Raw genomic sequence first — 72,089 nt, forward strand, 5'->3', positions numbered from 1 at the left:
GTACGAAAGGATTTTGATTAATTCTACCCCCAATGGTATAAAATAGGGGATGTAAGTTTGTAAGAAAATTCTCTCCTAAGTCACAAACCACGCGAATAAAGTCGGGCAAAATTTAGTTCTTACATATTTGCGATAGTATTTTGATCAATAAAACCTCAATTTATATTCTTTTTACAGATACGACTGCTGGACTGAAACAAGAAGATAAGCATATGATTAATAAGAATTACGTTGAGGAAGTGAATCAGTTATTTGAGTCGTATATTGAAAGGTTACAGAAAGTCTATCTGCAGTTTGACTTTCTGTACAACAGAAGTGGACTCAAGAAAAGGCAGGACAAAATAATTGACAATGCCAAAGATATCAGTTATGCGGTAAATGCACTGTTGTATTTGTGTTCATTTATCTTTAGAGCCCTGCCTCACTAGGACGCCATGGCGACGTCGCTAGCTACATATCCAAGCAGTTAATATAATAATGCTCTTAGATTTTCTGTAAATTATGTCTTAAATGATTTCAGATAATCCGTAAACGAAAATCAGAATATCAAATGGCCAATGGTGTTGAAAAAACCACTAGAGGTAATTTAAATATCTTATTAATACTACGACGTTTGTTTTTTTTTATTTCATAGCACCACTATAACTGTCAACCACCAACTAACTATCAAGAAATTAAGTACAAAAATCTTATCAGCGTCTCTAGCGGGCGCCACAGGAACTATTTATTCATTACATTTTAAATGTCAAATTTTCGATGCTCGATAGTACCGACTGTACAGAATTGCGCTAATTAACTAGTTACACAAAAGGTTTTTACAAATCATTATCAGAGTCTTGCAATCTATTATTTTCTTTTTCAGACAAACACGTGCCTATATTAGACCTTCTTCTGGATTATTCCATACAAGATGGTCTCTTCACAGATAATGAAGTCAGAGAACATTTAGAGACTTTCATAGTCGGTAGTTTCGATACAACGGGCACAACTTTAGTTTACGCTTTAAAGTTGCTTGGCAGTCACCCAGAGGCACAAGAACGACTTTTTAAAGAGTAGGTATCTATCACAAGTGACGATGGTAAAGAAATACCAGATATTAATCTAAACAAGTAACATGTGTTTCTCTTTGATCTCAGGATAGAAGAAGTACTTGGAGGAACAGACAGAGATGTTGAGAAAGATGATTTATCAAAGCTTACTTATTTGGAAGCAGTTGCAAAGGAAACTATAAGGCTGTATCCTACTATACCAATTATTGCAAGAACTGTCGACAGTGATCTCAAACTCAGTAGGTTCTTTTTTCATATTATTACTGGCTGACCCGCGACCTCGATTGTGTAATCATTTCCTATAAAGTATCCTTTGTGTAAGATTATTAAGCCTAAAAACTGTGTGCCAAATTTTATTCAAAATCCGTTCAATAAGTTTGGCATAATTGAGTTACAAACATCCAACCAAACATACAAAATTTTGCTTATAAAATATTAGAAGAAATATAATACAAAAGTTATCTAGAACTGCTTTCTGTTAATCTTAGAGAATAAAAGTTATATTAAAAAAAATGTTCTTCCCATAGGTCGATAACTGGGCTTCCTTACTTAAATATTTTGTATCAATTTGTTTTTTCCTTTGCAGAAAATTACACAGTTCCAAGTGGCAGCGAAATCGTTTGCTCTATTTTTGTTCTCAATCGTCTCCCCGCGTGGGGTGAAGATGCAAATGAGTTCAGACCTGAGCGATGGTTAGAAGGCAAGTGTCCTCCCGAAGCAATCGGCAAGTTCGCGGGATTTAGCGTCGGAAAAAGAAGCTGTGTTGGTAAGCAAACATAATGAATATCTTAATATAACTCGTGGCTAAGTAACAACAGCAGATAAATCTTTTAAGTTAATCTACGCTTGCCAAGGTCGGTCAGTGGATGGGTGACCATATTATACATACACAGCTCCTCCGTGTTTCGGAAAGCACGTTAAAATATGGGTCCCGACTAAGATATCGAAGATTTTCGAGAGTCGTTACCAGAAAATATGAGCTTGAAAGTTAGCTGACAACCAGTCTTACCGAGGGGTATCGGGTTATAACCCAGATACCTGGGGTGTGGAAGTCTGGCTGGTATTTAGCTGTATCCTGGTAAGACTGGAAACCGATTTCGACGTATTTTATAGGAAGGACTAGACTGATGATGACGTTTAAAAAAAATACTAGAGGGCTAAGCCGGGGTGTACCTCAAGGCAACAATTTAGGTCCACTACACTCCCTCAAAATATTTTGCTTCATTTGGGATTATTATCTGTTTCATAATGTCATAATGTATGTTATGTTTTCAGGAGAGCTGTATGCTATGATTTCGATGAAGATAACTTTAGCTCACGTTATACGTAGATACCGTATCATCGCCGACAATGAAGAGATCAAACTAAAATTCAACGTCTTCTTGAAACCTGTATCCGGTTATGAGATATCTTTGGAATCGAGAAAGTAATTTAATAAAGAAATCAATGTTTAATTTAATATTATAGTCAAATTTTCATGTATCCTGTCAAAATATGTCATGTATAAGTTCTTTCAAGTAACTTTATGTAGTAAAATGTATATTTCCGATGGATATGAACATAATAAATTGAACATATTCGAAAATGCTTGTTTCTGCTAAATAATTATTTTTTGCAATAATTGTAGTAATCAAATAAATGTGGTCTTAGAAAATTAAGTGCGTCTCAATGTATTTTACCTTCCTGCAACACATGCAGATACAATAGTAATAATATAACTTAGACAATAAATATAATTGGTATAAGCATGTATGTTTAATCACTTTTACTATTTAGTATCGTACGTACGATCATGTATGTTTATTACCCTAGCGCGAACATTTTACAGATGTAATACTTGAACTGAAGTCCGTGCCTCAGTGCGAGAGCACGCTAATGGCATTTTATAGATGGGTGGCCGCATAGTAATATTTGTTCTGAACTCTGTGCTTTAGAGAGCACGTAAATGAGATACGATCACTTTTGGACTGTGCGACTATGTGTCTTTGTGTATCTTGCGAACATTTTACGTAAAAATGTTGTATGTAGGATGTTATTTTCTATATTATCTTTGAAGTCAAGGTTACAATCATAATGACATTAAAATGAAACCACCGCGGCTTATGCACTTTAAATCTAAAAAATATTTCGATCAGAACATCCAGTAAGCAGAAAAATATTGAATAACAAACATATAAAAGAAACTAGCATCCGAATCGACAAACCCCTACTGGCTGGAGTCGTTTATAACAAATTCGTCTGACTACTATTACCATTCAAGCGAGTATGGTTTAAAAGTAATTGAAGGTTTCTCGAATCAACAGCTGTTGTTGAGTTCTTATGTGATGGTTCTTTAACAATAATTAAAATTAATGACACCAGTAATGATAAACACGAGTACTTTACAAAGTTCATAGGTCGAACAAAACACAAATGTTAAAACTAATTTGTCAAAGTCAAAGAATTCTTCACACAGATTTTTAACAATATGTCGTTTGAGGAACTGCTATTTCTATTTTCGGTTTCAAATACTTTGGTATAGTCCGACCTCTTAATAGAGGACCTTGTTTGCAAGTTTTCGCAGCTGGCGAAAGTATAGGTACATTTACGTTGTTGACTAATAATGTTGACGGCGGCCTGTTTGATGCATACAATTTTATTTTGGATCTACTTAGGGTCATTGATTATAATCTAGATAAATCGTGCATGCCAAGACTCTCTACTATGTTGTCGGACTTTAGTTAATATGCCCATCATATACAGAATATGAATGATTGAAAGTTTTTTATGAAGAAGATAATGACAAATATAGTATGGTGTATTACATAACGGTAGGTAATAAAAAGGACGAGGTTATTTTTATGTTATTCAGTGATTTTCTACATGGACGACTACAATAACTACTGATTCAACATATTAAGAGTATTTTTCTACTAAGGGGTGTCTAACTGTCTTTTGTCTAATAATGTTGGTCCAAATATGTATATGGTGTATATTATGTGCACTCGTGTTGTTGTTACGATGGAAAATAAATAAGAAAGTAAAATATCCAGAGCCACCGTCATACCCTGGAGGTCTACCTTTTCTTGGACATGCGTTCAAATTACTTGGAAGTCTGGAGGGTATGTAATTTTAGATACTTAACCCTTTGACCACCACGGTCGCCTATACCTGACCCATTAGAATCTGCTCGCGACGCTATATTTTTGTTGACATGTACCGACGAAAGCGTCGTGAGCACTTTAAAAAATATTGCCTTTCCACCCCATTGTTCATAAAAAGTTTCTTAGAATGAGAGCAGATCTTGAATCTACGATACTGGCCATGTGCGAATAAAAAATCGATTTTTAAATAAAATATGTAAAACTAGGGAATTAAAGGTGTAGGACTTCAATGGATGTAACAAGAGAGGGATAGTTAAAAAACCGAAGTCTTATACTCAACAGTGGATAGAAGTGGGCTGAATAGATACATACATAGGTAGAAAACTAGTGATCAAAATAACAAATAAATATTAAATTGAATGATTTATACATTTTTGTTTTAGATGTCTGGACAACTTTGAAAACAGCTTCTGAGTTTAGCGCACAAAGAGGCGGAGTAGCAAAATTTCAACTAGGTCCACAAGTATTTTATTGTAAGTATACTTATAGCCATAGAAAGACCAGAATGGAGAAGGTTGGAGAAGGCCTTTGCCACCTGGCAGACGGACAGAAGTAGAACAAAGAAACAATATATGAAAATTAAGAAAATACTGTCATGTCTGTACTGTCCAGAGGCTATAAATAAATAAATAAAAAGACTTAAAGCGGTTTTTTGTCATTTAACATACTGTAATTTTGGTTCTAATACTCTTATTTCTGTTGCAGTTATAACCGATCCAGATGATTTTTTGACGGTTGCCAACAATTGCTTATCCAAGTCCTCCTTCTATGTTTTGATCAGACCGTGGGCTGGTAATGGTCTTGTGACGGCAGATGGTGAGCATAAACTAAAAGAAAAAAAATATTTTAATAAATAAACCTAATTGAAATATTCATTCACGTCTTATAGGGAATAAAGAAATATACATTCATACAGAAATCACGCCTTTTTCCCGGGAGAGGCAGAGACAAGAAAACGCCTCACGATCCTTACAAACTTTCTTCGCTTCAGCAAAAAAAAAAAAAAAAAAATGCCACGTTTAATGATTTACCTAAAGACAAGCGAAAATTAAAGCTATCTAATTCCCAACTATACTCTTTCAGTGGAATCGTGGAGGAGAAACCGTAAACTCCTTGCTCCAGCTCTTAGCCAGCGAGCACTTGACCGCTTCATAGCCCTATTCAACAACCAGTCACGGCGTTTAGTTGATCAACTAGCTACTAAATCAGGAAAAGGCAAATTTGATCATTATTGGTACATGCTCAATAATTTGCTCGAGACTGTTAATTGTAAGTAATAAACTCTAGCACGATTCTCTAAAGACGAGAGTTTGACGTTTGAAATGTACTGCAAAAATAGATCCGATGGTTACCGCTAGAGGCGCTGATCAAATATCTATACAATATTTCTCGATATCCAGCCGGTTGTCGATAGACGATAGTGGTAGAGAATAGCGCTACTGATGCATACTTTAAAAATAATTAATAAGAATACATAATAAATATAAGCTCTATTTTCATTTTAGATACGACTGCTGGATTGAAACGGGAAGAGGATCATATGATTAACAAAAATTATGTTGAGGAAGTTATCCAGTTATTTGAATCCTATATAGAGAGATTACAAAAAGTGTATTTACATTTTGAGTTTCTGTACAACAGGAGTGAACTCAAAAAAAGACAAGATAAGATAATAGAAAACGCAAAAGATATAAGTTATGCGGTAAATTACTTGTAATACTGCTCAGTAGTACCAGTGTACAACTAAATTTTTCTTTTTTTTTTATGCCTAAAATATTTTCAGATAATCCGCAAACGAAAGTCAGAATATCAAACGGCTAATAGTGTTGAGAAAACTGTCCGAGGTAGTTTTATTAACTTACATAGTTCTTAAATAGTAATGTAACTGGTTTCTACAAATAATTACCGGGGTCTTATTCTTTTTCAGACAAACACGTGCCTATATTAGATCTTTTGTTGGATTATTCTATACACGACGGGCTCTTCACTGAAAATGAAATCAGAGAACATTTGGAAACATTTATCTCAGCAAGTTTTGATACAACTGGCACAGCTTTAGTTTACGCATTAAAGTTGCTTGGTTGTCACCCAGCGGTACAAGATCGACTTTTTAAGGAGTAAGTATCCATCATGTGTGATGGTGATAGAGATTTGTTTGTACTCACAGTGCAACTGCGGGGCAAAGGGAGGAGTTAGACCTTGAGACCATTTCAGTTGCCAAGTGATGTTGAGGACTTTGCATGCATTCAAGAACTGTTTTAAAAAACTTCCAGATTGATCAAACAAGTGATAATTATTCGTGATACAGAAATGTAACAAAAATATCGCATGTATTTTTAAAAAAATATCATGTATTTTTATTTGCTTCCAGGATAGAAGAAGTATTTGAAGGAACAGACAGAGATGTTGAGAAAGATGATTTATCAAAGTTAACTTATTTGGAAGCAGTTGCGAAGGAAACCATAAGACTGTATCCTGTTGTACCAGTTATTGCAAGAACTGCCGAAACCGATGTTAAACTTAGTACGTTTTACGGTTTAAGATGAAATAATTAAAACCATAATATTTTAACTCATCACTATACGTATGTTTTCCTTTACTGTTATTGTGATATTACTTCTAATACACAACATAACTTAGAAAAGTCATTGGTGTATGGCCTCGGGTTCAAACTATCGACCACTTGCATGGGAGGTGCATGCTTAGACTACTTGGACATTTGATTATTTCTTATATTAAAACTATAACTATAGTTGGGTCATTACAAAAGTGCGAACTATGACATAATTAAAAGAATGACAGGAATAGGACAGTGTGTAAGTACGAGCGGGAGAGCGCGATTATGTGGTATGACGTAGTTCGCACGTTTGAAATGGCCCAAGTGTAGTTACTGTGTTGTCCTAACCTGTATTAAGTTGATATCTATGCCTATATCTAGTAGGAACTCTTTTTCAGAAAATTACACAATACCCCATGGTACTGATATTGTTGGCTGTATTTATGTTCTCAATCGTCTCCCCGCGTGGGGTGAAGATGCGAATGAGTTCAGACCAGAGCGATGGTTAGAAGGCAAGTGTCCCCCCGAAGCAGTTGGCAAGTTCGCGGGATTCAGCGTGGGAAAACGAAACTGTATTGGTGAGTGATAAGTGAATTAGTCAAATTGATCCAAATTATTAGAGATTAGAACGAGGTGTACCTCAAGGCAACACTTTAGGTCCACTATATTCCCTAAAAATACCTCGACATGTTTTATCACCATATTTGTTATGTTTCCAGGAGAACTGTATGCTATGATTACGATGAAAATAACTTTGGCTCACATAATACGTCGATACCGTATCATCGCTGACAACGACGAGATCAAACTAAAATTCAACATCCTCCTGAAGCCTGTCTCCGGTCATGAGATTTCTTTAGAAAAAAGAAAGTAATTTGCCATATAAAACAATGCGCATATTCATACATGCATAAAATCGTGTTCTATATGTTATGTTATTAAATAGTTTTGTCCAATTTGCGTTTAGGCCTAATTTCACCACTTTTGGATAAATAACAGATAAACTATCAAGTGGAATTTTCACACATGTTTTCATAAATTTGCACTATTTTCTACTGTCTGCTGTCTAAATATCATTTAACTGATGTCTAACTGTGACTTTATCTAGCAGATAAGTTAACCGTCACTAGTTTATAAACTGTGGAATCCTTTGACTTTTATTGGAAAGAAACTATCCAACCCCTTCTGTTAAAAATGTACTTTTTTTAATAAAAAATATTAGTACTAACTGTCAACTGTTGTTTTTATCTCCGATTCCAAGTATTTAATTTGGAAGTTAATGGTATCTTAAAGTCGCAGGCGTAATTACTTTATAAAGTCGGTAAAAATAAAGAGTTTTCGTCTGTATGTGCCTGCGAGTTGGCATCTTGTAAGAAGACTTTACATAATGGGAGCGTACAAAATGATAAAGTGTTTTATTTATTTAATTGCGAGAAACGACACCTAGTAAAGAATACTACAAGTACTTGGTACGGCACACAAAATATTAAAATACTAGCGGACTGACCAGACTTCGTTCGGATATAATCCCATAGGAATTATGATCCCTTCGTTTCCATACAATCCTTGTCCCGGCAATAACAAACATACTAAATAAAGAATTCTCCAATTTAGTTTAGGTGTTCAAAAGTTATGTGTGCATAACTGCATACATTTCGAAAGTTCATTTTTATTTAATATAAGTAGATTCTGAGGCCAAAATGTAACATGTATTGATTTATATAAGACTAGCTTATACCCGCGACTTCGTCCGCCACCTGTATTTTCCCATAGGAATGCGTCATTTTCCCGGGGAGAAGAGTAGTTTATGTCCTTTCTCGGGTATCAAAATATCTTCATACCAAATTTCGTGCAAAATGGTTCAGTAGTTTAGGCGTGATTGAGTAACAGACAGACAGACAAAGTTACTTTTGCATTTATAATATTTGTATGGATAATGCACAGACATTTACTTCTGATATATTTAGTTTTGTTTTAGTAGTAGTAGTGTTGTTTGTCGGTTTCAACGCTTCTGCAAAAAAAAAACCGACAAACAACGCTTCAACGCTTCTGCAGAGGCGCCCACAGCCAGTTGCACTCACTGGTCGGTAAACGATCTGCGAGTTAAGCAACCGTTGGCGCGGTCAATCCATAGATGGGTGACCGCATAGTGGTATTTGAGCTGGGCGTCTCCGTGCTTCGGAGGGCACGTAAAAAGTCGGTCCCGGCTGCTATCTACTAAGATAACAGTCGTTAAGCCATGTCAAAGGCCTTCGGGCGGCTTGAACAACTTTGACACTAGGTTGACCACTAACCATACGATAGGAATAAGAGGAACGCTTCTGCATAATTTTATACGTTAAATTATTAGTTCTGGGTGTATTTTTAGGTGCATTTATGTAGGGATGCACACATATTCTTCTTGTATTTGTTTCATTTATGTTTTCTTCTTTATCGTGAGCATCTCGTTATTGCACAGAAATAAATACATTTTATTGTATAGACTAACTAGTTTTTTCCGTAATACTTGCTTGCCTTATCCACCAGCCCTTAATTATACATCAGCAATAAAAACAATGAGACATACAAACATAATTGGCAGGTATACTACAATGTATAGGTAGTAATCAAACTGACTACACGTGCTGGAGACTTGACTAGTATTATTAGAATATATTACCTGCTGCGGTTTTAGTTGCTGTTTGATATTGGTGCAACTTTGAACGAAGAATCGCACAATGCGTTTCGAAATGCATTATTTTCGGCTGTAACTTTATTTAGTACCTGACGATTTTTAGTGAGCAACAATATGTACGGCGTAAACATGCTTAGTGCATTAAGAAGCAATAATATAGTGAGCCTGTTTGATCCCTTTCTTGGTTTTCATCTGAATGTGATCAGTAGCATTTCTCTATTTTAGAGACTATTGACTAGCTAACGAGATTTTTTGTAATAAAATCAGATCAGCGCCTCGAGCGGGCGCAGTAAGAACAGTTTTAGCAGTACATTTTAAATCACAAATACTCCATACTCGAAAGAATCAACTAGAAAATCGAGGTACAGTTCTAAAATAATTGCGTTTCAGTGGAACCCTGGAAAAGAAATCGTAAGCTTCTCGTTCCTGCACTTACCCAACGAGCGGTTAACTGCTTCATAAACATATTCAACAGCCAGTCACGACGTTTGGTTGATCAACTAGCTACTCAATCCGGAAAAGGCAAATTCGATCAATATTGGTACATTCTGAGTAATTTGTTTGAGACTGTCAATTGTAAGTAATCCACTAATTAATATATTCTACAGAATCTTATAATTTAAAAGTCCCTAATGCGCACTTGGCCATTATGGTGGACTTATGTCCTAACCCCTCCCTCATTACGGGAGGAGACCCTTGCCCAGTGGGACATCAATGGGTTGAACTACATGGTTAAAAAAAATATTTTCATGTTTTACTTGTAGATACGACTGCTTAAATCAAAGAGGAAGATCGTCATATGATTAACAAAAATTACGTTCATGAAGTTACACAGTTATTTGAAACGTATGTAGAAAGATTACAGAAAGTGTCTGTGTATATCTACAGTTTGAATTTACGTATCAAAGAAGTGGACTCAAGAAAAAGCAAGACAAAATAATTGACAACGCGAAAGATATAAGTTATGCGGTAAATGCACTGTAAAATAATAGTTTATAGTAGTTGTTTTAATAAGTGTCTATTTACATTATTAATAAAACACGCCTTCTTCATAGCGGTAGACCAGAGAAGCTCCCATGGTACGATTTTTATGTGCTTCCTGAGCTTTGTTCATATCCATATATCTTGTAACACAGAACTTGTTGTTGTTGCTTTCAATTTTCTATTTCTTTTGCCTAATGTATTTCAGATAATCCGCAAAAGAAAATCAGAATATCAATTGGCTAAAGATTTTGAAATAAAAGTCAGAGGTAATCGCGTCTGTTTCATTTATGTCATAGTAAGTACTTAAGGTTTTTGGAAATTATTATCAAGATGTTGTAATTTTCTTTTCAGACAAACTATAGATCTTCTTTTGGATTATTCTGTAAACGATGGACTCTTTACTGAAAATGAAATCAGAGAACATTTGGAAACATTCATCATCGCTAGTTTTGATACAACTGGCACGACATTAGTTTTTGCGTTAAAATTGCTTATTTGTCACCCAGCGGCACAAGATCGACTTTTTAAAGAGTAAGCTCTTATTTTTTGTGGTGATAATGAAGCTTTTAAAGTAAACTTAAGCGGCTTAATATACTCGTATATACATATTTCTGTTTATTTCCAGGCTTAAAGAAGTATTTGAAGGAACAGACAGAGATGTTGAGAAAGATGATTTATCAAAGCTTGTTTATTTGGAAGCAGTTGCAAAAGAAACTATAAGATTGTATCCTGTGATACCAGTTATTGCAAGAACTGCGGAAACCGATGTTAAACTCAGTACGTTTCATTTTAATATTGAATCTTTTGTACTGTTTTCGTACAAATTATAGATCTTAGAGATTTGGACGAATAACAAATTTAAGATTTGATTACTTATTTATTAGCTTCCTTGCGTATTTTGTATCAAGTCATCTTTTTTTCAGAGAATTACACAATACCAAGTGGCAGCGATATAGTCGGCTCTATTTTTGTTCTCAATCGTCTCCCCGCGTGGGGTGAAGATGCGAATGAGTTCAGACCAGAGCGATGGTTAGAAGGCAAGTGTCCTCCCGAAGCTGTCGGCAAGTTTGCAGGATTTAGTGTGGGAAAACGGAACTGTGTTGGTAAGTAAACATTTTATAATAACTTTTTTTTACTCACTACCGTCCCACTGCTGGGCAAGGGTCTCCTCCCTAACGAGGGGAAGGGGTTATATAATTCAGGTCGATCTAAATGACTAGGGCGAGAAGATTGATCCAAATGTGAAGAAAGAAATATAATAATTTAGGTCCAATACTCTTCCTTAAAGTAACTAGCCGTGTTTGAAGATGAAGATCTGGTCCCGTACAAAATGATTTATGCTATGTTTTCAGGAGAACAGTATGCTTTGACCACAATGAAGGTACCTTTGGCCCACATAGTACGTCGATACCGTATCATCGCCGACGATGACGAGATCAGACTAAAATTCAACGTCTTCTTGAAACCTGTATCTGGTTATGAGATTGCTTTAGAGTTGAGAAAATAATTTAGTTTGTAGTGAAATCTGTAATGTGTTTTATAGATATACTCTCATTTGTGATAAAATATAACCGTATTATTGTTGAATATACCTAATATAGAATATTGAAATGATGTCCTCCTAGCCGATATACGACTACGGCGGTCAGTTTCATTGAAACTGGCCATCTGTGCAGGACTTTGTTTATAGTGCCCAAGTGTGTGCACAATACACAGGTACACTCTCTATTCCATCACTCTCATAGTATGGTGGGACGGATAACCGACACGACCTGTGAGAGGTCAGGCGCAGGACCAACGCCTTTACGTGCTCTCCGAGGCACGGAGGTCTTCGACCTCAACTTCCCAACTCCGGGCAATCTCTAAGAAATTTTTAACAGAAAATCTCAGAAAGGACTTTTTGGCCCGACCCAGGATTCGATCCCGAGACGTCTCGCACGGCAGCCGCATATGCTACCGAACGCGCCACAGAGGCAGTTAAATATTGAAATAAATAAATGCTAATAATGAGTGCTTCGATTTTATTTGTCAACTTTTGGAAGTCTTATCTGAATTTCCCACTAGATGATCCTGTGGTTCCATTACCTACTATTTTTAGACGCTTCTTAATTAAATCTATCACTGGCCGAAGGTGTTATTCTGTCGATTGTTGATGTTATATAAAAATTCTAGGAAACATAAACGGAATAGTCACAAAATGCAGGAAGATGTCTGCGGCGAGAAGGCTCAAGTAGATATAGCAAATAAACGGGTTTTGCACATGGATGGAAGCCTAGTTATAACGACTGAAGCGTTGAAAATCTAAGGGAAAGGCCAGCTGTAGGATCAAATTACAATTAGCACAATGATTTAAGAGATCGCCGCGCCACTCATGTGCCAGTAGATTCAATTTCCTCACAAAACAATGGGTCTTCTTTATACTCCGCGTCCGTTGATTATATCATTCTAAAAATGCTCGCGACTCACGAGTAATTTATTTTAATCAAAAAATAAAATTGGTTTCTACCATTGTGACCGCCAAGCCACATTGACTGCAATAACATAATCCTATTCGTCTTGATATGGGCAGGCAGAAAAATATAATAAGGGCGTAATTATGAATACATTGTCGTTCACGTTCGAGGTATAATACGTAGAGGCAAATGCGTTTTACCAACATTCTGTACCAAACCAAGGGCGAGTACAACGTCAGTCGAAATTATGATGTTGCAAATTTTCTTATATGTGATATTTTTTGGTTTGTTGTTGTGGTGGGTTACTAAAAGAAAGAGTTTTAAGGAGACGCCTTTGTACCCAGGAGCTTTGCCTTTCCTAGGACATGCTTTGTTGATGCTGGGAGATGGTGTTCGTAAGTTTTATTTTTTTTATTTTTGATTGACAGTGGCGTGTAATTTTACTTGAGTTGGTAGTGTTAATGTTGTGTAGTAAAAATACTGTGTTTTTTTTATTAATATCGGTACAAGCATTCAAATAACATACAATCTTAAAATAGGATACAACTTTTTTTTGCAGTAGAATTATTTTTTGACACGGTTTTGAACTGGTGTTTTGGTAAGCGATTAGTCAGATGCAATCGTTTTACACGTGCGCCAGTTGGTGCTAAAACATATTATTACGTTGCGTTGTGATACAACGAGTGACGCAAAAATTAATTAATATGCAGGACATGCAGGTTGAATAACATCGCATCGTGGGTACATTTTTAGCATGTAGTTAATCTTTTTTTTCTGTTTGGTTAGATCTTTTGGAGTTATGGAAGAAAATTTCTTATTATACGTTAAAAGTCGGTGGAGTTTCAAAACTGCATATCGTTACAAGGAATTTTTACTGTAAGTAATATTCTTTTTTAATTATTATTTAATAACATTTACTAGTATTTTTGACTACGAGGCTGCCTTTTATAATAAGAGGAGGCAGCATACTTGTTAAGCAAAAATTTAGGATTTTCTATTTTGTCACAAAATCCTCAAGCACAAACAATGTCTTAGCGGTGTATTAGTTATAAGTTATCCGAAAGATAGTACGTGCTTTAATTCCAAGGCTTACGTTTCCATGAGAATTGTTTTTAATTGCAGTTATTACAGACCCGGATGATTTCCAGACTGTGATGAACACGTGTTTGGATAAATCTTATATTCACGATTTTTCAAAAGAATGGGTTGGTAATGGACTTCTAACTGCTGACGGTAAGAACATCATCATTGTAACTACATATTATAGAACAAAGTCGCCTGCTGCGTTTGTTTGTCTGTTTGCTATGAAATTAAAATCTTCTGAGCGGATATTCATGCGGTTTTCACCGAATAGAGCGATTTACGAGGAAGGTTTAAGTTGTTTATTTGTTAACGTTAACAGGTAAAGCTGGGCAGACTGCTAGTATGTGATAAAAGAAATAACAAACGTTCACAGTTGCTATTATGTTAATTATTGTTATACTTCAGTTAAGTTGTATTTTCGACATTCTATCGTCCTTGTTTGGCTAACTTGTTTGGTCGTGAGTTCCATTCCGTCGCGGCCGTACAATTCCTTTCTGTTTATAGCAAGAACTTTATAAAAAAAAAAACGCATTCACATTGCAATTTGTATAACATTTTTTAAATGTAAATGGTATTTTATAATATTTAAATCACTTCTAAGGTAACTGGGTCAAATGGCCAAACTAAAAAAATGGCCAGGTACCTTACTTACATAAAAAATAATATGCGTCATTTACAGTGGTAACCTGGAAGAAGAACCGCAAACTTTTCGGCCCAGCCTTCACTCAGCGGGCTATTCATCGCTTCTTGGATGTATTTAACAATCAGTCCAGACGTTTGGTTGATCGTCTAGCTACTGAAGTTGGTAAAGGAACCTTCAATCATCGTCCGTACATCGTTAACAATATGCTTGAAACTGTAAACCGTGAGTAAGATTTTTATTTTGATTTGACATTACAATAACGCCTTTTTTTAACCGACTTCAAAAAAAGGAGGAGGTTCTCAATTCGTCGCGATATTTTTTTTTTGTAGGTTCAGCGATCATTTCTAAACGGCTGGACTAATTTTCCAAATTGTTATTTTATTTAAAAGAGTACGCTCCACAGGTGGTCCTATAGGAAGGAACTCAGAATCTGACGATGGGAGGGCATTTCTGAAAAAATGTATGGAAGCACAGAATCTTTGTTGACTTTTTATCAATTGAGGGGGATTTTACGTATAAAAATCGTCATTTTATGATGATGAGCTGATGATGGAGAGCATCCCTACTGAAGGACATTTTTAGCGATTACTCTAAAACAGCTGGTCTGATTTGGACAGTCCTTTTTTTGTTTGGAAAGGTGTACCTCACAGGTGATCTCATGGTAAGGAAGTCAGGATCTGATGATGGCATCCTGGTGAAATCGGGGCATTCCTGAAAAAATGTATGGAAGCACAGAGTTTTTCTTGACTTTTTATCAATTGAGAGGGATTTTACGTATAAAAATCGTCATCTTATGATGACGAGCTGATGATGAAGAGCATCCCTAATGATGAACATTTTCAGCGATTACTCGAAAACAGCTTGTCCGATTTGGATAATTCTTTTTTGTTTGAAAGGGTAGTGTCATGGCAAGGAAGTCAGGATCTGATGAAGGGAGTTCTCGATTGCGGCTCATTTTTATCCTTTTCAGGCTCCTGTGCTCGACGCTTTCTCATACGTGATGCATGTACAGATGGTCTCCCCATTATTTACCTAAAACATCCTTTATCCATGAACCTAATTAGTATATTATTATTGTAATTATACAACTAAAATAGGTAAAGTAGGTTTAGTTGTACAGATACATTAGGTAATTTACCTTTCGTAGGTCGTACGTAATTGTTTGTGGTTGGATTGATTAGTATTTAGTTTTTGAGGCACCGACTTCAAGTGCTACATAAAAAATAAGAAATTGTGTAGGTATTAGGTATAATATTAGTTAGGTATTAGAAGAGTATCAATTAAGGTAGATTAGTAATAAAAATAAGTGTTTATTTAAAGGTTAGTTACGTCGATATCTTTTGTTGTGCTCTTGTAAATATTTTTGGGTAGGATATAGTTTGTTCACATAATATAAGAAATTATTTCATCCTTTGAGATTTTGAGGGCGGTTTTCTTTTTTGTTTAAAAATAATTTTATATGACGTCTATATTCACAGTTGTTTCGTTTATTTTGTGATCCAGGCCGTATTATTTGAGTAGACTATAAAAATAAAAATAGAGCGTTCAACATTTTACTACTGATCGCTGGTCAAAACTTCATGGTATTCAAAAGCGCAATACTTTTTCGCTTCTTGAAACCTGAGTTGAGCATAATAGGGAAATTTTCTAAGAATTCTGAAATGAGGTTGTATATTAAAGTTAACTGTTTCATATTTTTCCTTGCTAGGGCAACCTATTTTACAGAAAAATTTGATACGTTAGTTTTGGGGTCTACCAAACTGGTTGAATGCGAGTTGAAAACTTCCTGATTTTTAGATAATAATACCTTTTTTTTTACTTTAGGAACTACTCTTGGTCTGACCAGTGATGACAGCAATATGATAAATGCAAACTATGCGAATGAAGCCGGTAGCCTAATTGATATGTACGTGGAAAGATTTCAAAAGATATGGCTGTATCCACCATTTGTATACTATTTTAGTGATTTGAAAAGAAGACATGATAAAGTTCTCAATAAATTAAAGGCCATTAGTTTTGCGGTAAATATTATGTTGATTATTATTTATTGCTCATTTAATATAGAGGTTATCTGATATACAGGTTTCTTTTATGACTTAAAAACATTTATTTGAGTTATTAATCCTACTACTATACTATAAATGCGAAAGTTTGTGAGTATGTATGTATGTATGGACGATTGTAACTCTTTCACGCAAATATTACTGATCTGATTACAACGAAATTTGGTATGTACGTAGCTGAAGCTCCAGAATAACACATAGGCTACTTTGAATTCCGGAGTTTTCGAGGGATCGGGATTAACACGGGAAGGGTTTCCACGCGGAAGAAGTCGCGGGCGGCCTCTATTTAGGTACCATAATATCATAAAATATTTTTCTTAAGTAACAAGTAAGCATTAAGGTAATAGTTTTTTATTAATTTTTATCTTAGCTCATCAATGCAAAGAAGACAGAATTTCTTCAAAACAACAATGGGGCAACGACTATTTCCGAAGGTGATTGTATCCCTAATTATATTTTTTATATTGACATGTCTATATGTTTCTTGCTCTTGCCTGGTCCATGTTTTCATTTTCATTCAAGTTTATATTTTTGCTTTTATCTTTTTTTCTTTTTTATTTTTATTCAGTACAATAAAGAGTTTTTTCATTTCAAATTAATTATCTTCTTAAATAGGTAACATGTAACATCTTAATTAATGAATAATAAGAATAATTATACCTTTCTTACATTTGAGGAAACAGGCACCTAAATTTATAACAAGGATAAATTCTGTCTTATACCTACTGCAGTTGGCAAAGTTAGGTATCATTAAAAGCATATAAAGAATGAAATCAATTAAAATACAATACATGTACACATTTCAGATAAGCCTAAGACAATTCTAGACATAATATTCGAATCCCATATAAAGGATAATGGCTTCACCGACGAAGAGACTCGAGAACATTTAGAAACGTTTGTTTTTGGTGGTTTTCATACAACTGGTACACAATTAGTTTTCTTATTAAAAGCAGTGGCTTCACATCCGGATGTTCAGGACGAAATACTTAAAGAGTAAGTATCTAATTATGATGGCTTTCAAAAACCCTTTAGCTTTTAAAGTATTCCGATAAAACAAATCAGAAAAAGTAAAATAGCCTATGTCAAAATGTTAATAAGAAGAATGAATAAATTAATCGTTATACAAATTATGTTTTAATACTTTTTGGTTGGTTGGATAAGGACAAGATAGAAAAGAATATCTTTTTGAATAAAGTATCTGTATTAGTTATATTGGCATGATGACTTTTAGCAACAAGTCCACCTGTAGATTTTGACTTATTTTTTTCTTTATTTTGTTGCTAGATTAGATCGAGTCTTTGAAGGTTCAGACCGAGATGTGGAAAAGGAAGATTTATCAAAGTTAAACTACCTGGAAGCAGTTATAAAAGAAACTATAAGAGTGTATCCTATTGTACCTATCATTGTACGAGATACCAACATTGATCTTAAATTAAGTAAGTATTAGAATTTAATAATTTAAACAAATTACAGGTATTGATCTGTCGTAAACGCAAGTGATTAATTACATTACTTCGTTTTCTTTATAGCATTCGTGACCCGAAAAATCACTGCTTGTGAAAAACATTTGATAAACCTTTGATTAGAACTATGTTTAGAATTATTTTTTCTGCAAGGAAGTGACATGGAAATCAAAATGCTTTGACGGGACTTCTTAGACCATGTACTCTAACTAAACTTGTTGTAAATTAATTTATTAATGTTGCAGAAAATTACACAATACCTCGAGGTGCAACTTGTGTGGGTTCCATATACGGTCTAAATCGACATCCTGCGTGGGGCAAAGATGTAGAAGAGTTTAGTCCCGAGCGATTTCTGGACCCAAATCGCCCTGAAGACTGTTATTTTGCTGGTTTTAGTATCGGAAGGCGGAACTGTATAGGTAAATAATATAAAAATATGCCCTATATAAGTTACCTTTACAAATATTTAAATGGTTAGAGTTCATCAGAATACTGTGACAGGACCACTTTTGTGTTAGAGAGTTTATTTTGTACATTATTCTTACATTCGTATAATGTTGTTACAAATCATTTATGTCATCAACTTTTATACTGATTTGTCCAGAATTGTGATTTTTACTCACTTCTAAGAATTGTTTCGGAAAAAGGCTAGAACAAAATCTGTCCTCCTTTTTAAAGTCAAGTAATAATTATTATTTCATTGCAGGAGTCCAATATACATACATAGTGATGAAAACACTACTTGCTCATATATTTCGTCGTTACCGAGTGGCTACTGATGACAGTAAACTCGTATTGAGATGGAACGCCTACGTCACGCCACTATCCGGACATCATATTTCTTTAGAACTAAGAAAATAACTTAAATTTTTGTAACTCATGATCATGTGACGGTTTTCAATAAAAAATTGTTCACTATAAAAACGTACTGTACAAAAACATCGTAGCGTATTTAAAAAAGTTTTTAATTTTTGGGTTGTTTTTTTCTAGAAGTAAACCTCAATGTCTGGAATAGATCTTTAAAAAAAATAATACATGGTACTAGAAAAGTAATTCCTGATTCATTCCTTATCCTTTCTATTCTGATACCAATGTCTACAACACATATCTTAGAAATAACTTATATATGTTACTGTAAAAGCCCGAACGGTGGTAAATCCTAAGATTTTCCGGTATAACCTAAGATTTACCAACTCGCAATGGTAAAAGTCCGAACAATTCTTTTATTTCGAACTTTTACCTATATTCACTTGATGATATCGAGATGTCGCCGGAGCCCCGCTTCGCGGGGCTCAACCTTCTGGGTGGTTAAAAAAAAATAACCACGAAGGCTAAGGTGGGAGCTTCGCTTCGCTCGCTCCCACCTTAGCCTTCTAACCTAACCTACCCATGTCGCTATGCCCAAAACTCCTTCTTTATAACTATGTCACAGTATATAATTATACCGTGAAATAGTTATAAACATAGTTATGAAGGAGGATTTTTTTATATATCGTAACATAGTTTTTAAACTCTGGCTTGTTCGGACTTTTACCATTGAGAGTTGGTAAATCTTAGGTTTTACCGGAAAATCTTAGGATTTACCACAGTTCGGGCTTTTACAGTAACATATATACATATATGACAGCTGACAGGTACAGTTATTTTAATTACATATTTCATTTGATCAATAACCGCATGAGCCGTTTACCAACTTGATAGCAAACTAACCTCGTTACCGGTTACATCAATAAAGGGATATCCTCCCACGCGACCAACGTCTAAAGACAAACCTAGTAATTCATAAACCACAGCGATTTAGTTAAGTATATTAAAGTGTTTGCTTAAATCTATTTAAAGGCATCAGCTTAAACGGTTTGAGCGCACAACTCGTTAAGAGATAACTTTGTGAATCGCCAACTAAACTCTCCCTATCGAGAACGTTTTACGCGAAAAGAGGATTACAAGGATCTTCTATTTGTAAAGGAAAAATACTGTGGAAACATTCAGTAAATTAGTATTAACTGTTTCTTTTGAATGCCTACTTTTAAGGTTATTGCTGATCAACGCTGACTAGTAGATTTTGCTCTAATGTTTTTAATAAAAAACTAAACCATTTTTCATTTTCGAATCACCAAGCAGCCGAGTACTGATATTAATGTTGACGTTTCAAATTGTATACCGCGTTTGTTTGAAAATCATTGAATTAAATAAGTAGTCCTATTGCAATAGCCTTCTAAAGTGGCTTCATTTAAATACCACATTACTTAAGTGAATGTGTAATAGCAATACTCTTATTAGGTAATATTAGCTCATCGTAGATCTGCAATCATAACGCCGTACTTAGTGGTCATCTCAACACTACAGCAACTGCATAATACTCAAAATGAAATTAAATATCATGAGTTAACTAGTTAATAAATGTAACCCATTAATGTCCCACTGCTGGGCAAGGGTCTCCTCCCGTAATGAGGGAGGGGTTAGGCCTTGAGTCCACCACGCTGGCCAAGTACGGGTTGGGGACTTTGCATGCCCTCAATAAATGGTTTAAACAAATTTTAGGCATGCAAGGTTTCCTCACGATGTTTTCCTTCACCGTTGGAGCATGTGATAATTATTTCTAATACACACATATCTTCGAAAAGTCATTGGTGTGTTGCCTCGGGTTCGAACCTGCGACCACTTGTGTGGGAGGTGTCAACTTATACCACTTGGCTATCACTGCTCACTTAACTAGTTAAGGAACACGTAATTTCCTCTATTTTTGTTATTTAAGCACACTTATAGTCTACATATCTACTATGTACCTACACTATCATAATTACGCGAGAGATGTTTAGTGCCAAAATAAAATTAATGAAACTGTATTTGACTTTAAAAAATATTTCTTTAAGATTAATTATGAGAAAGTAATTTCCGTTTATTTATATTTTACGATGGTTTAATAAGTGAAAATTCAAACAATCTAAATGATAATTTTCCAAAGCTCTTTTCGATCAAAATTCTTTAAGCATTCTGTCGTGCGGCTTGGGACATGACCAACTTAACAACTTGGTGCAAACTTGTTAAATTTTATAAAACGAGTTAAGATTTGAATCAGAAATATTTAATGCGAATAAACTTGCAATCTTTCGTTTAACATTTTAAATTATTTTGTTCAAATTGTTAAGTGAAATTATCAAGGGTATTTATTTACAAGTAAAATACGCTCCACTGACTCATAAATAACTATTACTGTTTATGAGATCGCTATTTATTTCATAAAATTCTTTTGAATAACTTTAACTAGTAGCTGTGGGTTTATTTTCGTGCCTATAAAAATGAAAAAGCTACACATATACATTAGGTACTGCCGAATATTGAAAGTTTGACGTTTAATGTACTGTCAAAATAGTTTCTGCAACACTCATTAGAGGCGCTGATCAGATTTTCATCCAAAATTGCTCAATTTCTGAGCGGAGGACTGAGAAACTCGAGATAGAGATTCAATGTTATTTGTGTAATTATAGGAAAGTATCCATGAATTTTTCACCACCAAATAATCTATCATGCTCCTGATTAGTTATTAGCTTTCTCTTTAAATAAGAGCAGTGAGATCATTGACCAAGTAGTCTATGCAACTAATCATATCATCTGCTAGAGGCTTTTATCAGATTTTCATACAAAATGATTCTATACCTAGCCGGTTTCTGGTAGTTGATAGTGATGGAGAATCTGGGTACTGCAAGGTATCGTTAAGATGCTTCTTTCTCAGCCAGCAATATTTCATTACTAATGCACTGTATTCTTCAAAAACTTTGAAGGAAAACCCACAAGTACCAAGACAAAACCCTGAATGATTCATTCCATCAAACAACTTTTGTCCTTCGAAAGGGTTATCCAGTACCTACTTTAGTACATTAATGAGTTACGAAACAAAACTTGAGACCTCTACGTGGCTTGTTTACCGTTATCGTTAACGCCTGTGATTAGATTAAGAGCAAAACTTTTGGAGACTGTAATTAAGATAGGAAAGGAACGGAATGAAGTAGCTCCCTTTAACTGTGTGTCTGATCTTTAAGATCCATTGCTGGAAGGGTTTGAAAGTCTTTGTTAAGATTATTTTGTTGTGAAAGTCTAAAGTACTGTTCAGCGCTACAATAAACACTAGGGCATTTTTTTTATTTATATTAGGTCGGGGAAAAAGTTTTTTCGCATTATAGTATGTATGAACTTGTAATAAAATCTTTTCTCTACACAAAAAAGCTAGATATTTAGGTACCTCACGAGCTCACTGAAATAAACCTAATGAACCGTGTACTTATTAGTGATTCTTGAAGCCAAGGAGATTTTATGACAAGTTTATACATACTATAATGCGAAAAGACTTTTTCCCCGACTTAATATTTTAAAATCATTACTTTTATGATATACTACATAGATCAACGTGAACATACGGGAATCAGAATGCCTTAGAATGCTTGACCTTTCAGCGCTGGTTACATTGGTCGAAGTTGCAAGCTAACTGATAGTAAAGCTGAGCATTCGCATCATCGGATTCGTTTCTATGGTGCTGCGTCCACTAGATCGGTATTTTAATACAAGATACATTTATACAAAATGACAGATCTTTACGGTCCGTACGCTCCGATTCTGAGGTAGTGTACGCGTAGCTTAAGAATACTATTATTTGAAGATAATAGGTTTGCTGATCGTGTAAATTTGTAGGATTTTTTATGGTTAATCTCCAATGATAGAGGAGGAGATCATGTCGGTTATGTAATTTATAATAATTAAATTAAACTCATCTTTCCTTGATTGTAAGTTTACCAGTTTACCATCGGTATACCGCCATTTTTCATGAGCAAGAAGAGATTTTTAAAATCACTGTTTAAGTGTGTAAAGATCGTACCAAATAACGTTCTCTGGTCTCTGTCCCTATGGGAAGGCTATATTTTATGTATGTATTTACGCTTTTTTTGTATGTTTTTATTTTAATATGTTTTCCTTTTAACACGGAAACACGGATGTATATTATAAATGTTATTATACGATAGTCACATGTACTAATCAATGTGTTTATTCACACAATTTCTATAAGACAGTGCGTGATAATAGTGCGGGTATGAATTATTGGACTTTGCTTAACGATAAATGAACAGATTATACGCATAAATAACTGGAATTAATAATAATAATGCTAGTTGCAATTTGTAGCTATTTATTGCGATGTTATAAACTAGAACTGCTTTATTTTCATAAATGTATGGAAACAGGGGGCTGAATCGACCTACGTTTGAAAAATGACACCATTTACATATCTGTACGAGTGTGCGAGTATTAGTCGCGTTAACCGATTTTTACTATGTAGGACACATTGTAAAAGTCATTTAACGCAACTAATACTTTGACTTCATTTTGGAACTTTGGAATTTTAATTTATATGACAAAAAGTCACTAGGTTGAACCTACTACCATATGGAATACTTAGCATAGAAGAGAGAGAGAGAGAGAATGCCAAATAGTCACTTTATTCATCGCAAAATCTTCTCACAATACTTAAAAATAGCTCTAATAGCATCAATGCTTGTGGATAAGAGTCGAATAATATTTAAGAAAAAAAATATCGATGACTTCAACACTTAACGATCTAACTGATACTATTTCCGAAGTGATAAAACTGGCCATTTGCAAAAAATCACAATTTAAAAAGAATCGTTATAAAATAGCACATTCAAATATCGAAAAAGAACGAACTGCATTTTTTCGTAGCAAAAGTACCGTCAATTTTGCGCTCCATTCAGCTCGGTTCCCGCCCATTGACTCGACGGCGCTTAGTTGAAAACCCTTCTAAAGGTTTGCAGAATACACAGAATCAACGAGAATGCCCACCATTCGAATATAAAGAGACCTTTTCGAAAATCTGAATAGAAACGCAACTTTGTATTAAATTCAGAGGTATATTTTTGGAATTCTCTGTTGAAAGTGGCTGTGTATAGGGCTAGGTAGAGAACTTATTTCCATTCCCTACGGCCAATGTATCAATGTTATAGGAAATGTGTATGACAATTAAATATCCAATAGTGTAAAGTGATAGAGATATTGATTAAATACACAAACGTTTTATGTTTTTAGTGTAATGAACAAGTTAACTATAAACAGCTGAAACAAAAAATAATAAGAAAACTGGGTCATTCTGTATTTATTTCAACATAAAATTAAGACATTGATCCACTCAGGATCCGAACCTGTGTCACAAAAACAATTACAACATAAGTACATTGAGTTTTTGACGCACATCCATCTTTATACCAAAATATAAGAAATTAACAAAATTTTATAAGTTTTACACAAAAAAAAACTCTAATGTATTACGATCTTTTCATCACATAAACATCTCATAGAAAATTCCACACTTCATGTAGATCACCTCAGTTCCTGGCGCCGGTACTATGTGCAGCTATCCGCATTGATAGCGGGGTCAAGGCCCGCTGAGCTTAGACTAAACATAGCGTTACGTAATACTATATCTATGTCAGCTATGATTTGATGACATATTGTACTTCTAGGATCTCTGTGTGACGAGAGAGGATTGTTTTCTTATTAGGTCAGATATTTAGCACCGATTTTCCACTGTCTGATAATTTTATATGAAAAGAATAATTATATTTCAAACATGTTTTAACACATTATTTTTATATTATTGTGTTAAACGATAATGTTATTCTTCGAATAAATGAATAACCTATCAAAACATTGGCGTTAAACTATTTTTTTAAATATTTCTTTCCTGTTGGATAAAATTTTATCAGCTAAAGTCAGTTTAAAGTTTCTTTAAGTAAATGGATATTGTTTTACATTGTTATGGTCTCATATAAAAAAGTGACCTATTGTTCTGTATACCAACTTATTGGATATAATATTGTATATCGCATAATCGTGTCTGTGATTAAATATGCAGTAAATGCGACCATACGCATAATATAGAGTACATAATCTGGAATAATTTTACAAAATGTCCACTTATACTAAAACTGTGGACAAAGAAGTAGATAAACAAACTCCCTAAATATAATGAGCATGATAATAATATATGAAATGAAACCACACATGAAGTACGTTAAGTTTGCAGCAGATGGTCCACATAACGTTGTGATATTATTATAGTTGCGGCACACCGCAGCTTTTAGTGTATATTCCAGTTTTCGCTTCATTTTCTACATACTATTTTAATATGTCGCTTGATAGCTGAAGTACTTATTTGTGGAATGTTCGGAGTCATGTTATTTTGCCTTTACAGGTCGTTTTTACGTATTTTTTTTACTTTTGCTTAACATCATGGTCGTTTGAAGCGTAATATGCCTCGAATAGTCCAGCAAGCCATGTGGTTAAATTCTTGTCAGTACGTTTTATGTGTAAAGAAATACTGAAATCGCACTTTCGGGTCCGTAAGACGACAGGAGTTCGGTCGTAAGCCTTTTATAATTAAAATACCAACCTTACAATACGAGGAAGATATAAAAATATCCAAAACGAATGCCATTTTAAGAATTCTCTTTTAAAAGAAATCAAAACTAACCAAAAGCTGGCCAAAAACGAAATGCGATTTCCTCCAGGATCGCTTAAACTATTTGATTGAAACTTTTTGCAGAGTCATCTTAAAGACTCAGGGGAGGCTTCCAGTTCGTAGTTTCTATCTCTCGATGCTGCTTTATACTAAAAAATATTCAAAATTGTAATTTAAAAATAGGACTTCTTTCGTGCTATTTTAAAAAGGAACAAAACCTTTGTTTTGTATCTTGTTCTAGAAGCTAAACAATTTCTTGTCTCAACACAAACAGCTGGACTAAAAAACTAAAAGTCCTGTGAACTAATTAATGGTGTTAAAATCATCGGTTAGCAGGTCTGGTTCTTGGTTTTCTTCCCTTGTCTTTGCCCATGACCACGGTTGTTGTTTAAGCTACGGTTAAGAGTTAAAATACATACCTACACAAAGCTTGGTAGTCAGAAGTATTATTAGTACAAATTTACCTTAAGCTTCTGAGCTTAGGGTTATTTTGTACTAATATATCCTTGAGCAGACGTATCTTTACGACTTGAAAAAATTTTAGCAAGCGAAGTAAGACTTTTCAATTAGTTATCTTTTTTCAAAATTGTGTTGGACCCAAAATAATGTCAATTGAAAATACTTAATAATATTATCGTAAAAGATATAAATCGTAAAAAAAAATAACCTTGAACTGTTTCGAGACGGGTCACAACAACAGATTTAGCATCTGGATTTTTTGCCAAAGTAAATTCCCATTTTGAGATAATGTTTAAAAAAGATTCAAATATTCATACTTTATTTATCACAAAAAGTAAGTGATTGATAAAGAATAGCATTATGCAATACATTGAGAGTTAATTAAAATATAATTTTTGTTTTAACACCTCGTTATCTGACTTGTTTTATCAACACGTAAAGTCATAAGATACGTGTTATTGATGATTAATATTATGAAAACAACGAAAGCACTTATATAAATAATGTATTAAAAAAATATACAATTATCCAGTAACCGAATTCGGTAATTAGATATCGATATGGTCAATGTACAAATCGACAGCAGCTTTTTATGCTACGCTAATAATTTAATAAATAAATAAATTTAACCCGTTACTGTCCCACTGCTGGGCAAGGGTCTCCTCCCGTAATGAGGGAGGGGTTAGGCCTTGAGTCCACCACGCTGGCCAAGTGCGGGTTGGGGACTTTGCATGCCCTCAATAAATGTATTAAACAAATTTTAGGCATGCAAGGTTTCCTCACGATGTTGTCCTTCACCGTTGGAGCATGTGACAATTATTTCTAATACACACGTAACTTCGAAAAGTCATTGGTGTGTTGCCTTGGGTTCGAACCTGCGACCACTTGCTTAGGAGGTATCAACTTATACCACTCGGCTATCACTGCTACGCTAATAAATGCCATAAAAAAATTACAAAGAAATATTATCCACAAAAATAAATATCCACATAAATCGAAGTTAAAAATCTTAAACAACGCTAACTTAACGTACTTTTCATTACAAAACTGATCAAGTTTTTACTTTAAACTCTTCTACTGTAAAGTTCACTTTTACGAGTTACCGTAATGTATTTAGCTGCTGTCGAAATGAAAAACTTATATTGATACTAGCTGACCCGGCAAACGTTGTTTTGCCATGTACATTAGGAAAATATATTGTCACTTAGGGGTATGAAAAATAGATGTTGGCCGATTCTCAGACCTACTCAATATGCTCACAAAATTTCATGAGAATCGGTCAAGCCCTTTCGGAGGAGTACGGCAACGAAAACTGTGACGCGAGAATTTCATATTTTATATTTCTTTTGTGAATCTAAACCATTCTCAGATCCCCTTGAACACACAAAAAATTTCATCAAAATCGATCCAGTCGTTTAAGAGAAGTTCAGTGACATACACACTTACAGAAGCTTCGTAATTTACATAGTATACAAATTACTATTGTAAAATCGTTAAACTTACAGCTATTTAAACTAGATAGACAATAGTATACACTTTTCAACTAATGTCAAATAGTTCGATGTCATCGATATCGAACTATTTGACATTAGTTCGATATCGATGACATCGTATCGACAGTCCGTCAATGTTTACTGCACGTGAACTAATTGCTTTGAAATATAGAGCCTAAAAAACAGCAATTATTCTAGCAATATAACCTACATATGACATGTATGAATATGAATGAAGCTTAAGAAGTTTGTGGTAGTTAGTAGCGTTTTACTGCTCTCTGCCTACGTGATTCTATGTTTGTATGCATATATATAAACTATTATTAGTAATAACAACCATTCAGTGTTTATCCGTTCCTGTTTATGAATTATTAATGTTCAAGATTATTATGTTTGTGAATGCAAAGTGATGATCTAAACTAATTATAATTATCTAGTAGACAGTCACTGATATTAATAATTTGCACAACATCTCTTACTGAAGTTCATTGCAAATGATGCTTGTTGAACTTTGATAACTTGTCATTAACTAAGAGTTGTACTTAAGGCTTTTTCCTAGATACCTGAAAGTTAAAAGATAAAGATAAGATAAAAATATTTATTTCTGTCCAGGTTTACAATGTTTTTGAGAACAATTTAAGCCACAGTAGGCGTTGCCTGTATCGTGGTATCGATGCAATTGATTACCAGATAGGACTAGTTATACAATAATTCTGCTTATTAACTAGATAGACTACAAAGTTCGACTGCCTCCGTGGCGCAGTCGTTTAGGTCACCACGCCGCAAACCATAGTATCGGGAGGTCGTGGGTTCGATTCCCACACGGGACAATTATTTGTGCGATCCACAAATAATTGTTTCGGGTCTGGTTGTACTTTGTGTCCGTTGTTTATATGTTTGTAAAAAGTCCCTGCGACACAAGAGCAGTACTAAGGGCGGGAGTCGTCTTAAAAAAAAAAAAAAGTGGAGATAATCTTTCGATATTTTCGTGTCGAGTGGTTGATATTTGTGCTGGTATATTCCCAGTTGTCCTCTCTAACACTGTCCCCCGGGGTGACAGATGGGAATACAAGTGAACAAAATTCCCAGTTGTCACCCCTACCTACCAGATATACCTACTTTTGTACTCATTACAATCATGATAACTAATTTTATAGCTTTTTGTTGAAAGTGTTTTAGAAACTTTTAAGACTGTCTACGAAGAGCTCTTCGTTTGGATATAAATAAATTTATCCACGCTGTTTCCACATAAAAAATCAATCGACGAAGTAATAAAGACTCAAGTTAATTTCAAAACATTTTAAAATAATAAATGCGATAGTTAAGACGTTTAATTAGATTAACATGAAGAATACTTTTAACCCCGAGAAATATTTTCATCCGGACGAAGCTGCGTACAGAAGCTAGTACAGAATTGATAAAAATATAAAACAACAATAAAAGTGAACCTACAGCGGCCATCTTTCAATATTCTCGTTTGTAATTTGATCGCTGAACATATTTTGGTTCTCATAAAACACTTAACTGCACGCCTCTGAGGACAAAAATATACATTAATGGTGTAATATACCAACAATATTATATTTAAGTACTGTACCTTTTTACAATATTTGCAGATGTGTTATTGAGAAATAATAACAATTGCGATGGACTTAATAAATCTTACATAGAAGTATCATATTAAAAATTGTACACACTTTTTGGATATGTAAAAGAAGAAGAATGGAATGACGACTTAAAAATACTAAATAGCCAAGCAAGGTACTAGGAACTCCTTAAACAACTCTCAAGCGTGAAAGGTTGTAATACATTTTAACAACTTAAAAAGATATATATTTTAGGGTTTAATCGCTAAGCGATTCTATTACACAGTGAAGAATAAGTCGGAAATGTTACAATACAAAAAATATTAGAACCTAAGATTTGTTCCTCCCGCCTAATGCGAAAACCGTTTCTCACTGGAATTTTAAACCGTAAAGACTTACATAATTGAAACCATACCTAGTTCGTACATGAACTATCTATAAAAGCTTAAAATGTATCAACTTTTCGACTGAATGTAAGATAAAAAATGTTTTTGTTCGCCAGATAATATTATAGCGACGTTCGTTGGGATACCTTAGATAAGTATAAACGATGCCTGTGAGCCGGGATGGGACCGCACTGTGCGTGTATACAATTTTCGCTAAAGTAGGAAGTTAGCTCAGTATTTTATAGCTAGGAAGTAGATATTGTGATGTAAACGAATTTTGTACAAAAAATAGTTGGAAGCTTTAATATGCGTAGGTACGTTAAGTTATCGTGAACAAAGATTAAATATTTTTTGTAACAGTATTGTGTATGTCCGCTGCAACTGTTCTGTAGCCAATATTCTATACGTTGCTTTTTTTTCAAAATGTTGGTGAGTAATATGATATGTCAAAGCAGTGATGTGCTGCATAGTGGCTATCAAATTGACGCATACAATAGCCATGCAAGGTCTGATTCTTAAGAAACAGGAGAAGATATTTTAATAGAACCAGCTTTAAAATTGTCGATTTGCAATTAAATGCATTGTCAACACTTCACATTTTTTAGAATTCATAAACAGAATAGGAGCAAAGGAGTCTCCTGACGTTTTCACCATTTTCGTTATGGTAAGTGATAACTATTTTATAATCACAGAATGATGTGATATTTAAAAAAATTGTGAAGTGAAACGTCGGTTTTAGTTCTCTTTTAGAAAAGAGGTACATTGTTTTACAAATCTTATGCTCCGATGTTTATATGTATGCTATAAAAAATAAAGTGTTTATTTCTAGTAGGTACCTATGTTTTGTATAAAATCTTCAACCCAACAGATTATAACTATCATAAAACACAGATATATTAGCTTCATTAATAACATAAAAATCACGTCGGCGATAGCGTGGTTTATCTAAAGTGTTTATGGGCGTTAAGCTAAGATAGGAGAGGGTGACGGGACGGGCCGCGGGTCAGCAGGGGTACTCAACCGTTGGGTGATAATTTCGTTTTTGTTTTGCTTCTCTCACATACGGTAGGTATATTGGGATAGTTTTACTCGTACCTATTCGAGTTCGGATAAAACGTCGTTCGGACCATGAGACCCATAACTTCAAAGCGATCATCACCATGGGTCTTTAGTGTAAATAAATATTGTTATTGTTGTTTTAGTATTGTATTAGTGTTAAGTATTGTAAATAATTATAAATGTTTTATTGTATTGTGTTAATGTTAAGATTTATGTAGTGTTATATAATTATTAGTAATCGTTAATTTAAATGTGCAACATGTATGTATATGTTGGTAGGCAGGTTGCCACAGGTCGATGAAATATTGTATTTATTGCGTAGCATTTTACTCGATCGAACCATTGTTTTATTAGATTATGTTTTTTACTGAACATTATATACTATTGTTTTACTAAAAATAAAGTGAAATAGCTGCTTAAATTTCAAATATTTAGAATTTTAAGATTAATGCCTCAGGCAAATTAAATCTTAAGTTTGTAATAACTATGCACGAGCATTGAAATATGATAATGTTTAAACCATTTGAATAGAATTTTCTTCAAATAAGATTTTTTAATAAAATTTCTAGATGAATACCAAATATTATGACAGTCATACAAATATACTATGTAACTATGGAACATTTAAGTATAGCACGAATGCAAAAAAAAACATAATATTATAAGTATACTGTTCGTCGAATACGTAGTAACGTTTAGCTCGAATCCGGTTAGACTTCGAATTGACAAATAAAATGTAGAGAAAATAAGATTTTCATAAGCCCGATTAAAACGTAAGAAAAAAATTACCCAGCAAATGGGCCCATGTTTGTGTTAGTACTAAGTTTTGTAGCGAGATGCAGTATTCAGGGTTGCGATTCGCTGTCTCTTCTTGCAGTTATAAGTGTTCATTTCTGGATGAACGTTTAAAATCATAATAAAAATAAAAGCAAGAACTTCCTTAGTAAACAACTAGTACGTAATAAGCCATAAATTTACATTGACATGTTGGGAGGCAATCCATTGTATTTGCCGATTCGCTGACTGTAAACACAATTCTGTTTTACATACAACATACGTGCTGATACTGTTAAGGTTCACTCTCATTTCTGCGAACTGTGTACGGCGTAACATGAACACTTTCCATTCGTCCTTCTATTCTGTCAATCATCAAAAAATTTGTAGAGAAAATTTGTTCGTGTATTACTTGTAAACAGTCTTAAAAAAATAAGTGTTGGTTATTTGCTTTCTTTATTATTGAATCCAATATCTAAGTAAGGTTTAGTCAAAAAAGTATTGATCTAACAAACATGAAAAAATTAAATAAGTACAGATTCTCTGTTAGTAATCGAAAAAACCTTACTCTTATTCCGATATTTATTGGTGTGATATTGTTCAGAACCATCAGAAGTTCAGAGGTTTAATTAATTAAATTAGTATTGAGATTTGATAAAATAACCAATTTTGTATATAATATAGTTCATTCGTTAATTTTATCTTCACCATGAGCTGTGAAAATAAAAAGCGTAAGTCGGTGCGCACCTTTACTGTGTGCGGTATCCATGTTATTTTTTCAGGCAAATAAATATGATGAATAAGTAAACGTTGATATTATGTTTTAAAATAGAGAGAGATAATAAATATTTATTTTATGTATAGTTTTAGTACTTGTAACATTGATCTACACTGCTCTATAGAATTGTTTACTGGGTTCATTTATTTTTAAAAAGGGCCGAAAGAACTTTAAAAAATGAAAACAAAATTAAAACAAATCTTACCGTATGGAAAAGCTCCCATACTGTAAGATTTGTTTTAATTTTGTTTATTTTTTTACCACTATCTTATCCACATAAGCAAGCGCTTATATAATATATACGCGCTTGCTTATATGGATAATTTCAATGTAGTATATGAAGTGGAAAAAAAAACAATTAAGTCGAATAAAAAAATAGTAACATAATATAATTTAATCAAAGTGTTAATGTGAGATGAGAGCCAAAATCAAATTAAGATGTGACTTATCTAGTTTGGTCCAGCAAATACATTTATTGTTATTATCCAGCAACCCGTGTTCTCGATCTCTGTATATTATTTTTGACGTGACCGACGTCCGGCGTTATCAAGATTATGGTACTGAGCAGCCAGTAGTTGCAACAACCCTCTCGTACTGAGTAATTGTTTATATAAAAAAGTATTGTGAAGTTCTCAACGAAGGTCTCGGAGCAAAGTAGGTGGATTCTATGTAGTTTTTGCTTGTTTGTTTGTTTTTTTACATGTGGGTAATGTAGTAATGTTTACGGAGTGATAATTATCGCGTTATTTTCTTTTCATATTCTGTTTAATTAATTACTCATGAATAAATCTAAGGGCATATTATGTGGATTTATTCCTTTCAATATTTGTTTGCCCTAAGATGCTATTATTTGTGATTTTTTATGTTTTGAGATGGGGAGTACATTTTTCTGATGTTTTATATGTGTCATGCTGATTTGGCTATTTGTAATTAGTGTAATTTGTTCTGTTAATGTCATCAATTAACACTATATTGGCCAATTTTCTAACTGTTTTTTCAAGTCTATAATAAGTTCGACATTCTACAATTTCGTAAAAGAGTAGTAACAGTTTGTGGTTTTTTTACACAAAAGGTACTTTTGTAACGTTACTTTTGTTTCCATTTTTCCAGCTTTTAGCGTAATTCTGGAATGATTTAATTTGCACACTTATCTGAGGCAAATAGTGTTCGAAACTATGTTCTCTTAAAATTTTCATTCTTCTATTAGTTATAATATAATCACATTATTTAAAAGAACCAGTGCACAAAATTAAATATCTTAATCATTAGACTATACAAATTATTTACAAAGCTATATGAGTATTTTTATCTTAGAACACAATCTCAGTTTCCAAGATCACTGAGCTTGTGGGTCATGATGATAATTGTAATAATACGCGTTATTTTATATTAAATAATATAAACTTTGATATTTTTCAAGGTCCTTGTGCACTAAATTCAGTTTTAATTAATTTTTATTCTGACATTTTTCTATATCTTTCAACTGTAGTGGGATTGTCTACAGTCGGTACTATGAGTTTGATATTTAGATTGTACTACAAAAATAGTTCCTACAGTGCCCGCAAGGCGCTGCTCAGATTTTCATCTAAAATTTCTCCATTGTTAGCCGGTTGTCGATAGTAGTACAGACTCGCGCAGCTAAACACTTTACGACGGCTTAACCATTTCTGAATAAGTAGCAGTTGACCTTCTAAGTGGAATATTGACAGATTGTTCATACATCTGCTGTCACTGTAACTGTTGGATAAGTTATCCATTAGCCGTGAAACTACCACTAAACCTCATTCCACCGGTTCTAAATATCTATTAGATAGCTAATCAAACGAAATTTTGTCGGTTATATTTAAACGTTGCCTGTAACTTTATTTAGCAGATACGGTATTTGACACTTTGTGTTTACTTTGACATTCGTCATCTGTGAAATTGTCCCTTAACGTAGTGAGTTATTGATAGTTACACAATATATTTTAAAGAAAGCAAAATACATTTATTTGTAGGTCATTGTTGTTTGTCAAACACGAGTAACTGTTATCATTGATGACAAACAACAACAAAAAATTGTGTAAATATTTGTAGGTACATGATAAAAACGTAACAAAAAAATGATAAACAAAAGTAACTAATACAGTTTGGTAAATTAAATACCAACAAATACATTTTTCCTTTTAATAGTTCCAAGTTTCTATTGGGTTATTCTACGGGTATTATTTAATTTTTGACCACAACTATAAGTTATAAAATCAAATATAACCCTATTCACCCCAAGTAGTTTTATACACACATAATATCAAGTATCTATAATAAATTATTGTGTAGGTAGACAGAGGAGTATGAAAATGCATTCTTGTTTCACCATTTATAATGTAAGTACCATGTAATAGGGAGCGAGCCTATGCCTATACCGGTGACGTTATCAAACTCCAGGCTACTAGTGAGATAAAATCCTATATAAATTAGGAAAAACCAAAAGTATTTTTACCCGATCAAGGAGTCGAGTGGTCGGGTGATAATACTTTACCTCATGTTCAGCAGTCGGAAATACTACCGCTCGCACACAAAAATAGTTTCTACAGCTAATAATATCCAAAATCATAAAATCTAGTCAATTTTCCATTTAACCGAAGCCAATTTCGTACAGTTACAGTTGAACTAGAGTCAATAACGTCGTGATTTCGCATCGGGTCTAATAAAAATAAATGGAAAGCTAAAATCTTTTGCAACACGACATAATCTTGTAGAGTACAGGAAGCGCTACGTCGATTGCGAATAGAATTACGAATGGTTAGACTTTTCACTGTATTTTTTTTTTACCTTTTTATTTAGTACTTTTTAAGGCTATGATTTTGTAGACTTTCGATATTTTGTTAAGTATATTTTTTAAGTGAAGCAAGAAATTTTCTTGTAACCTACACAGTAGTAGTCTTGATACTAGATACACAGTATAAAGCTTAGTTTGATATACTTACTAAAAATAAAGTTTAGTTCAATTTAGACAAGAATCATCTGTACGTTACATATTAATGAGGCAGTCCATTTTTACTATACAATGTTGAAAATATAAATAGACCAAACTTAGAAGAGCAAATAAAACAGAATATAAAATAAAATGGCCTTCAAAGCAATTTACTGTCCAAGTGGCGCTATTGCAATTGTTTATACCAGTTCTTAATATTTTCATAACCTAAATGAACTATTATTTCAGTTACCTACATAATATATCGATAAAAGTATGAGGTGATGTTAAAATATAAATAAAAATATCTTGTTTTTGCACTTATATCGCTTAATGGGACCTACATTAAGATAGGTCGTTTTTTTCTAGAACAGGAATTTCCGATTGGTTATTGAGTAAAAAAATATCGGGTCACTGATATAGTTTCAGATGTTAGATCAATTAATATTGGTTGATAAATAAGAACGAAACTGCATTTATGGACAAGTTGATGTGGATTTGTCGAAATTGATGTCGAAACTTGTGCAGTTAAGGGAATTAGATCGCATTAAACAATTTTTCGCTGTACACAAACTCTTTGTAGCACTTCAAAATTATTTTACTGACAATAATAAAAGGAATCTCACGCAGTCGTAAATAATGCCTGAAACTCTATTAGTAAATCGGCACCTAATCTGCGGCCAGATATGACAAAACGACGAAAAATCATATAAATAATACACACCTTTATTTTTTTCTTTTAAAACCTCTGTCCCAATGTCAGCTCTGTTCGATTCTTACATCCTACAACCTGCAATGTCGCCACGTACAGTAGCGAGTAGCAATTTGCGGCGTCTTGTGTCGCCGCGGCAAATAGTTTACACGATTCCTTCACAATGCTTACCAGGTCAAGCGATTGTTATTTGTATTAGGATAATATAATTAATATCTACGGAACCAGAAACTCTTAAAGACTGCATTTAAGGTTGGTCTTTCAGGCAATTAATAGTTTTAAGTAGCAAAATGATTAGTCTACTCTACCAGTACCCGTCATCGTGAGTAAAGTTTAAAACGCTTGCAGAAATAATGTTTACATTGTAAATTCGGCCACTTTTGTGTTTGTAAGAAGCTTAAGTTCAACATTTGTTTTGGATATACAAAATCGGCAATATTTACGTAGTTTTAGACTATTTGAGCCCTCATAATACTGATCATTATAAAACCAACCACGATTACAAACGTTATAGCCAGTTGCGCACACCGGACGGTAAATGATCTGTGGGTTAAGCAAACCTTGGCGAGGTCATTCTATAAATGGGTGACCGCATAGAGGTATTTGAACTCAGCATCTCCATGCTTCGGAGGGTACGTAAAAAATCGGTCCCGGTTATTGTCGATTAAGATGACAGTTGTTAAGCCACGTCAAAGTTTTGACATAAAGGTTAGCCACAAACCATACGATAAGAAGATTACATATTATATTCATAGTAATAAATACTTTATCAGTAATTATCTTTTACAGTGGACGAACAGAACACATCGACCGTGGATCCCGAAGCCTCACCGGTACACAATGGAGAGTCCATGGAGCACCCAGAGCCGAGATTTAACGGCCATCCGAAGATACTGCAGCGCTTGGAAACCGTGCCTGACATCAAGAGGGACACCTCGGGAATCACTACTCAGTATATTGCTACGGGGATAGGTGAGATGTTATAATAATGTGATTTCTGTAGTTCTTAAGATTTCTTCTGGAACTGACCAAGTTCTCAGCAGGATTTAGGAACGAACCACTTCTTGTGGTTAAATAAACAGGATTAATATTGTTAATTTTTTAATGTAATTTCTGTAAATTTTAAGATCTCTTCTGGAACTGACCAAGTTCTAAGTAGGATTTAGGTTTAGAACAAACCACTCGAACTAAGGTTAGTTTTGTAAATATGTTGTCTGGCCCATTATTGAGAGATAGTTTAGCTGTCTATCAATGCCACATAGTGGTCTTTCCGACATGCTATGCTTTGCTTGAGTAACCGTTATTGTAAGGATGGACCGGAAAGGAATTTTGGAATAATTCAACATATTGAGCGTGATTTTTTTATGTACTGAATCTAATAAAGACCCAAATTGAAAGTGTCAATCTGCAAAAGACCAGCTCTTGATTCTATTTCTGGATATCAAAGGTAGTAAAGGAATGCTGGATAACATATCGAACTTAGTATTTAGGTAACATTTAGCAATAATCAACAATGTGCAGCTGGACGCGGTACATCATTGGCAATACGTTGGACTTTTGTTTATAAGTAGCACATTCAAACTATGAAATATCAGTTCAAAGCAATCGGATTTGATAGACCAATAACGGTCAATATTGTCCAATAACCGTCCTTTGTTCGACAGGGACTGTTTAAGTGCATTATTGGATATTTTGACTGATTGATTTGAATTTCAAATGACGATACATTTCACTGTTAACGGAATATTGGTGGGGAGTTTAGGTGTGATTTGGGAAATCTGAACTTTGATATAATATCGTTGGACAATGATTCTGCTAGCAGAATTAGCTATTTATTGCCTATCAGGTGGGCATTGATCAGTTCCTGAACTAAAGGAAGGGTTGGGTCTTGAGGCTACTCTACTGGCTAAGTGTGGGTAGCTCTAAATAGAAGTCTAGTTTTTTTATTACTTCATGTACAATGGTACCATTTAAAACAGTCATGAGACAATTCTGTCCACCCTCAGAACAATAAGCAGCATACGATCACATGTCGCTAGTTTAGCAATAGAAAAATGGTTTAGTGGTTTTGTTAGTTAATGGTGTTGCTTTGTTCCAGTCAATCTTGGTGCCTTTGCTGCTGGTGTATGTGTGGCGTGGTCATCAACAGCTCTTCCATTGCTGACCAAAGTACAATTGGAGGTAGGTTTTGTAATTCTAAACAGGGTTATAAAGGTCTTGTAACGGATATTTAGTTTTATTTTTTAATACATCAAAAACATGCGCGCGGTTCAAAAATAGACTTTTGAACGAATAAATTGTCAGTGGTGTTGGTCATGGAAACTAATTTTCAATACCATTTAAGTAAAATACAATCGATATTCGATAGTACCGAGTATAAAAATCGCAAAACTTAACCAATCGTATTGATTATAATAGTCATTAAGTTATATTTTCGTCACTAGGATCATTGCAGACTCGTTCCCCACATTTTCACGGAACAAAAAAAGAAGCACAAAATCTCAACACAACATTTTCAAGACAAATTACTCCATCCTTTCGTCAAGTTAGTTCAAAGTTCCGTGAAGTGTTCTCCCGTGTATACACGACCGTGTAAAGGGTTATCCGGCTAGATTTACGCTAGCACAGTGGGTGAAGTAGGCGGGGCTCATAAATAATGTTTTCATTAGCGGCCACCGATAAATTAAGGCACGGTTAACGCGCGGTCTTTGTGGTGGGTGCAGACCGGCGGGTGAACGCCACGTTGTTTTTGCTTTTTGTGGTCTTACTTACGTTTTTGTGCAGTGGTTTCTAGTTTTCTTGTTTGTTTTTCTGTATGTAGGCTATGAATAAGCTTATTCAACAATAGCATAGCTTTCTATTTGTGATTATTTTGAAAAATTGATTCTGAAATGAATCATGTAAAGTTTTAGTTTGGGTACGAATAGATAAATTTATTTAGGGAACTACTGAAAAGCTTATCAGTTTTAACAATCTTTCAAATACTTTTTTAAATAACGTTATAACATAGTACTGTATCAACGAATAAAGTACTTGAGCTATTTCGAGTAGAGATTTGTGCCAACATTTAATTCTCGTCTGACGGGTTGAATAAATGAATTAAAATAAGGTTTCTGTTATAGAAGTAATTTATATTATTTTCCACAAAAAGTAGAGAATTAGTCTTGAGATTACCGATTGATATTTAAATATCTCATTAAGATTCAAATTATTTCCCTTTGACTAAATGTTCTGATTATAATGTTAATTCGGCGTTGTCGGATTTCAGCCTAAAAAGATACAAAAATATTATTTAGATAAGATGTACTGTACCTCGATTCTGTACATTCGATACTAACGTCACGCTATCGAATACCATACATTCCTATCGAGCTACTCGTTAGGAAACCGGCAGCAATCCGGCAGAGAATCGCGACCTATCGAGTATCGAAAACTTGACATTTAAAGTGAGAAAAAGTTTCGTTCTGAAAATTTGTTCATTAAATAAAATTTTATTGGTAATAATTGTGTATAAACTAATTTTAAATATATTATATAGTGGATAAAAAATAATCATGAAAGGTATTATTCTCATAAATAATAATTACAGTCTACTTTAAACGGTATTAGTAAAAATAAATCAATAACATAAAAATATCATAATTAATGTTGTTCAACGAAACATTATCAACACAAAAAAAGAATCAGCGTCTTTTTTTTTTCTACGTTGAAGCAGGCAAAGGAGACAATATCTTTTCAGCCTCGTTGGCCTCGTCTTCCTAAAAATATCCAATAAAGATTATTAAAATAATTTACTAAAATTAAAAATGGAAAGAATATTTTATTTCGAAATTCGCATTTCGAATTGCCCCTAAGTGCGCTCCAGCAAGAAAAAAAAATATTTATTTTATTTTATTTTAATGTTTGGTGGAAAATGGCGCCATTGAAGAACATAGTTGTTGCGAAAATCCGCTAGGGGCGCTGATCAATTTTTCATACAAAATTTTTCGATAGCTACTCGTTACTTGATACTCGATAGTTGTACAGAATCGCGGTACTGAACTGTACCAATTATAAAACATTTTCTCACTTTAAGACGATAAGCGATTAAAATGAAGTAAAGTGCAAAATGCCTACTTTGCGAAAATAATAAAAGATTAATTTTCATATCAGTAATTGTTTTGAATTTGACTGCAAATTGTCCGTGATTTTTTTAAACATTCGCGATGTTATAATAATTTATGTGACTCGGTGACACGGTCTACGGTTGAACGATTATCAAGTCCTTCGTAAAATAGTATGTCTTATACATAGCTAACTTTATCAATATATGACATTGCTTATATCAAAACGACAGACGTAGTCTATGTTAAATCAAAAGTAATCGCAAACACGCGTACGAAGCCGAGGGCAATCCTAGTATACCATAAAACAATTTATTACCCAAATCAAAATTCACTCCTGCGTTTTTTGATTACATCTAATTCCCGGTGGTCTCGAGCATACAATTACAAAATCATGAGATATATGAAGGAAAATTAGCCATCTTGCGAACGTTGTTACAAGGTATTTCGTACGAAATGTAATCTTCCCTTCATTTAAACTGGCGACGGGCTCGTCAACTTGATTATGTAAATTCATGAAACTTGTAATCAAAGAACAAAAGTTTTAGATCGAACCTTAACGCAGGGACAACTTCTTAAAACTGCCTTCTGGCTTGTGTCTGAAGGCGAAAAAAACTTGTTTTTTTAGTAGTGAATTGTTTTTTAATTAAGAAATGAGGGGGAATACTAGTTTTGCACTGATAATTTTTTAAGACTGATAAAAAATATATTATTTGAGAACAATGCTTACCTACTTGCAATCGATTGAGCGTTCAATAAGAAATATTAAATACAATATAACTTTCTAAAATAACTGCAATGAGTTCCGCTCAGTATACTTTTTATTATGAACATTTTTTCTCCGCATCCCAAAATCTACAGAGTCATATCAAAGCATCCAAAAAACAAAAGCACTTCATACACCCGGTAGGAACTTATTTGGGCATCACCACATTTTATCTGTTCGGGCTAACATGAAAAAACTGTTTGCTGGCTCTTAACGACACTTAGTGCCTCGTCCTTAGGGTTTAATAACCACTCTCTCGTATCTAAATGCTTAAATGCTTTTTCCAGTACATGGGATATACTGCATTCCGTTTTACGTCCATCATATTTATGTTTAGTTCAACTTAAGCGTAATAGTATCTGTTAAAGTGTTAACAGTCGAATGGTAATGTTGTCACTACTTCTTCTGCCAATCTAAATGTCTTGATATTTCTGCAAATTCCGAGGTTTATTATATAATACAGCGATTAAAACAAAAATGAAAGCAGATTTAAGCGTAAGTACTTATTTTATTACCAATTTCAAGCATTGACGTTTTTGGCAAAACAAAGATAACGATCGCAAATTATCAAAAACAGCCAACGAGGCCCAAAGGTATTTGTTCTGTGGGAAAATTTAATGAACAACCATTTTAAGGAGCGGTTGCTGCGTGGTGTCGTAAAACAATTTCTGTAAGTCATATCGTAATTATTAAAAATATATAAAAAAATATTAAAAACCGCTCGTCTGTCCTCATAGAAAACTAGCTTCATTGTAATATCCAACCGAAACTTGGGACTTTATGAATCTTAGCTGTGTACAGACTGTACACCACTGTACAGTGTACACCGGCTTAAATTAAATTTCATACATTTTACTTCGCAACCGTTCGAGGCTTAAGTTTTTCTTAAAATTATATCGAAGGCGAAACCAAGTTATGAATTTCAACTAAGTTTTATGCTTTTGTTTTATTTGAAATAAAATACCTTTAGCTTTTAGGTTAATTGTAGGAATTAGTAGAAAAAAGGCTATATTTTAACACATATTTAAAACTTTCGATGTATTTATTTTCATTTTTTTACATTTGAGGATGTTGTGTTACTCAACGACCACTTAAGAATCAAATTCTTTTATAAGCCTTTTAAATCTTCCATACCATTTAAAATGTCCAAAAAAATAAAATTTATGATTCTAATGTGAATAGTAAATCAAACATTTCTTAGGATTTTAAAAAATAGTTCAAGAGAGCTCAGTCTCGCAGTAATCGTTCAGATTGTACTAAAGATACAAAATATTGTTTCCGATCCATAGAGAGCTATTTATTAACGTAACTTTTTTTCTGATATGACATCACGCTATGGGACTATTGTCCTGATATCCTTATCTAACTAGTCAACGGCCGAACCTCTCGCAAACATCACGTACACAACTACACTAACATCTTCGATATTACTGAACCGATTTATATAAAACTTATATTTTTAGATAGCTAAGATAACAAGCATTTATGCTATGTAATTTTTGTAGTAGTTTCTGAGTAATATGCGATCAAAACACTAGTTACAAAATAGTAAAGATAAAAATATGAATGAATCATCCAATATGGAACATCGTACGACCCATTAAACGGAGACATGTCTGGTGATAACGTCGCGACTATTTATTGCTTTATTAGTAAAGAATAATGTTTACTATCAATGAAATTGTGTCGGTACACAGTTAATGATGTAAGGAAAGTTCTGTCGTATATTAATTATGATAAACATACAAGCGGTGGGTCTTTGATGTTTGGACAAACAAACATGTTCGATGCGGTAGGTCATACAGTTTCAATATTTTTTAAAAAAAAAGCTTGTTTTAACAAAAACATTATTTAGTCCAAGTTGTTAATAATATATGAACTAGAATTTAGTAAAGAAAAGTGTTCAGAAGTATCCTTATTTTTTAAGATTTTAAAAATGTAAAAGGACGTCTTCGTATCTATAGTACAAAAATAGACCAAAAAAAGCAATATTTTTTACCCTTATTTAATAATTTTACACCACCGATTCGTGGAAAAAGAGCTAATCAAACCCAAGAAAGGTTCTTTACAAGAAAATTGTGGGTAATTTAATATAATTTTCATATAATTAGTAATGTATTTTAATTACAAAGCGGTCTCCGTTAATTGGAACATTGTTGAAACTTCAAGTTCGTAATTTACCGCACCTTATAATAATTTATGATTCTCTTACTTCGAAATAGCTACAAATCAATAGTCTGTATTGTTTATGTTTATAATAGTAGAATGGGTTTGTTGGACTCACGGTCACGCTTCAGACAGTCAGTCAATTTTATGACCGAAAAGTATTGATATTAAGTGTTGTAGGTAAAGTTTTGTAGTTCTACTAAGTGTTTTTGGTATTTATATGAATGCTTCCGCAGTGTAAAAAGTTATGGCGTTAAAAGATCTGTCGAAATATGTTATTATAATATGATTTACTTAATGTTGAATCCATACTTACATACTTGTTACTTTATGGTTTTATAATAACAAATATTCGAAAGGCGTGGTTTTTGCTCTCGGGCCATCGAGTTGTTTAATAAAACCCTTTGTATTATTTGTCTACTTTACCGAAGAAACAACCCAAAATTCCAAGTCGAACTGCGTTGCGGTTTTTCTCTTTGAAGCATACCAAAATTAGTAACTTTACTTTCGATCAAATTCCTCGCTGAAGTCCTAATTCCCTCAAACGCTTGTTGCCCTTCGCTGTTGCCTAAACGCAGCGAAAACTTAAAGTATACGAACTTTGCCGAAGTTGGCCGAAGTTTCCCGAGCTACTGACAGACGCCGCATGCGGTGGAACCATGACGATGAAGTAATGATATTGCAACTTTATTGCATACTTTACGCTGCTATTGCAAAACACTTATTACTCTTTTCATAAGGTTGAATTTTGAATGCTTCGTATGAAGATGTAATTTTGCATGTTGTTTTAACCCTCGAAATGCGCAATGCAGGTGGGCAGGTTACATTCGGTGTATGCGACTGTTATTCTTTATTTATACGTATTATTGGGTTAACTGGCGTCAACGTAATATAGAATTATGGTTGAACATGCAATATCGCTTCTCATTAGTACAAGTTTGAGCTTGGAAAGTTTTAATCCTTATACTCGGTGGTGCAATTTATTGTTGACAATACTTGGCAATGCCAAATGCTGTTTTGTACGCTAGCTTTAGGACCAGGAAATTTATGTTTTTTACACAATACAATGAAATTTGTTGAAAAAAATTCAATAATAAATTAAAATAGAAAAAATTGTTACGCTTTTTTATATGCATTAGTAAAATAAATATAGCTTTAAGGGATACAAACAATGATAACAACACATTTAGTAAAAAATAGTACACTTACTTAGTCACTTTACTTTAGTGAAGTAAAATATAATGAAATAATTACTAAAATAGCTTGTTTAGATCAAAGTTTTGTGCACACTACAAACTAAATTATCGCAAGCGCAATACCAAAACACTTCCTTCCAAATCCAGCATAACTTTTCATGAGCCGAACATCTATACAAGAAACTCAAAGCAATCAACCAAGTATCAAGAATATAGACACTATATTATTCCGAAAGTTTACTATACTATCGTTGACAGGAGCATAAACGCCAGCGCAGTTCCGTTGTGCAGCGAAAACTTTTGAATTTATGATACCAAGGATACCTAACTTGGCTCGGGTTTTACGGACGCAGTAATTTTGATACTTTAAGAACCGTAGTTTTACTTAAAACTTGTTTGTGTTGAGATAAAATGGCTTTTAAGTAGCGTGAGTGGTTTATACAATGAGTTTAGTGATTGTTTTGTGTTTAAAATGTAGTTTGTTACTTTCAAGTTTATGGTTGCGCTTACTGGTTTCCAGATTGCAATCGTGGGGAAAAGTTTTATGAGAACCTCTTACATATTTTAACTCTTGAGTTTGTAGATTCTATTTTAGTATCTAAAGCACGATCAACAAGTACTAAGACTTTAAAACGAGAGGAGTAAATAAACTTGATACTTTTGTTTCAGCCGGTGTCACCGACGCGGGATGCTATCATTGTGGAGACCTCTACACCTACCTTGATCACTTCATCTCACACTAAATTTGGGGTAAGTAACATGAAGTTTGTAGTTTAGTAGGTAGACCCTCAAGATGTCACCATAGACCGTGTACCTCGAGCTTAGAATTTTTTAAGAAAACTTAAAAAATCGCAAAGGACCCACAATATAAATTCAGAAACGTGACATATGTGTAGTATTCCTTCCTTACACTTTAGGTTAAGAAGCATTATATGTTATAACTAAATATTTACTACTTAGAAAAGATTTGGAAGGAAAATTAGGTTAGTCCAGCAGTGGGACACAAAGGAAAAAAGAAACCCCAAATTATTGTAAAACATTATATATTAATTTACGTAAACACTATTTTTTGTGATAATCGAAACTATACCTTTGTTCACTTTTCATGTCAATTCACCAGATATATTCGAATTAATAAATATTGTTTGTTTCTCAGTTATCAACAGCAGAAGCATCATGGGCAGCCTCTCTGCTGTGTCTCGGAGCTGTATGGGGCGCGGTGCCAGCCGGTCTGATATCTGAATACTTTGGCAGGAAGAAAACGTTGCTCTACTTGGCATTGCCTCTCGTGGTTTCCTGGATTTTAGTTGCTTCAAGGTATATTATGTTTTCTTCTTTTAGTTAACTATACATATACTCATACTGCATACTGCCTCAGTGGCGCAGTGGTTTAGGTCACCACGCCGCTACCACTGCGTCGAGAGGTCGTGGGTTCGATTCTTACACGGGACAACAAGTATTTGTGCGATACACAAATTATTGTTTCGGATCTGGTTGTACTTTGTGTCAGTTGTTTGTATGTTTGTAAAAGTCCCCGCGACACAAGAGCAATTCTAAGTGCTGCGAATATATGTACATTTGATCTTTGTGCGTATGTAAAAATGCCAATTTCGAATCTTAAACACTTGCTAGTCCGTAGTACCGGCTGTAGAGATTAGCGTAGCGTTCATGTATTTCGTCCCTTCTTCCTGTCATTGGTCAGCAACAGTACCTAAGTTTAAACAGCATCACACGTACTTCTGATGATATCACATTTCATTTATACGCTCGCGCTATTCTGAACTTATGTTCCTACATCTTCAGTTACTAATTACTCTCTCATATCACGAAGCGGTAGATAATAAAGCAGACAAAACAATTAATTTATTTTCTATCTATAAAAAACAATTCCCTTCGAAGCTCAACAATTTTTCAAGCACTAATTAGATTTACGTACGATTCTCAGAATTAATATCTTTAACACCATTTTTATTAAGGCTTTCATTAATAATTCATTCTTCTTTATATTTATTTTTATAAGCTTCATTAAAAGTACTGGAGTTTTGAAATCAATGTTCATTTACAATAAGTAGAAGTATCGATCTGAGAACTTTCGTTTTATTAGTTTGAAACTTTCCTATTGAAAATGTAATTAGTTGTATTTCCGTGTCCATTAGGGTGAAGCAATTAATTTGTATTTATAGAAAAGGTCAGTATGATATAAGGACGTAGTCTAGTATTATTTATTAAGAGCTATTGTACTTTTTACTGTTATATTTGTACCTAGAAAGGTCATCTATGTAGATATAGATACGAGAGTTAAACTGAATATGAAATCAAGTATAATCAGAACGTTAAGAACTTTAAGTAATATTCGATACTATAACAGAGACTATTTAACAAATCAATTAACGAAATATTTTCCTGAATTTCGAAGGGAGCGAGGGTTTTAATCACGCTAATAGCTCGCGTTTTGCTGTATATAGATACTAACACTTATACCTACAACTCTTCATGGTACGAAACGGTAGCCGGTCCAAAGGTCTCTTATAAATACATCACCATGCTTCCATCACACCACATTCTCATATCATGAACTTCATAAAACACTTTACTCATCTCATAAGGCTAAGAGTACATTGTTTATCTGTTTCAGTCCGAATGTGTACGGGCTGTATGTTGGACGTTTTGTGGGCGGTGTGGCGGTAGGCGCCTTCAGCGTCGGTATACCGCCCTACGTTGAAGACATCGCAGAAAAACAATTACTACCGACTATGGCAAACTTTTACCACGTGCATTTCAGTTGCGGTGTCTTATTTGGATATATTATAGGTAAGAAGAGTTCATGTGCAAGGAAGTATAAGGAAGAGTTTAAGAGTAAATCTTGGGCTGCACTAATTGTCAAACCGATCAATAAATGTCACAAAGTATTATTTTTTGTGGAGCCTGACCCATGCCGTCCTGCATAGTGCAATAGTTGCAAACACGTCATGCTCTACAACATACGAGCTTTTTAGATACAATCAAAATGAGGCTCAGGAAAAGTTTCAATGTTATTTTGAACCAACTAAATTAATCTAATACACCCGCATATTTTTAGTAATTAATGTGTTATATTCTTTTCAGGGCTTGTAGGAAGCATGTCCTGGTTATCAATTCTGTGCGCCAGTGTACCAACCGCGTTTTTCGTCGCCTTCATCTTCCTCCCCGAATCACCTGCCTACCTGATGTCTCAAGGAAAGTTCCACGAAGCCAAAGCAGCTCTAAGATACTTTAGAGGAATTGACAACGACATTGATTCAGAATTGAAGGCATTGAGAGAGCACTTGAGGAATTCCGCAAGGAACCGAGTGACGTTTAAACAGTTATTGACCACAAGATCGACTGTCAAGGCATTGGTTGTTTCGTTCGGCCTGATGATATTCCAACAGCTGAGTGGAATTTACCCAATTTTGTTCTACGCCCATCGCATCTTCGAACTTTTCGCCATATCTCTGAGTTCACCAGGAGCTACCATTATTCTTGGATTCTGTTTCGTCTCTTCAACTTACTTCTCAACTATGCTCTTGAAGGTCATAAGGCGACGTGTTCTTCTAATGGTTTCTTTCATCGTGATGGCTTTGAACTTAGGATGTTTAAGCATCTACTACCATTTGCAGGCGTCAAATAAATCTTTGGAACAAACTTGGGTACCTCTATTCAGCATATGTCTGCTAGTCAGTTTCTACGCCGCCGGTGTTGGACCAATCCCTTGGCTGATGCTAAGAGAAATTTTCCCACCAAATGTTGTTAGAAGAGCAACAGCTATAACGGCAGGTTTTCATTGGTTTTTGGCGTTCATAGTGACGAAAATATTCCAGAATTTGGAAGACATGGTGAAAATTGGCTGGACGCTGTCCCATTTTGCGATCGCTTGTCTTGTTGCGACGATATTTGTGTACTTTTTCGTGCCTGAGACTAAGGGGAGAACGCTTCAAGAGATCCAGAACGAATTCGAAGGTATCCATAAGAAGAGGAAACACAGACATGTGATAGAAGTAGAAAGTATTTCAGAACCTTAGTTTAAAGACTGCTACAATTTGAATCTCTATTTTTACTTAGAGCTGGATTTATCACTTACGGATAAATGTCGCTTTTCTTATAGATAAAATCTGGTACTTAGAACTATCAAAATCCACCTCTTAGGCTATTCGATAGATATCTGTAGGTGTTGAAAAAGCTATTAGTCTAGTGATCTTGAGATTAATAACATAAGGTGCTTTTCGATTTGAAATATTTGCCGGTATATTACTTAATTTTCGCGGATTTTTTCTTCATTGTGTAAATATTACGAATTAGTTTGTAATGTAAATTATTCCTTTTATTATTAGGGGCTATGCAGAAGTTAGTGATCGTTAAAGATAAATAGTTTTAGTTTTGTATACGTATATATTTATTATATAAATTAAAAATAATGTAACTGTTTGATGTTGTTTTTTATTACTTAATCTAAGCTTTATTTAGGATAATTAACAATGATAAACATCGTACAGGAACTTCGGAAAACTTACGACAAACTTTGGAGCATACAAATCCTTTTTTAATTTCTAAAAGACAACTCCCGCGCTCAGAATTGCATTTGTGTCGCGGGGACTTTTACAAACATACAAACAAGGGACACAAAATACAAACAGACCCGAAACAATTATTTGTGGATCGCACAAATAATTATTCTTCCGTGTGGGAATCGAACCCACGAACCTCCCGACGAAATGGGAGCGGCGTGGTGACCTAAGCCACAGCGCGACAAGCTCTTACAAATATTGATTATGTTTTACACCAAATATTTTCATTCTGGAATTTAAGTAACTATGTAAGTATAGAAAAGAAATTCAACATGTATTGCAATTATGTCCCCAATAGACATAGCATCTTTGAATATAGGTCGGTTCCCCCGAGTGCTCATGTAGATATAGCGTAAGAAGCCTCTTGTCACATTCTATGACATACTGCGGTTATTTCCCAGGAGTGAGAGACGAAAAAACCTTTACTGAAAGTGTTGTATAATGGCATCTGAAGTCCATATTTTATGTAAGATATATTTGTATCGATGTTATTAGAAGTGCTATTATTGGAACACGTGTACGCTTTGGTAATCTGACTACCTCGACGGGAAAAAAAGCGGGATTTTGAGTTCGCATGCATGCTAATGTTTATTTTTAGGCAATAATTGACTAAACGATTTGGGCAATGCAGATATGACTGTAGTGAAACGAGACACTTATTAGTTAGCGGCTTAAGATTAATGGCAATTAAATTTTAAAATAAAGTCTATCCTAATATTATACAGATAAATCTTATTAACAGTTTTTTATAGGTGATATCTGAAACTACGGGTCCCTTATTTACATTTATTACCCACATAGAAAGATCATTAAAATTTGATTGTTACAAAAGTAAACCAAAAGATAATTTAACACGATCACAAAACGAAATGATTGAATTAAATATGAACATGGGTTGCGATAGTGATTGAAAACATGGGCGATACAATGAATAATTGAATTAATTCTCGTTATTTTTCAACCAGCAAACTGCTGTCGAAAGCACGGCACTGTCGAAACGTTATCGTTTAAAAATACTGCCGTGTATCGTATCTCTATGCCTTCACTTATCACAGTGCGTTCACAAAAGCAGTTTGCCAGAATTTATAGCATACATTCTGAACGTTGGGAAGTTTTATTCTTGCATTGTGCAATATGTAACCTCTGGATTGCGGGCTTCTGTGTTATTTATAACGGACAAAAATGTTTAACTGCGGTATTTATTTTAACGAGATTGCAGATCATTTAACTGTCGTTTGTTGATAGTTTATGGTTGGAACTTGATGTTTGATGGTTGCGACAGTCGAAATGAAATGCAAAATTACTTGTAAAAAAATAGGCTTGATTTGCGTGCCGCATGAGTGCCTGGGCTTAACTTATGAAATTACTTCTATTTAAATGACTGATTGATTTCAATTGAAAGTTACCAGAAACACAAATAAGACACACACTTATTGTTTAATCAATTCATGCTAAAACTATTTCTGTCAGTGAGGCCTGTCTTTACCTAACTGACAAGATATTATTGCAATACACTTGCCCATAATAATATTTTATACTCGGTGTGTAACATAACTTGAAGTAAAACTTACGCTAACATTTCCTTGACTTGGCTGCAGTTCGCAATTGGACGCACATGGCAAGTTGAACGCGTCGCTAGTTCTATAAGAACAATTTATGATGTAATTAATGTTCGTTTTAAAGAACATTTAGGTGATTCATTTCTTTAATAGTTCTTAATAGTAGAATGAGTGTTAATAGGCTTTATTTTACGGTCAAAGGATATCTATGAAGAGCTGTTACACATTTTTTATAGGAAAAATATCCTGCTCTGCACTTTACTGTCAATTTAATACAATATATCAAAAGTAAAAAAAAAACAATTATGTTTTTTGCATTTATTATATTGTAATGACTGACTCGTAGTTTATGATACACATATGTATTAGTATCCAAATTACTAATCAATTATAATAAAATAATTAAAATGAATCTTCTCGTTAAGTAAACGTCAAAACATAAAAAATACTCAAATATGTAGCTTCGGCAGTAACTTGACGTTGAAATATTTTTAACATGCATATCTCTGCAAATAGTTACTTACCATTATCAAGATCTAAATGAGAAACACAAAATTAATCCGAATCATGCATAATCTGAGACAAATTATACACACGACTGGGAACCTTCAATAATATGCTAAACGCTTCGTTATACGCACATGTCAAAGAGAATCTACATTCTACCATAACTGTTACCATTGAACGAAGGTTATTACTGGAGGAACGTAGAATAAAACATACAGAAGGTAAACTTGGATATTTGAGTGAATATAGAAGAACGTTTGGCACTTTTACTTTCATTTAAGGTGTGTGTAAAGTAGACGAGCTTAGTCATATTTGTGGTAATGAGTGAAATTCTACATACTTGATCAAATTTTGATAAAAAACCAACTATTTAGTACCATACTATTTAGAACCTTAGCAGTTCATACATTTGCCAAAAGGTTCTAAGCATCATGAAAATTTGGGGTATGGTTAAGTTGTTAGTTGTTACGGCCGAAAATGTGACCGATGTGACTCGATCAAAACGGATATAGAGGTAAAGGTAACAAAAGCACCCTTGATCATTCAAATGCATTAATAAACTCTAATTCAGTCAAAATCAATAAATAAAGAATTGTGCAAATTTCATTACCCACTATCTACACTGTCGATATTTCTCGCTACATCTTGTTCCGTACAATACCAAAGAAACTCCTATACACGTGTGCGTACCTTACATCTGTGTGGTACAATCAGAGACGTGTCTTAGTCTGAACAGTGTCTGACGGACGCTTGAAGAATATAAATCAGTTAATTCTGTCAGTTTTACTTACGTTTTTGGTTATACGTGTGTTTCAGGTGTCCCTTGCTGAATTTTAATAGTGAAGGCTTTTGTTTGGACTGTCAATCATATACTATACGAAAATAAAGATACAAGTTGTAGGATTTTTTAACGCTTATAGCGCTTACTTATAAATCAATACAGATTAATAAGTAACTGCACTTTGTAACTGTGCAACTGTAAACTGCAATTATTTGGTTACCGTCGCACGAGTTCTGCTAAGTTTGAAATCAAATGACGGGGTATGAGTTGTCTAATGATATTTATTTAGTAAGAGTTAAAAGTGATGTCATGTTCTCACTTAAAGACACGGTTTTTCACATAGGGGAAGAACACGCCTAGATAAGTAATACAAAAGTAATTTTCCAGACATAGCAACAATTCACATAGAAACAAACCCACAGTTTAAATGCTTAAAATAGAAAACCAAATTGCAGGTGGCGAGAGACTTTTCTCTGCACCAAAAAATATTTATTAAGCAGACTTTAATTCTTTATTTTCAGCATCTTGTTCCAGATTCGTCTAGACACTGAAATTGGAAGCCAATTGAGGTCACCGCTCTGCAGCCTTCTTTATCTATGCTAATATTATTTTGTCGTGGTTTGTTTGTTCGTATACATTTAAAGAGCGTTGATAGTAGGTACCGAACGACTTTTCATTCCTCCTCAATAAAGGGGCGTAAAACCCTAGCTTGGTATAATATCAGACTGATTGAATTTCTCTATATGTGTTGGTTAGCACAACTATTAGATGCTTTCTAATAAGGCTAACCTTTACTAGCGTCTCTGTCGTTCAAAAAAAGGCTCATGTGAAAGATTTGACATCGTGCGAAGCAGACTAAATCGAGTTCAAACTTATAGTCTTCTTCAGTTCGTCGTATGGTTAGTGGTCAACCTAGTGTCAAAGTTGTTCAAAACGGCTTTAACGTGCCTTAACTGACAACAACTGGTACTGACTTTTTACGTATCCCCCGAAGCACGGAGACGCCCCGTTCAAATACCACTATGCGGTCACCCATCTATGGAATGACCGCGCCAAGGTTTGTTTGATCGTTTACCGACCGGTGAGCGTAACTGGCTACGGGCGCCTCAAACTTATAGTAAAATAGGATATATTTATAAAACTCGAGTCATTGTTGGGATCTCACGAAGATTTCGCTGGTGGGTGAAGTCTGAAGCAAAATCTAGTCCAAAAATAATCCAAACTTATAGCAACGCAAATTGTTTACGACAACTCATTTGAATTGACCGACGTGGTTAATTTTACAGCCGCAACCCGTGAATTTGTGATGAATTCAATTGAAACTATAAATGAGTTAGCCTCGTCTCCGTAGTGTCATTGAAGCGGGTTGTTACAAGACTAACTAAATATCTGGTTTAGTAATACATTTAGAAAAGTAACTTTAGAAGTGACCTTATTCAAGAACTTAAAGTACCTACGAATTGTAAAGAGCATTCCCTATTTCTTTTCTTTATTTTTTCTTATTAGGAACCTTGCCATGCATGTTGGTATAACAAGCACTATACGTGTGAATTATTTCAATTATCGTTCTACTATTTCGCACAATGTAGTTCGTGTTTAAGCAACAGGACTCTATTCATAATGATAGCTTAATAAACAATAGTTAATTTAAATTTATTTGATTTATCAGATTACTAGAGTTTAAAAAAAGATTCAAGTTCAAAGATTCATCTAACGCTATGCACAGAATTTTATTCAATACCAAAAACTTTCGAATGAAAATTTCTATTGATTTAAAACAATAATATTCCCACTCATCAAAATTCAAAAACAATTCTCGAACAAAACCGAACTCTAAGTGAAGTTGATACTAAAATAATTATTTAAATCACGAAAAGAGAATATGCAATTTAAAGCAATATAAACATCAAGTTACACAAGTTCAAATAGCAAATCTGAAGCGGGCCCCATCGATCGTTCAAGTTCTAGCACTGAAGCAAACATGGGGCCAGTTACAGAAAACCAACCGTCACATGCAAAGGAAAACCAACCTTGTGATATATACGCTAAGATAGAAGATCATGTGATGATAGATGGAATATTTGACATAGAAATACTAAACAACCCGAATGAAGAAATATCGACTTTGTGTTACAAGGAATATGGTTTAAAATTGTGTGTAGTTAAAGTTGATGTGCAGGACTGTATTTTAGCTTGTAAATAAAAACTATGGAATGTGTCAGTTGAACGATTTGAAGTCAGCGAGGCTTTCATGTCTTTAGAATATTTGGGTCAGAAGGTTTTCTGCGACTGAAAGTTTAGTCAAGCGAAGGTAATATGTTGCCACCTGTAGCCGAAATGCTTCCAGCGATTTCAGCTAATGTGGACTTCGTTGACTTTGCTTATAGAGTTTATTTCTATAACCTTAAAGTTGAAATGTGAACTAAAGTTTTCTTTTTAGTTCACCAGCTGAGGTTCTTTAAGATTTCATTTTAAGTTTATGGTTTATTAATACCTATGTTATTTGTGTCTATCGCTAATGAAACATTGAAGATTCTTCCAAGGTTTCATTGGACCCCGTAGTCTATCGGGTCTCTAAATATTTTATTCAAGGTGTAACTAGAAATATAAACAAGTTCAGAATCCGCTAATTTATTTAGCTACATACCTAATTCAGCAATATAACACAATTAAAATATACCTATAAATATGTTTATCTTTATCTGCGCAGTATACACGGTTCATTAGATACTCTTGTATTATGTAACTTATTTTAATACCTATCTTCCCACTATTTTTAGAAAGCTCCAGACTAAATCATACACCGTTCAAAATTTTAATAAGCTCCTTATGATTTTTCACGGCACATCTTAAGTTATTCACATTCAAAGAGATTTGGTGGAATAATACTAAGAACGCGGAGCGGATTTCATAACATACTTTCTGAATATGTGTGCCGTGTGATATGACATACAGTGAAAAAGAATGGACAACCATATGAGTTTGCAAAGATAATAATTTTATTATTACTAGGCATTGGTATCTATCGCATTTTATTCTTAAAAAGCATCACTCGTAAATTTTGGATCACTTTTCCAGGCGAAGTGTCACACAACAGGCCTGAAATAAAAAAAAACAGTCATTATTTGATGCCGTATTTTTAACTATATGCCTACCAAACATCAAACTACACACGCTGTGAGGGCTCTTGCAGTCAACTATCTACATTTAAGGATAGATTAGCCTATAGAAGTTAAAGCAGCACACTACATTTATTCAAAGACCTATTAAAAATAAACAAATAAAATATAGTAAGGGTCTGATTATCTTTGGCAAACTATCATCTCATCATTAATATTTTACGAATTTGCTTTGTTTTCAAACGGTGTGTATCTCCCAGGTAAGCGTCTTCACATAAAAATTCAAGAAAAAGCCTTGTCCGTAAGTCAGTCGCGGTATTCAGCTATGTCTAAATGAAAAGCAGTGGCGACACGGCGCCGCATTTAAATGTTACATGATTTTACCACTGCTAGTATTATACACCTATTTATATTCTAAGTAACAAAGAAGAATAGTGTTTCTTTTTATTTCAGAGTTTTTGTAAATGATAAGTATTCATGACGTGGAAAGTGTAGAGGTTTAGTTGACTTTGAAGTAAGCGTGTGAAATTGCAGAGAGTTTTTATTTTCGCATTTATATTTGGTCTTTTGTTTTTTACCTATCGTCATTATTTGTCATCGAGTATCAAAACTTAGGAACTAAGGATATCATATAAAATATGATACGTGAATTAACACTAACTTTGCTTTTTACCTAGCATTGCCACTTTCTCGTCTTTGACGTTTCGGCACAGGTTGCACAAGCCGTGGTCGCAGAAACTACGAAAGATAAAGAAGGTTTTTTTTATTTTTTAAGAAGAGACCAAGAACAGGTTCCTTAAGCTATTAAAGTAATCAGGCGTGATCAATAGCATGATATTCTGTACTCAAACATAACAATTCACTTCCATGCATTGTAATTCAAATTTTAACTTGTTATATAACAAGTTATGTATATAAAATATTCAACATACCAGGAATATTCGGTAACGCGTGATTGAGCTAGCTGCCGTCTCCCTACACCGCGAGATTGAGCGGTCAACATGCGGGACCGCATTAAGCATTACTCGCTATTATTAGTAATGTATGCAGGAATTGATGTACTAGTATTTGTGAAATTCAAAATGTTGAGTGACCTTTTTAGAATACATACGGAAGCTAATGCAGTCTTATACAAGAATTGTTTTTTTATCGTTATGGATATAATACAATATTGGTCAGTATTTCCAAAATATTTATGCAATAATTTTATTTCAATTACAATATTGATTTTTCAAACAAAAACAACGAACTAATGTTTTATTGAAATTGAAAGTATTTGGAACCGTAGCAGACCTATAATAAGAAAAAACAATGCAAAGTTCGTTTCATCGTAATCGCTTTTGGAGTCTTAATAGACCCCAAAAGAAAGAGACTGTTGCAACTATAATATTAGTTAAGAATGCATAGAATGCACTAACTATTCCGGGGAATGATCATCAATCTTTTTCTAATAAATTTATATTTCATACAAAACTTAACCCGTAAAAAAATTCAAGCAAAACGTGTCAACCGATATCAGAGAATATGGCAAAGTTTTTGACAACATTCCCTAACGTATAACCACAAAGAGGTCTTCATACAGCAATATCAAAGCATATGCCTATCTTATGCAAATGTATCGTCACTTCACTTTGAACGGCCGAATATTAAAACCTCGTTTAAAGGCCTTACCTTTGGGAAATCAATTTTGCGTGACGTGAAACTTTTCTACAGAAAACTATTTCTGAAAAGTTATATTGGGATTTTGTCGTGTGAATTTTTTACGTAGTTTGTTGTCATTAAAACGTTTGTGTGGACTTGACTATAAAGTACTCTGGTGGTTTGTTGGTTTTGAAAGACACAGCGAGATTATAATAAAGATGCTTGTACTGAGATAACGTCATGGAATAAAATTTTAATCTTATAAATGTTTCTTTAAAGTACCTACTACAATACTAACAATTTACCCTCTTATTCATAAAAATATATGAAGTTATGAAAGGCTTACAAAGTGTTTTGTTTATTTCTTTCCTTAGCGAAATGAAAAAGAGAAAACATATTATAGTAGCTTTTAAACTAAAATAGGTTTATAGTGTGTTTATGAATAAGAGGGTTAGTGTTTAGGTAGAGATGGGTTTTCAGAATGTTGGCTGACGCTCTTGTTGAGTGTCATATGTGAGATTAAAACTTTTGCAGCTCTTCTTGAGAAAATTAAAAATGGGCTATTGTGCTTAACTTTCATTAATATAAAAAATACTGACTTACTATAAAATGTCTGCTACCTAAAAGCTTACTTACGTACACGGACTTATTTACGTACAATACAATTTTTGTAGGTACAATCCTTGTTATTCAAAAGTATAATCTATTTCTACGGTCTTTAAAGCAATAGAACTTACATCTATTTAAACCTACAATAATATCTTGCAACATCGAGTTATACTCTCGAATCAATGAATCTGAATCGCTAAGTCGATTCATCCCGCGTAGGAGGGGATGAAAGCGAAGGAATAATTCTAAGGGCTGTGAGCCTCATACATAGGGTGTTACAATAACATCACGTATCGCCAACGCCCACACGTGGGATTTCAATTCACCCTTATTTATGTATGGACGGACAAGCGGATTAATTTATACGTGTTATGACTTAGATTGTAGTCTTAATTGTGAACTAAATAATGGTAAAGTTGTCTATTTTGGTTGCTTATAAATATAACAAACGTTTAGGTACATTGTGTAGTTTTAAATATACTTTTTATTATAATCTCGAGATGTCTATTTACTTATATGAAACGCTTTTACAGTTCCATGGATAAATCAGTAGAGTTACTAAGAAAATACAAATTGGTAAAGCCCAAATTTGCACTGGTAATAATAAAAATAACTAGCTGGCCCGGCAAACATTGCCTTGCCATATAAATTGAAAAAAAGAGTACTTAGGGGTATGAAAAATAGATTTTGGGCAATTCTCAGACCTACTCAATATGCTCACAAAATGTCATGAGAATCGGTCAAGCCATTTCTGTAGAGTACGGTAACTAACATTGTGACATGGAAAGATATATAAAATATCACAGTTATTACCCGTACATATTTTAATTCATAAAAATAAAAGAATGTAACACAGCACTTATTCCATCTTATAACAGAAAGAACAAGCCAAGCCAAACACACTTTAATTAATATGCACAGTGAGTAAGCAACGTACTAATGTAAACACCATCATCGCCATATTAAACACATAACATACGTAATAACCCGGGTTTATTTGCCGTCGGCCAACTTGATAGTGCCACGGAATATTTGATGAGAAGAACTTTGCGAGACTTCGTTAACTACTGCTCCTTGGCTTCCTTCACTTTTATTGGTTTCTTGTTGTTAAGTTGCTATGTATCGTGTTTTACCTTGAAGTGTGGGTAGGTGTTGTTTGAAACTGCAGTCTTCAGCGTGCCTTTATATTAACCAAGCATATTCAATATTCATTGTTAGTTAGGAACTAGGAGGCCATGTTCCTCTGTAATAGTGAATCAAATATCGCTAGACAAGATTTAAAACAATTAATGTAGCGCAATTGTTTGCCACTGTCGATTATCGAAAACCAGCTTGTTATCGAGAATCTGACTAGCGACCAAGTTGACTTTTTGCAGTACATTTTATATATATATATTTTTCGAAAATGTAATCAGCCTCCTAGGCTACGAGTGCTACAAGTGCTACAAGTGCTACAACATCTACGACGCTACGATCCGCTACGACAAACCTACGAAGCGTCGTCACTTCATTAATAAATTCTGTTAACTTCCACACAGTGACACATTTGGATAAAACAAATTCCCCCAAAAGTTGGGCGTTAGGCTCTAATGAACCCACAGTGTGCACAGTGGTCGTATTATACTGAGTACTACGGTACCATGGGTTCATTTTATTATTGTTCGAAATTCGCTAGCGACTGCGTCTGACTAGAAACAAATTCATATAAAAAACTAGATTAAGAAAAGAAATGCCAACGTCACGTTTTCAGAAACTAAGAATATAGTTTCTGTTTAGCAGTGTTTTCCCTTGACTAGAACCAATTTTCGAGCTGTGATCAATGTGTTGCACAAATACTTATTTGATTTGTAATTTAAGAACTAAAGAGCTAATACGATCTTTCTATAAGAGTTTGTTTTGTGTCACGGGGATTTAAACAAACTAAAGATAAATAACAAACACTAGATCGCGCAAATATTTGATCCGTGTGAGAATCGGGCCGGCGCGGCGCCCCCTTAACGAAGTGATTGGCTACTAGCTCAATAACTGCGTATATGTATAGGCGTCAAAATACAATAGCAAATGATTCTGTAACTACAATAGTCACGTAATTCTCATAGTAGTGGTACTAAACATTTGTACCATTCACCCACACTCGGAACATTAGCTGCTCTATTACTCGCACTTGAAGTCGTTTGTTGCAGTACTATTGTTTACTTCCCAACGTCCTAATGAATAATTTTGTCGTGTTTCTAAGAGTCGAGTGTATGCTGTGTACTAAAAGACGGAGAATTTCAACGTTGTAGGATATTTAAAGCTGGAGTACATTGTTTTCAGGTTGTGAGTTAATTCAGTTACTTTAGTTTCTAGTATATTTAGTGTTATATGAATTGTAGTCAGAAAGTATGGGTCTAATTGTTTTCCATAACTGCTGTTTGTGAAAGTCCTCGTGACTAGAACCAAAATTCAAAATGAAAAAGAATTTTCTTTCCTGACTTGTTTTTGAACCAAAATTAGCAAAACGGCACAATATCTCAATGTTATACATTTCAATTTTATACATTTAATATTTTTTTATATGTTCTTGAAACACTAACACTTATTCCAAGAATGACACATACTAAACCACAACTTAATTGATAAGTAAACACATTTCATTATTACTCATCTAATATTGCAGTCCATCAAATAAAAGGAGGAAGGTCAACGTCTGTTTGTAAACACAAGCCTCTGACCTAACGTTACGATGTGTTTTTGATGACAATCACGCCCTTTACCTTGTTAAACTTACTATTCATACTGCGACTTCTAAGAAACGTATTAAAACATTCGTGTTGCTAGATCAGTATCTTATATTACTCGGAACTCACCACTAACATGCTTGTTTGACGATTTTAATTCCTTTAGAAGTCTTAGAATATATTACTCAAAATGTTTAAGAATAATCATAATCATAATCATAATCATAATCATAATCATTTATTTGCGATAATGGGTTAGTATACAATGTTCTTATTATTTAATTTAGTTCCACCATAGTCCACCTTTCGGCGTGCAAATTAACAATGTATTGAGATAAAATTTATGAATGACATTAAATAAGTAATAATAATTCTATAAAATCAATAACAATTCAAAATAGTAACAATAAAAATTAACTGCGAGTTATTATGATGTCATTAAGTAAAAGATTATTCTGGAACGTGACTAATAATATGACACGCACAGGACTGAAAAAGTGCCAATACAAAAGTACGTACGTAATATCTCTTATATACATATCTCCCAACCCTGTAAAAAGTAAACAAACGCGACATCACAAAAACATAACTTATTGACATCTGTGAATTGAAAAGCATCTGCACAAAACGAAAAGTTAAATTACTCATCTAACTTCAATCCAATCTTTTATCGCAAACTTTTCTTCGACAAAAAGTCTTCAAAAAAATCGTTGTTTCATAGCCGTCCTTAAGCACACCGTATCTACCTAATGGTGTTTATTTCGATAGGACCACGCTCGTTCCGTGTAATGGCTCAAGAAAATTACAGTAATCAACACCGTACATAATTTTCCTACACGACAGAATTTTTGTTAGTTTGCGTGTATCGATCGTAAAGGTTAATTTCTGACTTTACGGTTAAGTGATTTTTGTTAGGCAGGTTTGACTTTTCAACTGGTATTTAGGGGGCATTATTTTCTGGTTTTTATAGTTCAAATGTTCGTTTCTAAGTTATGTGTATATTAGAAATGATAATATAATCAATCTCGTTCAATAAATTGACAACAATAGACTGCTAAAACGGATGGTTAAACAGTCAAGTACTATTTTAAAAAATAGGTAATTGACGGATTCGGTTCCTTTTCGCTTGCATGCATTGTTTAATGAATAGTATTGTTGTGCAGTTGGTACTTGTATTTTCATGTAACTCTGTTACAGTATGATTTGATAACACTGAGAAAGCGAAATAGAATATATTAAATGCAGTTTTGATTTTCAAAACATGGACGTAGTATTTTCCCGTTTGTTACTTTGTATATTGTATATAAACTTGAAAAAGATATTTTAATACAAATAAATACGAATATAGGTTAATTCGTCTTTTCATAACCTAAGTATTCCATCGCATTACTATAATTTAGTATAACAATATCTGTAATTTTTTTTTCGTAAATTGTATCATGGATGCCAAAACAATTTTGACGATCACTTTGAACAATGTTCGGCCCATAGCGTGATTTCACGCGAGTTAGTTTTGTCAATTGGCATTAAATAATTAGGACCTTTAGTTAGTCAATTCATAATTAGGACCTAACATTCAATAATTAGGACCTTTTACTAAGCATTAACAAAAAGCTAAAACACATGTTTTGTTTCTGAACAAGTATTTAACCTTATCTATAAAAGTATGCCAAGTGAACTACATTGAATACATAAGTTACCGATCTTAACGGTTCCTTTACGAAGCAAGACTTTCTTTGTGAGCCGCTAGGGAGCACAATATTCTGATATTAGGTTTTATTAATTCCCAAATCTCACTCCGTCGGACAAATTGTATCGAATCGTCCCATTGGTGGTTGTTCTTTTATATTAATTACTAGCTGACCCGGCAGACTTCGTACTGCCTCATCGATCTTAATAAATAAATAAATAAATCTTTTGTATAAAATGATTTTAAAACAAACAAATCGAATCTGTATTTAATTAAAATGCATTTATCGAATAAAGCATGAAGTTGTATTATTATTTTCGATACATCATGTTGCTTACTTAGAAAACAGAGTTTTCCTGAAATACTGGCTATTTATAAGGTTTAAATTTGATATTCACAGACACACACTGTTAAAATACAGTCTGTTTATTAATTTAAAGCTTTCTCATAAACTATATTTTTTGTTTTATTTTGTGGTGCGTAAATAAACAAAGAAGACGGTTTTCCGACGCGCGAACACGCGACGTATAATTGTCCATGCGCGAAACAGGGAAACTCCAAGTTGATTCCACAAACTTCTAATGACTGTCCTTGCGATTTATTTATGGTCATCGCAAAGGCCAGACGTACTGGAAATTGTAAGCGTTTAAATCGAATGGTAAGTCCGTTGGAATCATCGGTATCCGCGGGATCAAGACATCCTCTCCTTTGTATTTTCCTTTTATGATTGTCGCCTCAATGACGTTATTCATCAGTCTTTTCACAGCCAGTCTTGTTCCATTGCATAGTCGAGGTTGATTAATGTTACGCAGCATGATGATAACTGATCCTACTTTTAACTGCAAATTGTGAGGTGGTAATCCAGGCAATTCCAGTGAATTTAAGAACTCAGTGGGATAGTTGATTACGTCATCCTGGTTCATTACGGTGTCGACTGATTTGAAGGAAACCAACTGTCCCGGAAGAAAATTTTGAATGGTCGTATTAAGATCCTCGACATATTTTTCACCCAGCCAATTATGGTTATTGAACTTTTGCGCTATATCTGGGAAAACTCGCTGAATAAGCTCCACTTTTGAGTCCGTGATGTGACACAAATCTGTAGGTAATTTGATGAATCCGGTCGAGGTGTCCACTGCAACTTTATTTTATAAACACATTTGCAGTTTCGTCTTGTTGCAAAAATACTCGCATGTTAGTTGTTAAGTGGAGTGTCTTTACGTACTGCCGCAAATTTGATGATTTTAGGCATACATTTAGTTCATCAACAACAGTTGATCGGGGAGTAACTGGAAGAGTCTGACGAAAATCACCTGACAACAGAATCATGGCCCCACCGAAAATATTTTGGTTGTCACGAAGATCTTTCAACGTTCTGTCCAGTGCCTCTAGTGACCTCTTATGGGCCATTGTGCATTCATCCCAAACAATCAATTTGCATACCTGTAGGATCTGGGCCATTGCGCTATTTTTGGCGATATTGCAAATTGGTGTTTCGGTTATTTGAATGTTTAGTGGTAATTTCAAGGCAGAATGTGCAGTTCGCCCGCCTTCTAGCAGAGTTGCAGCTATTCCAGTTGAAGCCAACGTTAGAGCAACATCATTTCGCGATTTGATCCTCGCCAAGAGCAATGAAATTAAAATCGTTTTTCCGGTTCCTCCGGGAGCATCAAGAAAATAAATTCCACCAGATCCACTGCTCACAGCTTCTATCAAAGTGTCGGACGCAATTCTTTGTTGTTGATTTAATTGTGGAACATTTGTACGAACTGTTTCGGCCAACGCTTCGATGTCGTACTGATGTTCTCTTTGCAACTCGTGGTTTAATGCATCGTGCATATGACGATTGAGTGCTGTCATTCCCAAACACGACAATACTTTATTTGCCATCAATAAACACATATCTTCTATCATGATCAATGTGTCATTGTAAATTTCTTCATTCATTTGTATTGTAGGATTCAAAATTTGACGGCGCACACGATGCAAAACATCCTCAGACATGTTATCTTTATACTTAAACAACAAATCTTTTGGATTCGAGGGGAAACATGTCGATATGATAATCGCAAACAATGTACGAATTTGATGCGGCGACGAAGATATTACGGAATCCTTGAGCGTATCATCCTAGTGCGAATCGTTCTCAAGTAAATGTAATAGTTGACATGCCTCACGGTAAGTCGCACACAGCTGTTCATCAACTGTTCTCAGTTGTTTAAACGATGTCGGACCACGAACATTCACCAACAACAACCGCAAATAATAACATTCATCGTTATTTGGATGTACTGTGTAGATACGACCCAGAGCATCTGAAGCAAATACATTTGGATGTCCTTCAACTGGTGTTCCTTGTTTTCGACGCTGAAACGATTTTGATGATGCGTTCCATGTGTAATAGCGTGGCATGTCAGCAAAGTGCGAGCAAAATCATCAGTTGGACAGACTGTGAAGAAACTTGTTAATGTTGTCGGCGGTGGATGTGCCGCTCTGCCTGCCGCGTTAGATTCATTAAAATAAACTCGTTGACCATTTTCTAAATGGACTGCCAAATGGACTACTGTTGTGTGTCTTTCATGGATCGCAAATGAAAAGATACGCCAAATTGCTTCATTGCTATTTACATAGCGACCCATCTGGTACTGTGATATTTCATCATTTGCATTGGTTACACCGAAGACAGCCATATCACTACATTTACTAACATATTTACATATGTACTTTATCGACTTCAATTTTAAGTTCTCGCGCACGTAGCCACAGAGATAGATATAATATCGTAATAATACTTTTTTCCGTGCTCTGAAATGCGACAGGATGGATTGACATATTAGTTGGTTGTCAAATCTAATGTCAAATATTATGATTGCGTTCAGAAATTTATAATTTAATTTATGACAAAACTTAAGATTTATCTTTCGATTTCTATATAGTCTAATTAAAAAATAATCGGACAGATTAACAACCGAAGTTAGCTAAAACTGAGTTTCTCAAAGCCGACCACTATTTATGTACTATGTATTTTGAGACTATGCAATTTTGTCGCGTTCACTTTCACTTTTGTTGAGTTTCAGAACGCGATATTATATTCTCCAACACGCAAGCGAATTTGAACTTTATGCAGCAGTAATAAATTACAAATTGACTCTCCATTTTATTTATAAGACGTTTGTATGGGAAAAATTATACAAATTTGATATTATTTTTTTATTATTTTTATTTATTATTTGTGGGATAAAAAGTACCCTATGTCCATCTCCTGGCTCTAAGCTACCTCCTTACCAATTTTCAGCCAAATCTGTTCTGCCGTTCTTGAGTTATAAGTGGTGTAACTAACACGACTTTCTTTTATATATATAGATTACAATATTGAGCTTTTCTTGCTAAATGTTTAATGTAAAAGTATTCAATGATGATTATGATTTGTTCACTGGGCATTATTATATTGTTTAGAAAATGTAATTTGGAACCTTCATAACTACTTTTTTTTATGAATAAAGTAATTATTAAGAAACAAGTTTTGAGAGTTTAATGTTTCAATGAAGCAAGTATTAATGTAGTTAATTCTCTAAGCTTTTGTTGTTTATGAGTCAACAATATTATACAAACTAATTATGTTTCAAAAATATCTGTGTTCCGAAAATAATTTGAATTGAATTAAAAATGACTTCAGCGCGTTTATGGTAGTGGTGTAGTTATCTCTGAATAGATTTCTTCATTCCAGTCGTAAGGATTTACAAACTACCATCACGAAAAACACATATTTTCTCTCACCAATCAAATTTCACTACGATCATACGTTTTCCGTTCCGATAACAAGCAAAAATAAACACGAAACAATCTTTGAGCATACATATAAAATAATAGGAATATTCTTAAAGGGTTTCGCTCAAAGACTTGTGGTTGTCTATTCAGGGCACGTAAGAGTCCGGTCGGTATAGACAGAGGCCAGTGCGAGGTTTAACAAGTGTGGAGTCGACTTGGCTGGAGAAAAAACTTGGTACGTTTTTAGTTTGGTCGCATTATTTTATAAGGCATAATTTGTGTGTTATTCTAATAATGGTGGAAAATGAATTGTGCGAGTTTGTCTATTAATTTGTATGGTTGATCTTTGAATCGTATAAAAATGGCTAAGATTTGATGATAATAACATATAAAATTAGCAACTTTTTCTGTGAGACACACGATGCCATGGCTGGAGCATTTTTTAATAATATTAATTTTCCTGCTTATACTATTTGTACAGCTCTAGGTGTTAAAATATAGTGAGGTATTCAGAAAGCAAGCGTATTTTCCGCTAATAAAACTGTAGATAAACTCATTCTAACAAACGTCGTGTAAGCTCCGAGTAATTATAAAGTTTGATCTCAATCAAATTCAAATTCAAATTCAAAATATCCTTTATTTCGTAAACTTTTTACAAAGTATTTGAAATAGTCACGTATCTTTTGTCCGTTTCGGAAAAGCTGGTTGCTCGTGAGAAGAAACGGCAAGAAACTCACGGCTTGCTCTTTTAAAATGTCAATTTGCTTGATACAAGATGATTTGATGATTTACTGTGTACACTCAAAAAAAAGCTGTAAATAAATCTAATTTAAAATTTAAGCTAATAAAAAAAGTAATAATCTTCAAAAGGAAACTTTAACAATTTTAAAACTGTATAAAACTGATAAAACTAAACACTGTTTTACTAATTGTATATCAGAAATTACAACGTTTATTAGTAGGACAGAAAAACTACAAGACGGTCGAAAAAATATTTTTTCTTTCTAAAAATGAAGATTACTAAATTACATTCACGAATATGAAAATATTCGATGGAATGTGCCTAACTTTTTCTTTATACCTTTATTTAAAAGTTGTACCAAGTCTCCGTTATTTATATTTTCAATGTGAGCAACTTCACAAAGTTCCATAAAACAGATTATGTTAATGAACTGTAAGGTATTTTCCTTGTTTCTTTCAAGATATTTTAGATGAGCCGGCCACGTGGGGTGAATATTATTTACAGATTCTTCTGATCAAAGTAATCAATGATAATAATATTTTTCTTTTTTCATTATTCGGTAATTTTGCTTTGTTTTCTGTTATATTTCGACTTGTTTTCTCAAAAAAGTATAACTTAGGTTACATTATAGAACTGTAATACTGTAAGTGTTATAATAATGATGTTCTCTGTTAAATAGAAAGTACCTCACCTAGGAATAAAAAAAATGACTTTCAGAATCACCTAAACGGGGCAGTTCTTTTTCAATTTAAAATAAACTTTGTAATAAAAAACGTGACTTCACTCATTCACGAGTAAAATCCAAAAGTTTAACTTTTATATAAAAACGTAAAATCCAGCCCGGTTATCCCCCCTTAAGTCCAATAAAAATTATAAAATAAGACCGCAAAATTCTTGGCAATATCTCGTACATTCACATAAAGAAACCCAACCCCTTAAACGTTGCAAATAAATTGTGAGGGGTTAATTCCCTTTAAGGGGTTAAAGTGTGCAAGGTAAAACCCAAGGGATAAAGGGTATAACACCATGATATGCGAGCATTAGTTCTAAACCTATTATGTTAACCTTTCATGGGTTTGGACAATAATAGGTACGAAGGTGTTTAAAATGTTTATGGGATTAGGAAGGATTAATGCGTGGAAATGATTTACGTGTAATATTTTGTATTTGATACGAAATAATAAATAAATTTTATGAAGTTTTATTTCAGAAGTATTTTTTAAAGGACGATGTAGTGTTTTTAATTCAAACAGTTAACGGTGCGTTAAAAGAAAGCATACTTGCGTCGACACAAAATATGCAAATTGAGGCTTCTTATATAAAATGTCTTTTAAATGTTTCGTTTTTTAGATTTTGAGCTGCTGATTTTTAATATCTTTGCATGGTTTAGTACTTTTTTTACAACATGTAAAAATACATAAATGAACTGTTTTTTGTGAGAACTGGATAATATTCACAATGTATGACCTGTTTGTACCATTTTAGTATCCAAAAAAGTCTACCTAACCTGATTCCACATCAACATTTTGAACACGTCTCCCAAACATTCCGTGGCAGCGGATTTATATCGCAAAAACACACGCACGCGTTTTATGTTACACGGAAAAAACAGGTTGGATTCGTCAAAAAAATAGCATCAAAGCGTTTTGTGAATCCAACACGTGGTTATTAAGTTAATCTTTCGTATACTCTGTGCGATTTCGTCTCGAATCTGCGATATCTTGGCAAACTGTCTTACCGGCTTGAAAAAGTACGCCATTCCTAATACCACGCGTTTGTGTAAGCCGATTAATTTGTGCTTTTATGTGTGTTCTTGTGTTAATAAGTAAATTTGGGGCGTATTTTTATATTTGCTGGGCAAATAACTGTAAGATTTTTATGTGAAAGTAAATTGAGATGCTACGCTATTAGTTCTTAATATGTACCGATAGTTAACTTGATCATGGTTTATTTGTAAGATTTTTTGATGAAGATAATAATGCCGTGACACTTACAAAAATGGTTTAGTAAATTTTATATTAGCACAGAATTTGTCATTCCTACTATTTACTCCCAGGATTGTTGAGAAATGGTATGTTGCAAAGTCCTCTACAAGTCTTGATCCTCGGCCAATACTTGTCAACAATCCACATAAGTGTCCAACATAAAATCAAATTGAAAAAATCAATGTGATATAAAACAAAGACCATTCCCCCGTTCATATAAACACTTCAATTTGTAAGTACATTAAAAGCAAAGCCCAGTTAACTCTCGCCATTCGCAAAGCGTTGATAACTCATGTCAAACAAATCAGACAACAGCAGGACATTTGCCACGACGTCACCCGAAACAATAAACTTTGCACGATCATTAATCATTCGAGTTTGAGTTTGAACAATGTAAGTGACGCGTGTGAAACATAATACTACAGTATATATCAGCCTAGCCTTTCTGACAAATATGTTTGACACAGCTTCTAGCATCATAATCATCAAAATACCAGAATTTTACATGAAGCCTATAGACCCAGTTACCTGGGTTATAACACGATACACTTCGGTAAGACTAGTTGTCAGACTTTTAAGCTCCTGGCTACTGGTAAAGATTGTCAAAGATCTTTGAAAATGACAGCCAGGATCGACAATTGAACTAAAATAGAAACACTTTACTTAGAAAACCTCCTTGCTTTGAGTCGGTTATCTCTTGCGAAGTAGGTAATCGCTTACATACACCAGTTGGCTGTCTATTCATACATTCTATTTCATGATAGAACTCAATAATTCCCTTTATTTGCTCATCACCTCACGTCCTTTTGCGTTCAGACCACCAATATTTATTTATTTTGATTGTCTTTCCGAAGACATCGAAATTCAGCTTCCGCAGCAAAGAGACGTCTTGATTGTGTATCTGTGTCAATATTTTTATTTGTTAGCTGAAATGTTTTATCTTTAGCTACAGAAGAAACGAAAGCTCTTTAGAGATCATTGTTGTGATAAGTTACCACACTATGAAATCTAATTTTTTTATGTAAGTATTTATAGGTTTTAAATATGACAGTCGTGGGGTAAATAATTATTAATACAAAAAAAGATAAATATTATTTGTAAAAAGCTTAATTGTTTTGCAAAAAGTAAAAGCTCCGGCATAGGTATTTGCGAACGTTATAAAAAATGTTTTAAAATTAAAACTTAAGTCCACGCTATGTGTGTGTGATGACAGTGTAAAAAGACAGCTAAGTCTTTGTGAGGCCTTCTCTGTCATCAAATCAATGGATATTTTAGTTACCCGGAACAAAATCGGCGCAAATGCCAGTATGCTCATACTCCATTAACTTAACACCGTTTTTCGACAACACTAATCTTATGCATAACCTCGAAGCTTCCAGGTGCTAATATCACATCAACCCCGTTACTTTATCTTTTATTCCCCATTACATTTTACAACTCCCGCGCCGTCCTAATGCATTCTATATTTTTTTTGTCAAAACGTTGACTTTACAAAGTTAATTAGAAATCCTGTTTTAGATATTCCGCCCTACTATGAAGCACTCCAATGAATGAAAATGAGGTTTTAATGATGGGCTGAAAGAGCTCAATCTCGGGTTATACGCCTTGATATTTGGGTCATATAATTACGGGAAAATTGCCCTTTGTTTTGTAACAACCGCAACGGTTTGTGAACGAGTTTTAATTTTTCATCAATTCGTGGCCAGTTTTTGGGTTTTGGGTAAAAATTAATGGATCGTTTAACTGGTAATGAGAGGGAACGGTTGGGTATAATTTTCCTTTGAACATGTTTAAAAAAAATTGCTGATAGCAGGCTTCAGGTATAAAATTAATGCATCTATAATAACTTACTATAGTTTGTACATCAAAAAGAAATAGCCAATTCCAGTTGCCAGGAAGCATAAACAATAAATTAGGACGCCTATTATCATTTTGCCCGACCCGGGAATCGAACTCGAGACCTCATGATCAGCAGTTGTATACACTACCGCCCAGACCAAAGAGGCAGTTAACTAAAATATGGTAAAAATATATATTGAATCACTATTACATAAACAGAATGTTTTATCACCAACATAAAGGCTAATTTCTCCACCAGTCACAATACATGACTGTATTTATATACTAACATAAATACTAGACTAGAATCAAAGCAGACACTTCGCGTGAAAACATGACTGTCAACAGCCTCATGAATTGTAAATACGACGTTATGCGAGGCAAAGAGAACGCATATTTAGATATGTATGTATAACTTTATATAGTACTGTCTCTAGGAGAAATATCAATGACTAGCAGCCCGCCCTGGCTTCGCCCGACTTACATCTTTCACATATAAACCTTCGTTCTGTTCAATCTAATTCGTTGTGTAGTTTTAAAAATCTGAGCACACATACAGAGCCTTACAGATGAAATAAAACACTATCGAATAGCATGTTTTTAGAAGTCCCTGCGACACAAGAGCATAATTTCTTAGTGCGGGAGAGTAAAACAAAGTTCTTACAGCGTCCGCTAGAGGCGCTGTTCAGATTTTCATGCCAAAGTTTTCGATCGCTAGCTTGTAGCTAATCGCACTACAAGTACTTTTTACTATAATGCTAAACGGATCTTAAACGCAATGAAAATCTTGAAGGTGATACCTTATTTGTTACTTGACGTTTCTACCGAGTAGCTAAGAGTAAGTAAGAGGCCTTGGCCTTCCAGTTGCATAATAATTATCTAATAGTATACAAAAAATAACGCAAGCATTCAATTTACCTTACTTTGTTTGACGTTTCTACTACGGATACTATAGCGTATCTTACCTAAATTGATTAGTGCCTGTGTATGTTTGCTACAACTGTAACACAATAGTACCAAAAGGTCCCCAATAGCGCTAAAGCAATTCTAGCGTACAAGAACATTGTTTAATCAAGTCAAACGCAACATACTCGTACTATCTAAAGTTCGTAATCGTGTTCACTGAATCGCAGACACACAAGTTATATTCCTGGCGAAACTCATTCAAATACAATAATTCTACTGCAAACCTTTGCAATCTTTCAACAATAGCGACTGCATTTGTCCACCCAATCATTTATCTTAAACAACAAAGACGAAAATAACAGCAACATTTGACAAACCCCACACAAATTGAGAGAGACTAGGTGAGAAAAAAATCTTCACACATTTTCTTCCTGATACATTTGTTACAGAACTCCACGTCCTAACGCATAAGTACCTATGATGACGCACATGATACCTCGCTCGAGATTAATGGTACCAAAAGTATAAAATCCGTGAGAAGATTTTTCCGAGAACATTTTTGATAACGACGCGAGATCTATCACAATAGGAGTGGTGCTGTCAATTTAATGTGATTTCTTTACTTTTGTAAGTTGGTATTGGATTGTTATGAAGTGAATGTGATTCGTGTAGAATCTTCTACGCGGATGTTTTTGGTGTTCTTGTTTTAGTAAAGATAATACAATTACAATTGCATAGGTATAAGGAGCTTTAGTAATAAAAGAGTAATTGTCGAAGGCTAAAGAATAAACTTTCGAACTTAGCGAACTTCTAGGCTCAAGCGGCCGCTTTGTACTTCATGTAATCGATTTGAAACGATTGCCGATAATTATAAAGGAGATCAATCAGCAGACAGCAGGGATATTTTTTGAACATTTTTAAAAGGTTTTCGTTGCGTTTCGTAATTTAAAAGAGTGTTTAAAAAATAAAAAATTTTCTTCAGTGTCCAAATAATAAGATACACCACAATATATCAATATTTTTTAAATTGATTGATTGTTCATTTTTTATCAAATTGCAGCCATCGACTTATCTGTGAAAACATGACATTTTCTCAAAAATATTTTATAAGTCATAGATGTTTTGTGCAAAAGTTTCATAAATCATTTAAAACGTCTAGACGTTTCTCATTTATTTTATTATTTCTTTGAATTTTGTTTGCGTGTTCTTATTTTTTAATCTAATGTTTTCATAAGTGCATTGTTTGTGCGGTTGTCTCTTCTTTTTTTTTTTAAGATTTCTTCGTGCATTATTCGTTGTTTGAACTTGTTTGAATGTTCGTTTATGAGATCAACAACCGGGACTGACGTTAGCATATAGCCCTTGCCGAAATTATAGACATTTTAACAAGTCAAACTTTATTGTAGACGTATAACGTTTTTAAGTAACATTTCTCAAAAATTTTATATATCCATTTTAAGAGCTTTTTCGCTAAACAAGTTAGTTCTAAATAGTATAAAATAACCTTTTTCATTCTTAAGGAGAATCTAGATCCTATGGATACCAAAAAAGATTCTTAAATTGCCTTTC

At 34.0% G+C, this 72,089-nt stretch overlaps 2 protein-coding genes across 2 annotated transcripts; both read left to right on the plus strand.

The window, feature by feature from the left end:
• The first annotated feature begins 5,711 nt into the window (after nt 1-5,711).
• On the plus strand, nt 5,712-18,976 carry LOC142983399 (uncharacterized). The gene is made up of 21 exons (XM_076130234.1): nt 5,712-5,894; nt 5,976-6,036; nt 6,120-6,309; nt 6,564-6,715; nt 7,148-7,327; nt 7,469-7,619; nt 10,759-10,938; nt 11,033-11,184; nt 11,331-11,510; nt 11,760-11,882; nt 12,995-13,255; nt 13,647-13,736; nt 13,983-14,093; nt 14,623-14,808; nt 16,411-16,607; nt 17,020-17,264; nt 17,381-17,388; nt 17,456-17,645; nt 17,937-18,088; nt 18,361-18,534; nt 18,822-18,976. Exons 1-21 carry the CDS (start codon nt 5,733-5,735, stop codon nt 18,974-18,976), a joined length of 3,300 nt encoding a protein of 1,099 aa, XP_075986349.1. The 5' UTR covers nt 5,712-5,732.
• Nucleotides 18,977-32,705: 13,729 nt separating this feature from the next.
• LOC142983641 (facilitated trehalose transporter Tret1-like) lies at nt 32,706-48,514 on the plus strand. The gene is made up of 7 exons (XM_076130622.1): nt 32,706-32,829; nt 36,630-36,812; nt 37,939-38,021; nt 44,741-44,821; nt 45,228-45,388; nt 46,707-46,882; nt 47,177-48,514. Coding segments are annotated over exons 1-7 (1,620 nt in total). The 5' UTR covers nt 32,706-32,828; the 3' UTR covers nt 48,112-48,514.
• Nucleotides 48,515-72,089: the final 23,575 nt, after the last annotated feature.

This window comes from Anticarsia gemmatalis, chromosome 24 (genome assembly GCF_050436995.1).
Source record: "Anticarsia gemmatalis isolate Benzon Research Colony breed Stoneville strain chromosome 24, ilAntGemm2 primary, whole genome shotgun sequence".
NCBI lineage: Eukaryota > Metazoa > Arthropoda > Insecta > Lepidoptera > Erebidae > Anticarsia > Anticarsia gemmatalis.

Coding starts and splice junctions, on each gene's coding strand:
- LOC142983399 (XM_076130234.1), top strand. CDS start 5,733: ATGATTAACAAAAATTATGTTGAGGAAGTTATCCAGTTATTTGAATCC. Junction 6,037..6,119: donor TGTTGAGAAAACTGTCCGAG/GTAGTTTTATTA, acceptor ATTCTTTTTCAG/ACAAACACGTGCCTATATTA. Junction 17,646..17,936: donor CAGGACGAAATACTTAAAGA/GTAAGTATCTAA, acceptor TTTTGTTGCTAG/ATTAGATCGAGTCTTTGAAG.
- LOC142983641 (XM_076130622.1), top strand. Junction 36,813..37,938: donor GTATATTGCTACGGGGATAG/GTGAGATGTTAT, acceptor GCTTTGTTCCAG/TCAATCTTGGTGCCTTTGCT. Junction 45,389..46,706: donor TGGATTTTAGTTGCTTCAAG/GTATATTATGTT, acceptor TATCTGTTTCAG/TCCGAATGTGTACGGGCTGT.